The following is a 72089-nucleotide window of genomic DNA, read 5'->3' on the forward strand; positions in this document are numbered from 1 at the left end:
AGGATACATTTGTCCAGTGAGTTCTATTTGCGCTGACGCACTCACTCAATGTTTCCAAAAACAACTGCAGTTGAAGGCTGACCTTCCGTCTCCCGCGGTATTCCCCTTCAACTTTCTCCTCACCGCCATCCGCCTAAACTCCTCCGTCTCACGATGAGCGGTCTTCACACTCTCCCTCTTCATCAGGTCACCGTCAAACATGGTAATATGATTTATAATAATAACCTATACCACTTATTGTTCCCTTGAGCGTGAACAGAGATCGGATTCAAGGCGCCGGAGGGATTTACGCAGGTAACGTTAATTACCGAGCTGCTCCTCCAACAAAAACGTAAATAGGCGTACCAAATTCCAAAAGTCCAATACAAGTAAACACATGCCATGAATCTCCATCAGTGAAGTCGAACCCGATAGATCTTATCAATGGCACAAATACACCCCGGTTTTATAAACCCTCCGCCCGCTGTGAGCCTTTGGTGGACGAAACACGAATGTCATTTTCCTAAAGGTGTTGATGATAATGTTGTAAAAAAAAATATGCGAAAGTGTTTAGCGGTCCCCTATAAGATTAGGGGGAATTTATTGTCTTTTGAAATGTAGGCTTTACATGGTTTAATATGCAATAAAAATGATTTGAAAGATACCATACATTTATATATTGCTGTCTGAATGTCTAATGGTTTTTTATTGAGTTGTCGAGTAGTGTTGAAATTGTGCTAACCAGTCCGTTAATCTTTATTATGGGACACACATTCAGTGCTTCATTTTTGTGCCCTGTGTACTATACACTCCAGGTCCAGAAAAAGTAGGTAGTAACATGAATCATTTTCTTCATAGGCCAACTGGACATACAGTAAGCTATGTACACCTTCAATGGTATTTGAACCATCTGATAAGGTTAAAGAAACCTTCAGATAAATGAGAAATACACATGGTGGGGAAAATAGACAGAGCGACCCAGTGTTACAACATACAGAATACTCCTGATATCCTCATTATTGAGGAGACGTTGTGACTGTTAACTGTACCATACACTAAACAGATGCGGAAGACAAATTTCGGTTGAACGCATTCAATTGTGAAAGTGACTAGATATCCCCTTTCCCTTACTCTCGCCATTGGGCTCCAAAGCCAGTTTGCTCTCCCAAACGAATGCGTAGGGTTTTAGCTCTGTGGGTTAATACAGTGTCCGGCTGGTTACACAAAACCCCTTCCCTCTCCTTCATCTGCTTAATGTTATGTCTGAGACGCCTAGTGGGAACGGAGCAGACAACATTCACCAGAATAACACAAAAGCATGTTAAAACCCAACGTTTTTGAAACCCAACTGCAGTTAGCAACCACAGTTCTGGTCAGAGATCCTGTAGAAACCGAATGTTCTGTCTAAAGCCAGGCTGAGGTGTGTGAATTCATCCCATTTTGCCTACGCCTATGAGCTGTGACTGTGAGTGGACGTTTTATATACATGGTTAAAAGTTGCTGGGTGGTGGTTTTGAGAAAAGCTCAAAATTGGTATTTCTAGGTTAGGATACATAGCATCATGGTTGAATACAGTACAGCATAAACGGCCAACTACCTCTACTATTACTACCACTACAGTGCTACTAGTTCTACTATTCTATAGTGAAAGCTGTCTACAAGCCGATCCAGCATGGTTACTTCCATATACAGGATGTAGAAAACAAAAGGCAATCTTGGATAGAGATCTACTTTCAACATCATTATTTAACCCAGTGAGGTTAACAGTCGATCACAGCTAGTATTGGAATGCATTGGTCACTTTGTGCTTGTTATTCAGGAGGTTGATTGAGGCCTTCAGAGAAAGAGGAAGGACGAAAAGTATGTCCCGAATGGCGCCCTATTCCCTATGTAGTGCACTACTTTGGGGGATGTGGTGTCATTTGGGACGAAGACTGTTTCGACATAGATACTGTAGAAGCAAGGAAGGACGATGATGGCACAAACACTGTCAGCCTTTACAACGTTTGTAAATCTCTTATCCTGTAAAACACATTAAAAGTGCAATAGAAACATATTCATATACCGTAGGGTGCGTGAGCAAAGTGCGTTTTAAAGCAATTCCATAAAATATAAAAAACAAGCTACGATCTTGGTGAGGGGTGGGGACAAGCGATGAAAACAGAAGAAAATGACTTAAACAATCTGTGTTCGTGAAAGCTAATACTTTTTACATGCATTTCAAATACACAGTTATGGCTTTGTCCTCTGCCACCTTGGCGTTCGCTACATACTGTATGGTACCATTAATGATTGTACAGCTAGCTATACATTCAGCAAAACCCAACAGTTGTCCACCTCTTGACCCCAACAAAATAATCATCACTGGTCGTAACATAAAAGTATCTTTCAACAACCCCCAAAACACCACAGACAAAGACATGATGAGCAATGACTAATAGCTAGCTTGGTAGCAAAGATGGCGGCATGTCGCTCTTTTCTCCCACAAACCCTCAGTCAGACAGTCTCTTATAAGTCTTTGTGAGCGTCGTCCTTCTCTTCCACAGCGAGAGGCACTGCTCTAGCTCTGCCCTGCAGAGTCCTGTGATGGGGTTCGAGGTCAGGGTGTCGTAGTTCCAGGGTTATAGAGGACCAGGGGGACAAGGCGGCTGGGCGAGCCAAAGGAGAGGCACTCGTGGGGGGGCGCTGCGGTAGCTGCTCAGCGGGCAGTGAGCTTGGTGCTCCTGGATACCTGACACAATGCTACGTCTGGGAGGAGCATGACCAGAGACAACCAGAAGACAAGAGGAAGAGGAGAGGAGATAACAGGAGATACACTGTACCTGACAAAGATCTCAGACATCTACCTCGATTACTCACAGACAAAAGGAGGTATCAATGATGATTTACAATGGTAGGTCATGTTAGGTCAAGGCATAAAAAACACACACACACACACACACACACACACACACACACACACACACACACACACACACACACACACAAAACACACAGGATTGATTTCCTGATGCTGTACCCTGGCTATACTGTGCAAGCAAAATTACATGGAAAAATGTACATATACTGTAAGCACATGCAACGTTTCAGTCCCATGTAAAGTTTTAGCCTGGTCCCAGATCTGTTTGTGCTCTTGCCAACTCATTGTTTCTTTGTGGCCTGATAATGAGTGAGGAGTTGGCATGATAGCACAAACAGACTGGGATTCAAGCTAGTTTTAGCCTGTACTGGTCTAATTTGTTTACCTGCTGGCTTGGGAGGCCTTCTCCCACCTTAGCTGTGAGGAGACTGGCGGCACTGTGGCAGCAGACTTCTGACGATCTATGAGAGACTGACAGATTAGATGGAGAGACAGTACCGTAGAGAAGAGACAGGGATGGGGAGTAGGGGACATCACAGATGAGCATATCCAGGAAGGGAAAAATACAGACTACTTACCAAAGAAAATCACCCCAATATCAGCATTTTCAAGCACATTCAACATTCCTGCAAGAATGTTCCTATTCTTAAATATTCTCAAATGCCTAAAAACGAATGTATTTGATATGTTGTACTGTTCAACGGAATGTACGCTTACAGTATGCTGTGATGAACCCGTGTGCTTGTGGAATAACTGAGCAGGCTGTGTAAAGCATTCCTCCCTAACCCATGAGAGGAGAACACATGAGAGAGATGTTCAAGGCCACTCAAAACAGAAAAGACGACGACACACAAAATACAGGTCATTTATACATGATATTTACAGTATATGCGAAGAGTATGAACATAGCACTGCACACAGCATACAGCTTTCCAATACTCTGTGTTATATACACATGCATATAAAGTGCTCAAAAGCTAACAGGCTGACAGTCAGTGGTAACTATTAACAGTCTGCCTGGAAATGGATATGGCGTTAGCACAGGGATTGGCAATGTTCCACATTATGAAAGACTCCTGAAACAGAGCAGAGGAGGAAAATGGCATTCACTGTATCCACATAGAGGGAGAAATCACAGGCCAATAGATCTGGTGGGAAACAAATACATCTGAAAGGGGAAGGCAGGAAGAACGCATTTGACAGGATTAAGAGCCTCTTGCGTGTACGGATGGAACTTTGATGTAGCGGGACCGAAAACTGTAATGAGTTTGGCGTGTGTGTGTGTGTGTGATGTGTGTGATGTGTGTGTGTGTATATGGGAGAGTGCGAGTCGGGCGGAACGAGGAGGGTTTCACAGAGAGGAGGTCACACCGGTTTCCTTTCTTGAGAAGCTAAGACAGCGACCCCTAGCATCTATTTGATATTTGACAATCCTTCACTTTTCATTCCCTTATTGCAGAAAATATCTATATCCAGCTAATTTACCCTACGATGGAAATATTCCATATTATAACACACACTATACTACAACTACAAAGGCCTTCTGCTCAAAGTAACAGGTATACAGTGTTGTGCCAAGGCAGGTAGATGGTGCAGATGTAGAAACTGGAGTATAGGACAGACTCACGTCAAGTAATTGCTAACGTGATAAAGCGTAATAAATAAAGCAGAGTAATACAAACTCCATGTATAAAAACGTGAAGGTCACTGAGGTGGTTCCCACTCCAAATCTACAGTGTTCATTGTGTTTCTGTACAGTCACCATTAGATGACTATTGGGAAAAAAACATTCAATCGGCCCAACAAACAGTCAGTATTTCTGTTATGGAAAAAATGGAAATGTTCACCTAACGTTGTCAACAAAGTAGGTAAGAGGAATCCTGTCAAATGCGTTTTTTTTTGCTCCATATTGCATGTTATAACAAAAGACTGAACTGGACTGGACTGGGCCAATACTGGGGGAGGGGGAGACTGGACTGGGCCAATACTGGGGGAGGGGAGTTAAAACAGGGGAGACTAAGGAGACTTTTCTGACCAGCATCCCATTGACAGCCCAACTAGCCAGATCTATAACTGACCCTTACCTTAACCAAACTCATAACCTTAACCTCATTTTAACCAATTCAAAAATGAAATATCGATTTGCACGTCAGCCACGTCCCCTTAGTTCTTCCCGTCAAAACCAAACCGTACATGGATTGGGCCAAAGTTGGCAAAGCCTACTCACTGGCCAACACCCAGCAGCAGTGTATCCCTCATCAAGAGCACTGTTTACAGACACTTACGCTGATCATTTGGCAAGGCTTTGTTATTGTCCATTCTAACCTATTGGAATGGGCCAAAAAAACAATGTGAAAACGGTTGTTGTTGGCATGAAAAAAAAGAGTTGTTAAAGACAAGCGGTGAGCTGATAGAAATGATGTCTGATCAGTCATTGTCGTTGCACTGATCAGGTGCTGTAGTTGTTAAGGCACACACATACACAGGTGACACACTATCGTGTGTGCAGAAACTGTGGGATCCCATCTATGCATCGTACAGTAGCTCTACACTAACTAACCCATAGCCTAAATGTCATTCAAATGTTTGTCTATATTTCTATAACAGTGTAATGATCATTCTGGTTAACAATACATCCTTGTTGAACCCCAGTTGAAAAGTGTCTGTGTCAGCTTCCTGAGTTTTCTATCTATTACATTCATCCATCTATGCTGCCGTGTTCCTCTGGAGTTACCCTCCGAGGCACTAGGGGTGCTACGTAGCCACAGCTCACCCTCTGTCTCGCCTACTGATATTGAAACCCAGAATATGAAAGCTATCTCGCTCTGTCTCATAATGCTATCATTCAAACCATCGTGGTGTGCTGATTCCTGGTCATTTATGTTACAGGATTAATATGATATTCAACCTTGACGGAAGTCTTCGGTCTTAGTCCTGAATATATAGTGATATTACAAACTGCCATTGAGTGGTGGTGCTAGACTCTAAATATGTGCCAGGTTTACACAGCAGATGTGAGGATGACTGCAATAACAATGTGAGGACAGTGTGTACAGAGCTATGAGTGATAACTGAACAATTAAAAATAGCAAACAATCCATAATCATTGATCTGTCTCATCCAGTACTTGCTTTGAATGACATTTGGTTACAGTAGGTGTGATTTTCATTAAAAACAGAAAGAGAACAACACTGTCAAGGGGTTGATCTGTGGAGAACTCAGTCCAACATTTGAACAAATTCCTTCAAATGTCCAGTTACCCTAAACGTCCTTCTCATCTGTCTTTCCATACAGCAGTAAGGTCCTGCACACATATTCACTTGCTTGTGTGGATGGTGATTTGATTTAAAGGGCAAGACCAAAACTACTGTGTATGTATAGTCTGTAAAGTGTCCTGTCTCTCCTGTAGTTTAGACCGATCAACAGTCTGTGAATAAGAGGAAGGCAGGGCCACTTGTGCTCCATGTTGTGTTAAATCCCTGAGGAAAGTCAGTCTGAACATTCACGCCGATACAGAGCCACATCCACATGCTGCATCGACGCCAGAGGCTTAGGCACAAGAAACAGGAAACCAGTCTGTCCTCCTCTCTGTGAGCCCCACCCACTCCCCCAGGGGCTGATGGGAAATGCAGTTTAGCGTCATTAAAGAGGCTGATGGGATTTGTAGTAGTGTCAGTGAGGAGGTTGATGGGAATTGTAGTTTAGTGCTTGGGAAGGGGCCAATGGAATCTGTAGTTCTGTTTAGAGGGGGGACTCATTGGATTTGTAGTGTTGTCAGTGAGGAGGTTTATGGGAACTGTAGTTTAGTGTCAGTGAGGGGGCCGATGGGAACCGTAGTACCTAGGGTAGAGTGGACTGTAGCTGCTGGTGTGGCTATATGAAGTGTGGGGGGTGTATGAAGAGGATGGGATATATGATGAAGGAGAGTAATGAGCAGATGAAGGGGTATAGGAACTGGAGGGGGTATAAGGGGAGGAAGGGGTGTAAGAACTAGAAGGGGTATAGGAACTAGGAGGGGTGTAAGAAGAGGGGGTATAAAGGGCTGAGGTACGCGTCAGGTTGGTAAGGGGGCGAGTTCGAGGGGAGCTCCACGTCAACCGGCGAGACCCCAGTATGGGAGAACGGTAGGGGGAGGAGGGGGCCGAGCCAGGCTGAGCACCCCTGCTAGGAGACGACCGTGAGTCTGAGGAGTAATGCCTGGAGAGGCCAGTACTGCTACGTTCTAAACTAAAACTATGGGAGTCGAGACTGAAACTGTGGGAGTCGACCTCTAACGTCCGGACACCCAGTGCCCACTGGGAGTGAGCCAGCCTGTGGGGGGTGGATGGGGGGGTCCAGGAGGAGGAGGGCGCCTCCAGGGAGGGGGGACTGCCTGGTATTGTGGGGCCTGAGGGGGCCGTGGAGGAGGGGCTGAGGGGGTGTCTATGATGTGACGTAGGGGAGCTCAGAGCTAGGGCTGTGGCTGTAGTAGCAGAGGTCAGGCTTAAGGGGGCGCCAGCGCCGGTGGTGGGGCTGGAGGGAGGACCAGGACTTACTTTGGGGGTGCTTCTCTTCATGCGGGCCACCTTGCCGCCGCGGGTGCAGTGCGACTGCTCCTGGTCGAAAGCTAGGTCCTCCAGACGCTGGGTCAGGGCTAGTTTCTGCTGGATGGCCATCCGCAGGAGGGAGTTGAGCGTCTTCTTCTCGTCCTCCGCCGCAGCCAGCTGCCTCTGCATCTCATCCAGCTGAGTCACATACTCGTCACACCTGAGAAGTTTCAAGGAGAGGGGTTGGGTGCTTGGTTACACAGCGTAGGTGGAGATGGGTTCAGAAGAAATAACATGATCAGAAGAAGTAGAGAAGAGAGAGAGAAGAATGGAGAGAGCGGAGGAGAAATAGTAAGGGTAGGATGTAGAACTAGTCTATCCTTTTAACAAGCTATCCCTGGTCCTTGGTCTCTCACCTGGTAGTGAACAACAGGAAGTCAATAAAAGAAAGCGAGATGAAGGGATAGAGCGAGGAGGGAAATAGTCACCTGGTGGCGAACATGGCTCTGAGCGATGAGAAGGTGGCAGCGTCCTCCTTCAGGGCCTTCAGTTCGTTCCTCAGCTTCATCATGGTGTCTGTCACCATATGCTTCTCATTCTCATACTTACTCTTCAGGTTGGCCAGGGCATTCTCTGCAGTCTGCAAGAACAAGGGAACATTTCTTTAACCTTTATTTAAACAGAAAGTCCCATTGAAGTCTGAATACATTTTTCCCCAAGGGAGTTAGAATTTTCAATTGTTTTCTAAGTGAGGACATTAGTGTGACTGTGACAGCAGCCTCCATATACTCTATATATCTTGATGGCTACTGTAGCCTGCTAGCTTTAAAAACAAAACGTTTGTGTGAGAACCATCTACAGGTTTCGAAGATTTCTCGTGACGAGCCTCAGAGTAGATTCTAGCAAGGCAGATTTAGACAGCGTATGACCAGCGTGACGCTTAAGCCATGTTCATAGTTATCCGTATCTCGGATACCCTATCCATGTCTGACCTGTTTGTTCGCTTTGAGCACCAGTCTGAGGGTAGCTATCTGTTCTCTCTTGGTGCTGAGCAGGGACTTGAGCTTCAGTATCTCCTCCATACAGGCCTCTTTGTCTTTGTCAAACAGTGGGGCCAGTTCCCTGGCTGCAGCCCTCTGTCTGGACAGCTGGAGTGACCGGTCCACTGCCCTCTGGAGGTGCCTCACCTACAGCATGTTCATCAAGGGAGATTGTTAGCGAACATTAGCTAATGTTGTCATATACACTCACATCTGTGTCTGTTAGCATCATGATGACCATTTGGAAGGTTAAAGGTGACACCTGGCATACAAACTGTGATAAACCGATTCAGGTTTCAACTGCCAATGAAAACAAAGATGATATATGCTTGCTAGTAAATGTATTATGAATTGTGAAATTATATTGTGTTTAAGTATGGCAAATGCTCAGTTTGACATGTTTATTCAAATGATTCAAACTGAGTCACCTGCTCTCTGATGATGGCGTTGAGGTTATAAATGTTCATGGGTTCCCTACGCAGGTCTCCAGCTGGCTCTACCGCAGGCGACGATGATGATGAAGAGGAGGAAGAGGCACTGATGCTGGGGGAGCCCATAGGAGGGGTGCGGGTTACAGGACTGTCCCTGTCCCTCCCCCCGTCCCGGCCTCCCTCTCCTGACAACCGCTCTTTGGATGGAGATTCCGAGGGGCTACGAGACTCCGCCGTGGACGACGAGGTTGCCGCGGCAACGGCTGCGAGCCGCCGGGCGAGACGGGGCGTGAGTAGAACGCGGGTGTCGTCACCCTTGAGCGAGGCACTGATACCCCTTAGTCCTCTGCCGTGCCTGTAGTAGTCTAGCATCACCCGGTTGGGCGTCTCGTTGTTACAGAGGCAGACGTGGTGGTAAAGTTGAGCCAGCTCCTCGCTGAAGGTGACCAGTTCGTCCTGTGCTGCGTTGAGAGCCCCCTGGCTCTCGCTGGCCATGTTCTTGGCTGTTCTCAGCTCCGTCTCCAGGCCCCCCACCTTTTCCCTACCTTCCCGGCAGCTCCTCTCCAGCCTCCCCACCTGCTGCTCCAGAGATCTGTGCTGGGCCTCTTCACGCGTTCTCTCCTCCACCCCGCCCTCCACACACTGATTGTACCTGTCTTTCAGAGACTTCAGCTCAGCCTTTAGCTCGACCACCTCGGTTACAGCCACCCTGTATTTACACTGGAGGATCTCCAGACCCGGGGTCTGGTGGCAGAATGCCTGGCCCCTGCTGTGTATTAATCCCTTCTCTTTCTCCTCCTCTTCTTCATCTTCTCCATGCTCCATCAGGGCCTCTCGGTTGAGGTGGGCCTCCTGGTCGTGCTGGGCCTCCTGGGTGAGCTGGGCCTCCCGGTGCAGGCGCCTGAGGGCGGTGACTCTCTCGCTGAGGCGTTGGGCCCTCTCGTGCTGCTCGTTCAGGGCACCCTGTGTATGCTGCAGCTGTGTCTGACACTCTTGCAGGCTGATCAACAGAGCTGTTTTCTCTCGCTCCACCTATGGACACGCATGCACACACACACAAACACACACACAGCGATTTTCAGCCTATTGTTAAACTAGTAGCTTTCCTTATCATCTCCAGCCCCATAACCTTAAATAAGCTGCAACATTTCCCTGCACACTCAGCACCGTCCACCTCATCCCTCAGGCAACCCCCTGCTGAAAAAAACCCAGCACAGACAAGCATAGGTGTTGGTTTTGCTGGTGACCAGCCTTCACTCTGATTTCTTGATGCCTTTGTTGTGTTTTTGTGGTGCCTTTGCTGTGTTTTTGCTGGGGACCAATCGTCACTGTGTTTTGGACACGTGACCTGCATAAGCTGGTCACCAGCAAAACCAGCATCAAGTCACATCATGCTGGCTTTCAAAGTGATGTTTAATTCCTATTGGAATCCAGCCAGTGTGGGGATATCCAAAAATGTTAACTTTTATTCACCCACAACATGTATTCAGAACTGGAACAGCCATTTCAGTAATGGGTGCAATAAGTCCAACTAACAGATTGTATTAGTTTAGAAAAATGTATGTTATTTATCTTTGTGTAGTAGAAGATCTTTGTGTAGTATAATGAATCAATCAATCTTTGTGTAGTATAATGAATCAATCAATGTACATGCAAAAACACAACAAACAAAAGAGATATTGAAACAAACAATAAAAAATATCTACTGCAATAGAGCATGCTGGGAAGTGTAATAATGATGGGCATGGTCAGGACAGCTTGGACAATTGCATACCAACACCACCAGCATAAGCTGGTATGTGTCCAAAACACAGCGAAGGCTGGTCACCAGCAAAACCAGCTAGACTATCCTAGTAAACCAGCATACCCAGCTTAGACCATGCTGGACAGACTAGCTTGACCAGCTAGACCATTCTTGTCAGACCAGCTTGATCAGCATCCGACCAGCACTAATCAGCAAAGACCAGCAAATACCAGCATGGACCAGCTTGAAATGTATGCTGGTCTATGCAGTTTTTTTCAGCAGGGCCTAAACCCTGCACACTAAAGAGGGAACAGTAAACCTTGCACACTACTGTGGGTGAATCGATAGTCTAGTGTGTCAGTGAGGATATAAATAAGCCTTTCCTCCAGTCCAGCCAATGGGAGAGAGGCTGAGGGAATGTGTGGGGAGATGCAGTTTCACCTAGCGGAACTGCAGTGAATGGTTGGACACATATCAACCAGACACACATCCTACTGCATCTTCATCTCACTGGCCCACTGGGCTGGAGGAAACTTCAGAAGAAAAGACACCCACTATAAAACAAAACTAGATTAGAGTCCATGTAACAGCCAGTGGTTCAGTAACAGCTGTTCCCACAACTTCTCACTGGTGCTTCTCACTGGTGCTTTATTTGACTGCTGGGATAAACTGTATCATTTATAGTCTTAAAAGAGGCAGAGAAAGGGAGGGGCAGGCCGAGGGGGGACAGAGAGAGATGGAGAGACAGAAGAGTTAGAGAGCGATAGAGAGAGAGAGAGAGAGAGAGAGAGAGAGAGAGAGAGAGAGAGCAGGAATAGAGAGTTGTATGCAGTGAGGTTATGTCAGCAGTCTCTCTCACTGAATAATTCAACACTTATTCCCACATCTACAATATGGGGCTGCTGAGGGGATATAGACGTGTTCTTTGTACAGTATCGGTGTGTACATGTGTTCACTTTGTAATATTGTTTATGTTTACATTCATGAGTTTGAATGAGTATGTTTATGTTTGCCAAAGTGTTCTGATATCCTCTTGTGTGTCACTGTTACATGCTTATAACACTGAGAAATCTGAACCCCAAACTCTAGAGGCTCCCAAAACTCCACTCTACTCATTCAAACTGAGTGAACTGTACTTCTCCACCCACCTGTAGCAGCTGCTGCTTGAGCTTCTGTATCTCTGTCAGGTTCATCTCACTGAACAGATCCGACACCATCCCCTCTCCTTTCCTCCCCGCTCCCCGACACTCTCCATTGGCCCTGGGCAGCGACCCTGTCCCCGTCCCGGTTCCTGACCCTCCATGTAGATGCCCGTTACACCTGCCCGGCTCCTCTGAGCTGGGCGACAGGGCGGAGACAGGTGTAGCCGTGCCACTAGGTGGAGCTGAGGTGAAAGTGAGGTGGGCGCTGCCCGTGTATTGGACGTCACACAGGCTGAGGTGGTGGACCAGCTCTTTGCGGAGGTGCTTCTTCTGCTCCCGCTCGCTCTTCAGGGAGTCCAGGGCCTCCTCTAGCTGGGCCTCGGAGATGTCTTTGAGACGTAAGGCGTCTTCTAACTGACTGTTCAGCAGCTCGGTCTCCTCCTCCAGAACCTTGATCTCATGCTTTAACCCCTCGTATTCCACCTGAGGGAGGGAAGAAGCGAGGAAGGGGGGCGGGAAGGAGGGAGTGGAAAGGGGGAGGGGAGGAAGAGATAACCAGAGAGGGAGAGGCATCATGTGGTGTTAGGGATGGGGATACTGTGTGTGTGTGTGTGTGTGTGTGTGTGTGTGTGTGTGTGTGTGTGTGTGTGTGTGTGTGTGTGTGTGTGTGTGTGTGCGTGTGCGTGTGTGTGCAACCGCATGTATGTGTAAGCTTGAGTGTGTCTGTGTGTGCATGCGCGCGTATGTGTATGTTTGAGTGTGTTTGGGTGTGTGTGCAACCGCATGCGTGTGTATGTACTGTGTGTGTGTTCCCTCACCTGGTTCTGTTTGAGAGTTGACACTAGTTTCTGCAGGGTGATGTTCTCCTCCTCCAGCTCAGTGTAGTCCTGTAGGAGTCGCACCTCTCTGAACTTATACTCCCTGATCTCCTCTCTCATCCGGCTCCGCTGCAGCTCCAACATCTCATTACTCTACAGGACAGACACAAACACCAGGGGTTTAGTTATCACACACAACCCTGGCTACTATCAAATACACAAGACCTGTGGTTATTATCACAAAACAACACAGGACTGGTTTACTATCAAACACAACAAGGATTTACTGTAAAGCATTTTGTGACAAATGTTGACATGAAAAAGACTATAGCCTAGGACATCTTAAATACATTTTATTGATTGACCGATTGGCATTGATAGCCACACACACTAAAACGTGTTTAAGATCAAATAGTGGGCCTATCACCACCAATAACTGTGCATACATGTATACAGTAAGTACCCACAGTTCTGAGTCTGTCACAGTTTGTTTTGTTTTGAGTGTGTTTACTTAGGTTACCGCTGGAGGGCACCCTTACCTTGTTTCTAGTTTCCAGGTTACCCTGATTGTTTCTTATTGGTTTCACCTGTGTTTGATTTCCCCTTCTGTTCACCTGGTTGCCTGGCTATTTAGGTTCCTCTGTTGGCCTGGATCCTTGCTTAGGTCTTAGGTTTTGTTTAGTGCACTATTGTGCTGTTGCCTTGTTTCTGTCAAGACTAGTAAAGATCTGGATTTACCCTTACCTCTGCTTTCTGTGTTTCTCTGCGACTGGGTTCGAGTTTGTACAAGCATCATTGCAACAGTAGACCTGAGCCAACAATGGACCCAGCATGGATTTCTCAGTGGTCCGAGGAACATTCCACCATTTACGGTCGGCTCTCGCCCACCATGGAACTGTGATTAGTCGCCGTGAGGCGTGGCTGCAGACATTGTCGGATGATTTAAGAACTCGTGTCCATTCTGCAGACAGGACAGACGGGAGCAACGGCTGCTGCTGCTCCTGTGGCTGTTCCTAATCCTCCACTCCCTACCAGCCCAGCGTCTTCCTCCCTTCGGGAGCCTCATGGCTGGGTTCCTGCTCCAATGCTCTCTGGTCTTTGAGCTGCAGGCATCAACGTTTCCAACCGCGTGTTCCAGAGTGGCATTTGTCATCTCCTTGCTCTCAGGACGGGCTCTGGCCTGGGCCACGGCCATAAGGGAGGAGCAATCACATATTTGTTTTAATTGGCAAAGCTTCACCCAGGAGATGAGGAGGGTTTTTGATCACCCCATCAGTGACAGGAACGCTGCTCAAAGGCTCATTGCGCTTCGGCAAAGAAACCGGAGCGTAGCGGATTACACCTTTGACTTTCGGACGCTCGCCGCTGAGAGCGGTTGGAATACCGAGGCACTTCACTCAGCCTTTCTGAAAAGACTCAGCGAGGTTCTCAAGGATGAACTAGCTTCCTGGGACAACCCTGACACTCTGGATGAGCTCATCGTTCTGGCCATCCGGATTGACAACCGGCTTCAGGAACGTCGTCGTGAGAGGGCGGAGGGGTTCCGAGTGGTCTCCAGTATTTTGGGTTCCACTGAGGGAGTCTATTCTTCGGGTGTTCCACTGCCTTATGCTGCATCTGCTTGTTCTGTACCCCGTCAGAGTTCTTAATTCAGCTCTGGTTCCCCTTCATATCCTTCAGAGGAGCCGATGCAATTGGGACGCACCAGACTTTCTTCTCTGGAGAGAAGGCGCAGGATTAACGAGCAACGTTTTCTTTACTGTGGACAGTCTGGACACTTCCGTGCCTCCTGTCCCGAGCTGATGGGAAATGGGATGACTTGTCAGTAGACGGGAGAATACTGCCGAGTCAGATACAGTCTCCAGCTGCCGACATGGTACGCACCTTGCTTCCGGCCAACCTGCGGTGGGGCAATAGGAAGTTGAACAGTCCTGCTTTCATAGACTCTGGGGCTACCGGCTGTTTTCTGGATCGCACATTAGCTCACCAACAGGGGCTGCCTCTCACTAAACTGGACATTCCGTTGTCGATCACTGCGCTGGATGGTCAACCCCTAGGGTCTGGGAAGGTGAAGCAACTCACCATGCCTATTTAGCTACGAGTTCTGGATTACCATGTGGAGCTTATCCAGTTACACCTGGTGGACTCTCCTGAGCGTCCCCTGGTTCTTGGACATCCGTGGCTTTCTATCCATAATCCTCAAATTGACTGGCCCTCGGGAAGGGTTCTGGGATGGAATCCTTCATGCCAGCTCACCTGCCAGCAACTCTCTCCTCATATTTCCGGTCCTGCTTGTCTGGAGGCTTCCAATGCTCCTGTTCCCCCGGCAGGGGATGACAAGCCTGATCTTTCCTGTGTACCTCGGGATTACTGGGATCTGGGTCAGGTCTTCAGCAAACGAAGGGCCAGCGAACTGCCTCCTCACAGGTCCTGCGATTGTGCCATCGACCTGCCCGGCACTATTCCTCCGAGAGGAGGGCTGTATTCTCTCTCAGGTCCAGAGACTGCAGCCATGAACAGTTATATTAAGGAGGCGCTGGTGGCTGATTTTATTCGGCCGTTCATGTCACCTGCATGAGCGGGTTTTTTCTTTGTTGGGAAGAGGGATGGGGGATCCCTGTATCGATTACTGGGATTTGAATAACATTACCATCAAGAACCATTACCCTCTGTCTCTTATGTCATCTGCTTTTGAGAGACTCCAGGGAGCTACGGTTTTCTCTAAATTGGATTTCTGGTATGCATACAATCTGGTGCGCATCAGACAGGAAGATGAGTGGAAGACAGCGTTCAACACCCCAAATGGACATTATGAGTACCGTGTCATGCCGTTTGGACTTAATAATGCTCCAGATGTTTTCCAGGCCCTGGTTAATGATGTCCTGCACGACTTCCTTCACCAGTTCGTGTCTGTATACCTGGATGACATCCTCATCTTCTCCAGGTCCATGGCTGAACACGTCCAACATGTTCGCCAGGTCCTTTAATAGACTCCTCTCTCACCACTTGTTTGTGAAGGCCAAAAAGTGTGAGTTTCACGTTCCTCAGATCTCCTTCCACATCAGGTACATCATGTCTCAAGGCTGTTTACAGATGGACTCCCAAAAGGTAGAAGTGGTGGTCAACTGGCCGTGGCCCAGTAGTGTCAAGCAAGTCCAGTGTTTTTTGGGTTTTGCTAACTTCTACTGGAGATTTGTGAGATACTTTAGTTCTGTGTCTGCGCCATTGACAGCGCTCACCAAGGGCTCGGCTGGGCATGTAAGCTGGACCTCTATTGCTGAGAAGGCGTTCCAGGACCTGAAACGTCTGTTTTCTTCTGCACCCATTCTAGTTCATGTGGATCCTTCTCTTCCCTTCTGACGTTGGCGTGGGTGCGGTTCCATTTCAGTGCTTGACTAAAGACCAAAAGCTTCATCCCTGTGCCTTCTACTCCAGGTGTCTCACTCCAGCGGAGAGGAACTATGATGTCGGCAATCGGGAGCTGCTTGCAGTCAAACTGGCTTTGGAGGAGTGGCGGTACTGGTTGGAGGGTTCGGAAATCTTTTTTGTGGTTTGGACGGACCACAAGAACCTGGCCTACATCCAGGAGGCTAAACTCCTCAGTCCCCGACAGGCTCGTTGGGCTCTTTACTTCACTCGGTTAAGATTTATGGGGTCTAAGACCGTGAAGCCGGATGCTCTGTCTCGCCTGTTCCCCAGCTCCAGTGAGGATCGACCGCCTGGATCCATAATCCCCAGGTCGCTCATCCTCGCGCCAGTGTCCTGAGGTATAGAGACTGCAGTGAGGGAGGCACAAGGTAGGGAGGCAGTTCCTGACGGCTGTCCTTCTAACAGACCTTTTGTTCCTCTTGGGGCAAGGTCCAAGGTACTTCAGAGGTTTTGGTGGCCCTCGGCGGACACTCAGACATTCGTAGCTGCCTGTCTGACATGCGCCCGGAAGAAGACTCCTCGTCAGCAGCCTCTGGGGCTTCTTCATCCGCTGCCAACACCTTCTCGACCCTGGTCTCATCTCTCTGTGGATTTCATCATGGGTCTTCCATTCTCAGTGGGCCACACTGTCAACCTTGTCATTGTGGACCGCTTTTCCAAGGCGTCACATTTCATTCCGCTGCCTAAGCTTCCATCTGCCCGTTTTCCGCCTTCACGTACTTCCTCTGGACATCGTCTCCATCTGGGCCCCCAGTTTGCCTCCAGATTCTGGAGGACATTCTGTACTCTTCTGGGGTCATCAGCCAGTTTGTTCTAGGCTATCACCCTCAGTCCAACGGTCAAACAGAGCGGGTGAACCAGAATCTGGAGACAGCCTTATGGTGCTGTGTGTCCGCCAACCCCGCCACTTGGAGTCGGCACCTTCCCTCGGTGGAGTACACACACAACACTCCAGTGTTCCTCCAACGCCCTGTCACCATTCCAGGTGTTGTACGGTTACCAGCCTCCTCTCTTTCCAGATCAGGAGATTGAAGTGGTGGTCCCTTTCGCTCAATGTCTCATCTCTCGTTGCCGCCGGACCTGGAAGAGGGCCCGGTCAGCGCTCCTGAGATCCTCAGCTCAGGTTCAACGACAGGCCAACCGTCATCGCCGCTCGAGTCGCTCCTGCATCCAGGCCAGATGGTCTGGTTGTCTACTAGGGATCTGCCTCTACGTGTGGAATCTAGGAAGTTGGCACCCCGGTACATTGGGCCATTCCAGGTTCTAAGGCGCATCAATCCAGTGGCCTATCGTCTTCGTCTTCCCCGGTCCATGAGGGTTCATCTCACCTTCCACATCTCCAGACTCAAGCCTGTGGTGTTCAGTCCTCTGGTTCCGGCCACTCGGCCTCCACCTCCGCCTCGCATGATAGCCTGACCGCCAGCCTTCACGGTGCGACGCATCTTCTCCAGTCGTCAGTTCCGGCGTGGGACTCAGTATCTCGTGGAATGGAAGGGTTACGTTCCTGAGAAGCGATCCTGGGTTCCGGCTCGGGACATTCTGGACCCTGGACTCATTCGGGACTTCCGTCGCCGTTCAGCTACCCCTGGTGGAACGTAAAGAGCCATTCCTTGAGGGAGGTCCTGTCAGTTTCTGTTTTATTTTGAGTGTGTTTACTTAGGTTACCGCTGGAGGGCACCCTTACCTTGTTTCTAGTTTCCAGGTTACCCTGATTGTTTCTTATTGGTTTCACCTGTGTTTGATGTCCCCCTCTGTTCACCTGGTTGCCTGGCTATTTAGGTTCCTCTGTTGGCCTGGATCCTTGCTTGGGTCTTAGGTTTTGTTTAGTGCACTATTGTGCTGTTGGCTTGTTTCTGTCAAGACTTTAAGTAAAGATCTGGATTTACCCTTACCTCTGCTTGCTGTGTTTCCCTGCGACTGGGTTCGAGTTCGTATAGAGTCTCCACTAAACCCCTCCCCCCTAACCTCTAACCCCTGGTGCCTCACCTGTCTGAGCTCCTCCAGCAGGGTACTGAGGTGTTCGTTGTCAGCCTGTGTGTTGACTGTGACGGCCCGGCTCTGTTTGAGCTCTGACTGGATCCCCAGCAGGCGACTCATGTAGTATGCCTCCTTAGTGGCTGACTCCTGTAGGAGGGTCTCTTCGTTGGTCTCCCCGTCCGCAGCCACCTTACGCTGGGTGGAGAAGGTCTGGCCAAATGCCTGGGGAGGGGCAGATGAGGGGCGAGAGAGAAGTTATGACATTTCAGTAGCATAGCATCACATCATAGGATGTCCTGGTTATGTAAATTTTATTTTCTGACTCCGATAACATATATTGACAGGTAAAGAGCAACCACCATCTGAAACTCTTCTACCACTTAGTCTGGTCTGGTGTACATTGCAGACAGCATAACAAAACCCCACAGGGACAGACTGAAACCAGTTGAGGCACACACACAGTAGGGCTGCATGATATGCACAAAAACATCTAACTCATTTTTTTGGAGGGGATTCATTGTGCAGCCCTAACACACACACACAAAATGGAGAGAGGCAAAGAATCCTGCTCTCCTCTGAGCTTCTAGAAACAGAACACCGAACACAGCACGTTACTCACTTTTCGGTGTGGAAGCACTTTAAATGATGTGGTGCTAAACCTAAACGTAAGCTAAATATAATGATCATGTAAATACATACGATTAAGTGCACTTAACGTAAAGTAGGACAAGAGGAAAGAGAAACGTAATATTCCCTACAGGGCCACTGAATAAGTACAGTCTACAGAAACAGCCATGCAGGGACTCCACAGTGGACTACCACAGGCTATTCATCATTCTCCTGTTAGTTCAGCTTCAGTGGTGCGATTCAGACTCACATGTCCACACTGTAATAGAGAGAGTAATGATTTTGCACAGAGATGTATTTGTGTAAACTAACAGATTCCGCATAATTAAACATCAGAGCTATTGGAGATACTGAGGAATGTTTGGATGTGGTGTAGTTTATGACTGTTATATATTCTGTTTTGAAGCTGTTTGCAACTGAAAAGGGACGAGACCTTTTCTCCAGCGTTTGAAGGTTTAAAGGTCATGTGTGGTTTGATGATGATACACTGCCCTTCATCTGCCAACACGCGCGTCATATGCGCATGCGCGCGCACACACACACACACAATCATACACTATGTCAGATGTCACTATATGCTAGCTTTTTATGAAAGGAGTCCTTTAATAAAGAAAGCACATACAATTTCAGCTGGATTTCCAAACGCATGTACAGTACACATTAACGAGAAATACAACGCCTACAGTTGAAGTCGGAAGTTTACATCCACTTAGGTTGGAGTCATTAAAACTTGTTTTTCAACCACTCCACACATTTTTTGTTAACAAACTATAGTTAAGACATCTACTTTGCGCATGACACAAGTCATTTGTCCAACAATATTTCACTTATAATTCACTGTATCCCAATTCCAGTGGGTCAGAAGTTTACATACACTAAGTTGACTGTGCCTTTAAACAGCTTGGAAAATTCCAGAAAATAATGTCATGGCTTTAGAAGCTTCTGATAGGCTAATTGACATCATTTGAGTCAATTGGAGGTGTACCTGTGGATGTATTTCAAGGCCTACCTTCAAACTCAGTGCCTCTTTACTTGACACCAAGACCTCAGAAAAAATTGTAGACCTCCACAAGTCTGGTTCATCCTTGGGAGCAATTTACAAACACCTGAAGGTACCATGTTCATCAAACAATAGTGCGCAAGTATAAACGCTCTGGTCTGATGAAACAAAAATAGAACTGTTTGGCCATAATGACCATCTTTATGTTGGGAGGAAAAAGGGGGAGGCTTGCAAGCCGTAGAACACCATCCCAACCGTGAAGCACGGGGGTGGCATCATTATGTTGTGGGGGTGCTTTGCTGCAGGAGGGACTGGTGCACTTCACAAAATAGATGGCATCATGAGGGAGGAAAATTATTGAAGCAACATCTCAAGACATCAGTCAGGAAGTTAAAGCTTGGTCGCAAATGGGTCTTCCAAATGGACAATGACCCCAAGCATACTTCCAAAGTTGTGGCAAAATGGCTTAAGGTCAAGGTATTGGAGTGGCCATCACAAAGTCCTGACCTCAATCCTATAGAACAGTTGTGGGCAGAACTGAAAAAGCATGTGCGAGCAAGGAGGCCTACAAACCTGACTCAGTTACACCAGCTCTGTCAGGAGGAATGGGTCAAAATTCACCCAACTTATTGTGGGAAGCTTGTGGAAGGCGACCCAAAACGTTTGACCCAAGTTAAACAATTTAAAGGCAATGCTACCAAATACTAATTAAGTGTATGTAAACTTCTGACCCACTGGGAATGTGATGAAAGAAATAAAAACTGAAATAAATCATTCTCTCTGCTATTATTCTGACATTTCACATTCTTAAAATAAAGTGGTGATCCTAACTGACCTAAAACAGGGAATTTTTACTAGGATTAAATGTCAGGAATTGTGAAAAACTGAGTTTAAATGTATTTGGCTAAGGTCTATGTAAACTTCCGACTTCAACTGTATATTACCAATAGCAAGCAACTGGTCTACCAATCTATGGTCAAAGAGGGCCATACCTATATAAATGTATGAGGAATAACTTACACGATGACTGCATACATCAAGGTAAAAGCCATTAAATCATTGTTTTTTTACACCTCTATGGGTTGAGTAAATGTCATCCTAAATGAAACAATGTCCCTCTACAATTTCATTACAATGGCAACTCTTATAGCAGCCACTCACTTTAAGTGGAGAAGAGAAGCTGAGAATGACTCCCAAATGGCATGCTATTCCCTATATAGTGCACTACCTTTTACCAGAGCCATATTGGCTCTATATAGGAAATAGGGTGCCATTTGGGATGTATACCCTAACGCTGGTCATCCAATTTCCTCTGACAGTAGAGTAGAACATTCTCCCCGCTTGACTAGAGACAGATGAGGCGTTACAGAGCAGAACAAGCCACAGCGCCACCAAGCCTTTTTATTTGCTGCATATCCCAATATGTAGCCTCTCTCGAGGCACTCTGTCTGGCTAGGACAGACATTATCCTAGTGTGGTTATGTCTCTGTCTGGCTAGGACAGACATTATCCTAGTGTGGTTATGTCTCTGTCTGGCTAGGACAGACATTATCCTAGTGTGGCTATGTCTCTGTCTGGCTAGGACAGACATTATCCTAGTGTGGCTATGTCTCTGTCTGGCTAAGACAGACATTATCCTAGTGCGGTTTTGTCTCTGTCTGGCTAGGACAGACATTATCCTAGTGTGGTTATGTCTCTGTCTGACTAGGACAGACATTATCCTAGTGCGGTTATGTCTCTGTCTGGCTAGGACAGACATTATCCTAGTGTGGTTATGTCTCTGTCTGGCTAGGACAGACATTATCCTAGTGTGGCTATGTCTCTGTCTGGATAGGACAGACATTATCCTAGTGTGGTTATGTCTCTGTCTGGCTAGGACAGACATTATCCTAGTGTGGCTATGTCTCTGTCTGGCTAAGACAGACATTATCCTAGTGCGGTTTTGTCTCTGTCTGGCTAGGACAGACATTATCCTAGTGCGGTTTTGTCTCTGTCTGGCTAGGACAGACATTATCCTAGTGTGGTTATGTCTCTGTCTGACTAGGACAGACATTATCCTAGTGCGGTTATGTCTCTGTCTGGCTAGGACAGACATTATCCTAGTGTGGTTATGTCTCTGTCTGGCTAGGACAGACATTATCCTAGTGTGGCTATGTCTCTGTCTGGCTAGGACAGACATTATCCTAGTGTGGTTATGTCTCTGTCTGGCTAGGACAGACATTATCCTAGTGTGGTTATGTCTCTGTCTGGCTAGGACAGACATTATCCTAGTGTGGTTATGTCTCTGTCTGGCTAGGATAGACATTATCCTAGTGTGGTTATGTCTCTGTCTGGCTAGGACAGACATTATCCTAGTGTGGTTATGTCTCAAATGAGACCCTATGCATTCCCTGTGTAGTGCACTTCTAACCAACATGAAACATTGACTCAATTATGTGGTAGCCTATATGAGCAGTGTTTCAAACAGACATTCCATGGGAAGAGATCATGTTGAGCTGCATCCGTGGGCTAAGGCTTCAGTATGACTTAATATTTCAGCACCACGGACAGTGACACTAACGGTCCAAACGCTTACAAACTGGTCACCTGGTTTGCACGTTTCAGTTTGCTATACACTGAGTCATTGACAGCAATTCCTGATTTTTGATATCAGGAAGTGGTGAGAGGAGAGGAGGGGAGATGAGATGAGGTTCCTCAGAATATTATCCCTCAGAGGAGAGGACACTTTCTCTGCTCCTTCTAAGGTAAATAAATGACATACTTTATAGGAAGAGCCTGAGTCAGCAGACATACTGCTAGGATGCTCTAGTGAGGGAGAAGCACAGAGAGGCTTTAGGGCTTGAGTCTAGAGTGGCATTAAGAGCACATGGAGGGTTTAGGGCTGTAGTCAAGAGAGGTATTAAGAGAACATGGGGGGTTTAGGACTCTAGTCCAGAGAGGTATTAAGAGCACATGGAGGGTTTAGGGCTGTAGTCTAGAGAGGTATTAAGAGAACATGGGGGGTTTAGGACTCTAGTCTAGAGAGGTATTAAGAGCACATGGAGGGTTTAGGGCTCTAGTCTAGAGAGGTATTAAGAGCACATGGGGGGTTTAGGGCTCTAGTCTAGAGAGGTATTAAGAGCACATGGAGGGTTTAGGGCTCTAGTCTAGAGAGGTACTAAGAGCACATGGGGGGTTTAGGGCTCTAGTCTAGAGAGGTATTAAGAGCACATGGAGGGTTTAGGGCTCTAGTCTAGAGAGGTATTAAGAGCACATGGAGGGTTTAGGGCTCTAGTCTAGAGAGGTATTAAGGGCACATGGGGGGTTTAGGGCTCTTTCCAACAGACAAACACAGACACACTCAGGGATGCCTGGTCAAGCAGTCAAACACAGTCTATGGTCTTCATCCAAAAGATGGTGGTTGGTGGTAACAGTAGTGATGGAATGATCAAACCGCAGCTGCTGGTTCTTAAATCTACCCCTTTACAAGGTGGGCCTGGTTGAAAACATGGCAGTTCAAACCCGCAGATTGGTATTTGTTTCCACAGAGAGGCAGACTGTCTGAGACGTAATCTGATGTCATCCCCTGTGCTTTCTCTCTTCTCTGTCTTCTCTCTCTCTCTCTCTCTCTCTCGCTCTCTTTCTCTCACACAGAGTGTGTGAGAGAGAGAGCAAGAAAGAGAGAGAGAGAAGAGAGAGGAGAGAAAGCACAGGGGATGACATTAGATTACATCATATACCATCTAAGTGATATTAGCCTCTCGATATATTGATAATCAACCAGAGACGTTTCCTGGAATCTCCAATATGACAGAAAGTAAACAATACCACAGACAATAACAGACTGTGGCGTCTGAGGTGTGTGTGTGAGTGTCTGTGTGACTTGTGTGTGTGTGTGAGACGTGTGTGTGTCATTATAACATTGCTACAGGAAACTGAGTCTGTTTTAGTCCACTTCTTCACTCTGGTTCTCATCACAGACAGATGATCCTGTCATTCAGAGGTCTCTAACCAGTTACACTCACTCATAGTCCAGGTGTTACATAGAAATCTGTTCCCCCAGAAATCTGTGCCACTCACTCATATAGTCCTACAGTACTCTTCAGGTATCACTAAGACATTTGTTATACTGTTTTGTGTCCTACTTTCAGAGACATCCTCTTGACACAGTACCTTAGGGACTAGAGGTCGACCGATTATGATTTTTCAGCGCCGATACTGACACCGATTATTGGAGGGCCAAAAAGGCCGATACCGATTAATCGGCCGATTTGTTATTTATTTATTTGTAATAATGACAATTACAACAATACTGAATGAACACTTATTTTAACTTAATATAATACATCAATAAAATCAATTTAGCCTCAAATAAATAATGAAACATGTTCAATTTGGTTTAAATAATGCAAAAACAAAGTGTTGGAGAAGAAAGTAAAAGTGCAATATGTGCCATGTAAGAAAGCTAACGTTTAAGTTCCTTGCTCAGAACATGAGAACATATGAAAGCTGGTGGTTCCTTTTAACATGAGTCTTCAATATTCCCAGGTAAGAAGTTTTAGGTTGTAGTTATTATAGGAATTCTAGGACTATTTCTCTCTATATGATTTGTATTTCATATACCTTTGACTATTGGATCTTCTTATAGGCACTTTAGTATTGCCAGTGTAACAGTATAGCTTCCGTCCCTCTCCTCGCTCCTACCTGGGTTCGAACCAGGAACACATCGACAACAGCCACCCTCAAAGCAGCGTTACCCATGTAGAGCAAGGGGGAAAACTACTCCAAGTCTCAGAGCGAGTGACATTTGAAACGCTATTAGCGCGCACCCGGCTAACTAGCTAGCCATTTCACATCGGTTACACCAGCCTAATCTTGGGAGTTGACAGGCTTGAAGTCGTAAACAGCGCAATGCATTGCGAAGGGCTGCTGGCAAATGCACAAAAGTGCTGTTTGAATGAACGCTACGAGCCTGCTGCTGCCTACCACTGCTCAGTCAGACTGCTCTATCAAATCATAGACTTAATTATAATATAATAAACACACAGAAATACGAGCCTTAGGTCATTAATATGGTCGAATCCGGAAACTATCATCTCGAAAACAAAACGTTTTTCCTGTCAGTGAAATACGGAACCGTTCCGTATTTTATCTAACTGGTGGCATCCCTAAGTCTAAATATTCCTGTTACATTGAACAACCTTCAATGTTATGTCATAATTACGTAAAATTCAGGCAAATTAGTTCGCAACGAGCCAGGCGGCCCAAACTGTTGCATATACCCTGACTGCGTGCAATGAACGCAAAATGACACAATTTCACCTGGTTAATATTACCTGCTAACCTGGATTTCATTTAGCTAAATATGCAGGTTTAAAAATATATACTTCTGTGTAATGATTTTAAGAAAGGCATTGATGTTTATGGTTAGGTACAGTCGTGCAACGATTGTGCTTTATTCGCAAATGCGCTTTTGTTAAATCATCCCCGTTTGGCGAAGTCGGCTGTCTTTGTTAGGAAGAAATAGTCTTCACAGTTCGCAACGAGCCAGGCGGCCCAAACTGCTGCATATACCCTGACTCTGTTTGCAAGAGAAGTAACACATTTTCCCTAGTTAAAAGAAAATCATGTTAGCAGGTAATATTAACTAAATATGCAGGTTTAAAAATATATACTTGTGTATTGATTTTAAGAAAGGCATTGATGTTTGTGGTTGGAGCAACGTCTACCTAAGCGATTATATGCAACGCAGGACAGGCTAGATAAACGAGTAATATCATCAATCATGTGTAGTTAACTAGTGATTATGATTGATTGATTGTTTTTTATAAGATAAGTTTAATGCTAGCTAGCAACTTACCTTGGCTTCTTACTGCATTCGCGTAACAGGCAGGCTCCTCGTGGAGTGCAATGTAAAGCAGGTGGTTAGAGTGTTGGACTAGTTAACCGTAAGGTTGCAAGATTGAATCCCCGAGCTGACAAGGTAAAAATCTGTCGTTCTGCCCCTGAACAAGGCAGTTAACCCACCATTCCTAGGCTGTCATTGAAAATAAGAATGTGTTCTTAACTAACTTGCCTAGTTAAATAATGGTAAAAAATAATAATAATAATAATTTAAAAAAAAACATATCGGCCAAATCGGTGTCCCAAAATCGGCCCTAATTAATCGGCCATTCTGATTAATCGGTTGACCTCTATTAGAGACATCTCCGTCACCCACTCAACTTAGAGAGCAATTATGTATATTTTTTAAAGACCTTTATTGGCCCAATAGTTACATCATTAAAAGCAAAATCTTTACTTAATTTTAACGTACCTAGAAAATGTCAATTTAGCCCACTCCTCATCTACTGTACATAGAACTCCCCTGATGCCCCACACCCCTACAAAGTCCCCCAGACGGTTCACCATCCCCCATATACTGTACATGCTCCAGTGTGAGACGAGCCTGCACCAGCAACACAGTACACCCCGCCCCCTGCATCTCATGTTTCCTGGTCTTCCACATTGTCATTTTTATCTGCCCCAACAGGTAGTTTACTAGGCCCTTCACCTGTTGGCTACACTTTACCTAGGCCTTCCAACATGTAGGTCCAGAGTCAACCCCAACCTCAGCGCTGTACATCACCTACCAAGGACAGAAAAAACTCCAACCAGCCTGGAACAAAAAAAAAAAACCAGATGCTGCACTGTTTCCTCCTCCCCACAGAACAACCCCCCCCCCCCCCATTGGATCTGTTCTTAGCGATAGCCCCGTAGATCATCAGTACGCTTCGCTAGCGGAGGCTTATACAGGGTAGCGCCAACATCCTCTCAGAGAATAGCCGGGTCCCAAATCCCCCCCGCCACCCTGTTTCCCTCAACCCATGCAGATGCTCTTTCTGAGCCACCGTCACAGCCACTGCAGAGAGAGCCTTTTTGCTGGCTGTGCAAAAGGCCCCCAGCTCCGGAGTCTTGAACTATAGGATAATTTCCCTCACCCTCCTGGTGTTCCCCCGACGGTCCAGTCTCTGCATCATCCCCAGAATGGACGCCCTCTACCACGTGCTTCAGCAGCCTGGTGGACTTTATGGAGGAATCCTCCACCATGTCGCTGGCCGATTTCTACCCAGCCTCTTCTTGCAGGTGACCCATTTTAGTGAACCACGCTCTTACAAGCTGGCAGAGGTCAGCACTCTGATCTGGGTAAGTGGGTGGTGAAAATGTTGCTCCTCCATTATCCATGCTCCTGGCTGTGAAACATCTCTGTGAACACCCAAAGCACAGCACAGTATTAAGGAGTAATGGCTGACATATCGACCTGTTCCTGTCATACCCAAGGTCCCCTGCCCTCCTCAGAACAGCCCAAGCAGTGTCTATTCAGGTACAGAAGTCTCTGTACAGCTTGTAGACAGAAAGCTGTCACTCTGGACCCAATGTCCACCAGCCCTTGGCCCCCCTCATGCAAACGGAGGTGTAACGCTGCAAAAGACAGAAAGGGCAATACATTTGCCATTTTAGCAGACATTCTGATCCAGAGCGACTTACAGCAGTGAGTGCATATGTAGCACATGGGGTGTGAAACTTACTCCTCAGCCTTAAGTGTCCCGCTTGCGTCACCTCATTAGCTAGCTTTTGAGGAGGCGCGATCAGCGAAGACGCTTGAGGGAGGATGGTCACGTGTGTTCGCGAGGCAGAGATCCCGAGTTTACGCCACGCGGGACTGGACCACGCAGACTGACTGAGAGACCACACCCTGCGGAGGGAGCCACCAGACGGCGGCAGAGAACGAGACAGACTGTCTGCTCCTCTGACAGAGCCCCTCTCAGTCTTTATAGTCTCATAGGACACCATGGACCGACAGAGAGGATGGCAGGGAAATAAGCTTTTTTTGATTACTATAGCAACAGACTATCTTACATTCTCCAAACCTCTCTCTTTCTACCTCTCACGGCCAGCCTGACAAAGAATGGGATAAATATTAGCATTTTGAAATTGTTTCTTGCACTTTGCCTCTTTCACTGTCTCTTTCTAATCACTTGTCTTTTCCCCTCTCGCTATATATATTTCCCTCTTTCTCCCGCTCTCTTCCATTTCTTTTTATCTCTCCTTTTTTCTCTCCCTTGTGTCTTTAGACAACTACTCTAACCGAATACTAATGGTCCGTACCTCTGAGTTTCTCACACTGTCCCTCACTGTAGAGCTAGCCAGTGTTGTGGACTGCCAGTGCCAAGGAATCACAGAGCTTTCTGCTGTGGTATCAACACCAAACAACACACATCAGCCAAAGGGGTCGAATGAACGTGACCGATACGCTTTATTTTATCTACGTTACCTAAGTGGACACTCACACATACACACAGCAGTATTCAGCAGCCATTCTCACAGACAGCCCTTTCCCAAGACAATAGACGGATTCATCATACTGCCCTGTCTCTCCTCTCTCCCCCTCTTCCCTCTCCGGTTCTCTTTCTTTCTCTTTCTAATGGATAGACAGTACCCTTTCACCGTCCCCTCTCCCTCAGATGGACTCAGCTGGCCCACTCATTAACAGGGGTGATGTCATCATTAGGAGCTCTTTGAGCTCACACAGGGCCATGCTCTGGCACAGTGACACCCTGTTAAACTCTCCATTTCACACCATCTTGGATCTGTCAGAAGCCATCTGATCTGTGCCAGACTAATACAGACGAGCAGAGTGTAACTCCACCTGTGGAGAGAAACACTGGTCTACAGCCCTGGACATACACACTCCTGTTAGACACACAGCCTCTCTTCTACCCCCTAGTACCCAGCCAACTATTACCGACGAGCAGCATTGTAGAAACTAAATACATTACAAAGGAACGTCTTGATTAGTGCTATGTTATGTTAGCTAGCTACAAAGTTGCTCTTGTATAATAGCCAACCTCTACCGACTAGCAGCACTGTAGAAACTATTACATTACAACGGAACGATTTGACTAGTGCAGTGTTAGCTAGCTAGCTACATAGCTGTCTTTGTCATAGCTTGATAATTGTGTAGTTTAGTAATTATCGAGGCTAGCTGGTTAGCTAGCCAGCTATTTCCGTCCCCCGCGATGCCATTGTTCCATACCCAGCCAACTATTACCGACGAGCAGCATTGTAGAAACTAAATACATTACAAAGGAACGTCTTGATTAGTGTTATGTTATGTTAGCTAGCTACAAAGTTGCTTTTGTATAATAGCCAACCTCTACCGACTAGCAGCACTGTAGAAACTATTACATTACAACGGAACGACTTGATTAGTGTAGTGTTGTGTTAGTTAGCTAGCATTTTCGTCATTTTAGTCAATAAGATTTTCGCAACGTAAGCTTAACTTTCTGAACATTCGAGACGTGTAGTCCACTTGTCATTCCAATCTCCTTTGCATTAGCGTAGCCTCTTCTGTAGCTTGTCAACTATGTGTCTGTCTATCCCTGTTCTCTCCCCTCTGCACAGGCCATACAAACGCTTCACACCGCGTGGCCGCTGCCACTCTAACCTGGTGGTCCCAGCGCGCACGACCCATGTGGAGTTCCAGGTCTCCGGCAGCCTCTGGAACTGCCGGTCTGCGGCCAACAAGGCTGAGTTCATCTCAGCCTATGCTACCCTCCAGTCCCTAGACTTCCTGGCGCTGACGGAAACATGGATTACCACAGAAAACACTGCTACTCCTACTGCTCTCTCCTCGTCTGACCACGTGTTCTCGCATACCCCTAGAGCATCGAGCCAGCGGGGTGGTGGCACTGGAATCCTCATCTCTCCCAAGTGGACATTCTCTCTTTCTCCCCTGACCCATCTGTCTATCTCCTTATTTGAATTCCATGCTGTCACAGTTACCAGCCCTTTCAAGCTTAACATCCTTATCATTTATCGCCCTCCAGGTTCCCTTGGAGAGTTCATCAATGAGCTTGATGCCTTGATAAGTTCCTTCCCTGAGGATGGCTCACCTCTCACAGTTCTGGGTGACTTTAACCTCCCCACGTCTACCTTTGACTCATTCCTCTCTGCCTCCTTCCTTCCACTCCTCTCCTCCTTTGACCTCACCCTCTCACCTTCCCCCCTACGCACAAGGCAGGCAATACGCTTGACCTCATCTTTACTAGATGCTGTTCTTCCACTAATCTCATTGCAACTCCCCTCCAAGTCTCCGACCACTACCTTGTATCCTTTTCCCTCTCGCTCTCATCCAACACTTCTCACTCTGCCCCTACTCGGATGGTATTGCGCCGTCCCAACCTTCGCTCTCTCTCTCCCGCTACTCTCTCCTCTTCCATCCTATCATCTCTTCCCTCTGCTCAAACCTTCTCCAACCTATCTCCTGATTCTGCCTCCTCAACCCTCCTCTCCTCCCTTTCTGCATCCTTCGATTTTCTCTGTCCCCTATCCTCCAGGCCGGCTCGGTCCTCCACTCCTGCGCCGTGGCTCGACGACTCACTGCGAGCTCACAGAACAGGGCTCCGGGCAGCTGAGCGGAAATGGAGGAAAACTCGCCTCCCTGCGGACCTGTCATCCTTTCACGCCCTCCTCTCTACATTTTCCTCTTCTGTCTCTGCTGCTAAAGCCACTTTGTACCACTCTAAATTCCAAGCATCTGCCTCTAACCCTAGGAAGCTCTTTGCTACCTTCTCCTCCCTCCTGAATCCTCCTCCCCCTCCCCCCCCTCCCCCCCCTCCTCTCTCTCTGCGGATGACTTCGTCAACCATTTTGAAAAGAAGGCTGATGACATCCGATCCTCGTTTGCTAAGCCAAACGACACCGCTGGTCCTGCTCACACTGCCCTACCCTGTGCATTGACCTCTTTCTCCCCTCTCTCTCCAGATGAAATCTCGCGTCTCGTGACGGCCGGCCGCCCAACAACCTGCCCACTTGACCCTATCCCCTCCTCTCTTCTCCAGACCATTTCCGGAGACCTTCTCCCCTACCTCACCTCGCTCATCAACTCATCCTTGACCGCTGGCTACGTCCCTTCCGTCTTCAAGAGAGCGAGAGTTGCACCCCTTCTGAAAAAACCTACACTCGATCCCTCCGATATCAACAACTACAGACCAGTATCCCTTCTTTCTTTTCTCTCCAAAACTCTTGAACGTGCCGTCCTTGGCCAGCTCTCCTGCTATCTCTCTCAGAATGACCTTCTTGATCCTAAATCAGTCAGGTTTCAAGACTGGGCGTTCAACTGAGACTGCTCTTCTCTGTGTCACGGAGGCTCTCCGTACTGCTAAAGCTAACTCTCTCTCCTCTGCTCTCATCCTTCTAGACCTATCTGCTGCCTTTGATACCGTGAACCATCAGATCCTCCTCTCCACCCTCTCCGAGCTGGGCATCTCCGGCGCGGCCCACGCTTGGATTGCGTCCTACCTGACAGGTCGCTCCTACCAGGTGGCGTGGCGAGAATCTGTCTCCGCACCACGTGCTCTCACCACTGGTGTCCCCCAGGGCTCTGTTCTAGGCCCTCTCCTATTCTCACTATACACCAAGTCACTTGGCTCGGTCATATCCTCACATGGTCTCTCCTATCATTGCTACGCAGACGACACACAATTAATCCTCTCCTTTCCCCCTTCTGATAACCAGGTGGCGAATCGCATCTCTGCATGTCTGGCAGACATATCAGTGTGGATGACGGCTCACCACCTCAAGCTGAACCTCGGCAAGATGGAGCTGCTCCTCCTCCCGGGGAAGGACTGCCCGTTCCATGATCTCACCATCACGGTTGACAACTCCCTTGTGTCCTCCTCCCAGAGTGCTAAGAACCTTGTCGTGACCCTGGACAACACCCTGTCGTTCTCCACTAACATCAAGGCGGTGACCCGATCCTGTAGGTTCATGCTCTACAACATTCGCAGAGTACGACCCTGCCTCACACAGGAAGCGGCGCAGGTCCTAGTCCAGGCACTTGTCATCTCCCGTCTGGATTACTGCAACTCGCTGTTGGCTGGGCTCCCTGCCTGTGCCATTAAACCCCTACAACTCATCCAGAACGCCGCAGCCCGTCTGGTGTTCAACCTTCCCAAGTTCTCTCACGTCACCCCGCTCCTCCGCTCTCTCCACTGGCTTCCAGTTGAAGCTCGCATCCGCTACAAGTCCATGGTGCTTGCCTACGGAGCTGTGAGGGGAACGGCACCTCCGTACCTTCAGGCTCTGATCAGGCCTACACCCAAACAAGGGCACTGCGTTCATCCACCTCTGGCCTGCTCGCCTCCCTACCTCTGAGGAAGCACAGTTCCCGCTCAGCCCAGTCAAAACTGTTCGCTGCTCTGGCACCCCAATGGTGGAACAAGCTCCCTCACGACGCCAGGACAGCGGAGTCAATCACCACCTTCCGGAGACACCTGAAACCCCACCTCTTTAAGGAATACCTGGGATAGGATAAAGTAATCCTTCTAACCCCCCCCCCCCCCAAAAGATTTAGATGCACTATTGTAAAGTGGTTGTTCCACTGGTTATCTTAAAGGTGAATGCACCAATTTGTAAGTCGCTCTGGATAAGAGCGTTTGCTAAATGACTTAAATGTAAATTGTAAATGTAGTATGTACAATGCAGGATTTCATTCCAGCCCAGCTCTAAAACCCACCTGATTCAACAACTGTAACTAAGGTCTTGATAATTATGGAATGTTTGAATCAGGGTGCTGGGCTGGAACAAATACCTGCACTTCCTATAGCTCTCCCAGGACAAGGTTTGGTGACAACGTCTGTCATATCTTAGTGACCTCACACTAAACTCACAGCATGGGGCCCAGTTTGATCGATATAAAGGACATATCGCTGTTAGTTAATTGACGTTTTTCTGCCTGGTCGGTCGATGACACAGTGACAGTGGAGGACCTGTGGACTGGAGTATTAAAACTATAGCTGAACCCCCCCACTGGGCGACAGGAGGTGGGCTGGAGGGAGGGGAGTGGAGTGGTGTGGGGATTCAAGGACAATTCATTCTGTAGACATTGCACTGTACATGTAACTGCCAAAATAAATGAAACACTTGAGTAAATGAGGGATACAGAGTATATTGAAAGCAGACGCTTCCACACACATGTGGTTCCTGAGTTAATTAAGCAATTAATTGCCCATTATTTAGGCAACCATGGTTAGAAGAAGAGATCTCAGTGACTTTGAAAGAGGAGTCTCAAAGGAGCATAAGGGGCTTAAATGGTGTGTGTGTGTGTGTGTGTGTGTGTGTGTGTGTGTGTGTGTGTGTGTGTGTGTGTGTGTGTGTGTGTGTGTGTGTGTGTGTGTGTGTGTGTGTGTGTGTGTGTGTGTGTGTGTGTGTCTCAGTCACCAGATCTCAACCCAACTGAACACTTATGGGAGATTCTGGAGACAGCGTTTTCCACCACCATCATCAAAACACCAAATTCTGGAATTTCTCATGGAAGAATGGTGTCACATCCCTCCAATAGAGTTCCAGACAGCTTTAGAATCTATATCAAGGTGCACTGAAGCTGTTCTGGTTTGTGGTGGCCCAACGCCCTATTAAGATGCTTTACGTTGGCGTTTCCTTTATTTTGTCAGTTACATGTATATACAAAGTCGTAAGTTTAGGTTGGAGTCATTAAAACTCGTTTTTCAACCACTCCACAAATTTCTTGTTAACAAACTATAGTTTTGCCAAGTCAGTTAGGACATCTACTTTGTGCATGACACAAGTAATTTTTCCAACAATTGTTTACAGACAGATTATTTCACTTATAATTCACTGTATCACAATTTCAGTGGGTCAGACGTTTACATACACTAAGTTGACTGTGACTTTAAACAGCTTGGAATATTCAAGAAAATAATGTAATGGCTTTAGAAGCTTCTGATAGGCTATTTGACATCATTTGAGTCAATTGGAGGTGTACCTGCGGATGTATTTCAAGGCCTACCTTCAAACTCAGTGCCTCTTCGCTTGACATCATGGGAAAATCAAAAGAAATCAGCAAAGACCTCAGAAAAAAAATTGTAGACCTCCACAAGTCTGGTTCATCCTTGGGAGCAATTTACAAACGCCTGAAGGTACCACGTTCATCTGTACAAACAATAGTACGCAAGTATAAACACCATGGGACCACGCAGCCATCATACCGCTCAGGAAGGAGACGCTCAGGAAGGCTGCTCAGCAAGGAAGAAGCCACTGCTCCAAAACCGCCATAAAAAAGCCAGACTACGGTTTGCAACTGCCCATGGGACAAAGATTGTACTTTTTGGAGAAATGTCCTCTGGTCTGATGAAACAAAAGTAGAACTGTTTGACCATAATGACCATCATTATGTTTGGAGGAAAAAGGGGGAGGCTTGCAAGCCGAAGAACACCATCCCAACCGTGAAGCACAGGGGTGGCAGCATCATGTTGTGGGGGTGCTTTGCTGCAGGAGGGACTGGTGCACTTCACAAAATAGATGGCATCATGAGGGAGGAAAATTATGTGGATATATTGAAGCAACATCTCAAGATATCAGTCAGGAAGTTAAAGCTTGGTCGCAAATGGGTCTTCCGAATGGACAATGACCCCAAGCATACTTCCAAAGTTGTGATAAAATGGCTTAAGGACAACAATGTCAAGGTTTGGAGTGGCCATCCCAAAGCCCTGACCTCAATCCCATAGAAAATTTGTGAGCAGAACTGAAAAAGCGTGTGCGAGCAAGGAGGCCTACAAACCTGACTCAGTTACACCAGCTCCAAGGAGGCCTACAAACCTGACTCAGTTACACCAGCTCTGTCAGGAGGAATGGGCCAAAATTCACCCAACTTATTGTGGGAAGCTTGTGGAAGGCGACCCGAAACGTTTGACCCAAGTTAGACAATTTAAAGGCAATGCTACCAAATACTAATTGAGTGTATGTAAACTTCTGACACACTGGGAATGTGATGAAAGAAATAAAAGCTGAAATAATTCATTCTCTCTACTATTATTCTGACATTTCACATTCTTAAAATAAAGTGGTGATCCTAACTGACCTAAACCGGTGAATTTTTACTATGGATTAAATGTCAGGAATTATGAAAAACTGAGTTTAAATGCATTTGGCTAAGGTGTATGCAAACTTTCAACTTCAACTGTATGCGGGCACGCCCCTCGCATACACACAGTTATGTACTGTATCCATTTCCTCCCCATCAAACCCCATAAATCCACAGGTAATCACACAACATAGCCCATGAATAAATGACCTATCTATCATACGAGGTGTTTTTGCAGGTTAACTCTCATCAAACACTGTGCATGAGCCTCAGAATCAATCAGCACAATATACCTTATCCTTACTGCATGCCCGGTTTGTATGCCCCTCTCACTGTGTCCTGATTAGCTGAGTTAGAGAGTTCGCTAGCTAAGGGTTAGCAGCACATGGCTCAGCAGCCTTCAACAAATACTAATCAATACAGGGCCCAGGAGGGGTGCAGACGTGGGAGACCCAGTGCTCTTTGAAGAAGGAGCCCCACTGCAGCACAGCACAGAACACAGGCCTTTTGAAGTACATCCTCTCTGGAAGATAACCTTGGGTTGGGTGGACAGGACCAGGAATAGAACAGGAGGTAGGCGGGGAGGCAGGGTGGGTAGATTTGGATCTAACCCAGGTTGAACACAACACGTTGAACTGATAGTGAGAGGGCGATCTCTCTGTGTCTCTGTTTTGCTTCCCTCCCTAGTCTCCACCTCGGTGCATCATGCCCGTGTGTGTGTGTCGCGTGTGTGTAATATGATGGTGTCCTATCATGCATGGATGGTATTCTGAGATGCGTCTGGAGGGATGGAAGGACTCTTTCAGTCAGGTCACATCATCTCCCCCTTCCCTCAAACCACTACATCAACAACCACACTAGGAACAGTTATGAGATACTCTTTTCCACCCCCGCCCCTCTCAGGAGTCTAAGGGTTAATTATGGGAGAGCCACAGCCTCATATTGTTGAATTATTCAGCTTATCCACGTGCTCTATGTGGGTAATACAGACTGACATCAGGCATCCAGAGGTTTTACCAGCCGTCTCTTAGGTGCCTGTGAACATGTGACCAAGAGGAAGAATCCATCATTTAATGAGAGAGGCAGATGGCACCCTAAAGGGCTCCGGTCAAAAGTAGTGCACTATGTAGGGAGTAGGGTGCCACTTGGAAGCAGGCCAGCTACAGTAGCTGTTGAAGAAAAGTCAGCCTACTGATAAGGGACTTCATCCACTCTGGGGTTTGAAAGGTCTGTGAAACTTTAGCCATTTCAGTCAAAGTAGGCCTCACTTGTTTTTTTACCCACAGTGAATTGCCCACAATAAACTGAAAACTGAAAAGATTCACTGACACACTACAGTAAGTGTGCAGAAGAAGTTCTCTTAGCATTTCAGTATTTTAGACAATGCTGCAGTATGATCAGATGAGGGATAGATTCCCAGCCAACTACACTATACCCTACAGTGGTCAAGACATAATGCATTTGGCTAATGTTCTTTCCTAATAGACCTAAGTCATTCTCCTCGCTCTGAGAGTCAATGATAAGACGGTCAGTGGCAATACCGTAACTCACACTAATGCTTTAGCATAGACATGCAGACATGGATCCATTTGCTTCCTGTCAAGGTAAGGTCCAGGTAGCAGTGGCTCTCGGACACTGTTCTAGGATCAGCTTACACATTCTAAAATTAACCATGGGGCCTTAGAACAGAAAACTGACCTGGGATCAGCGTCTAGGGACAACTTGATTATATACATTCTACTCTGCCAAGCTAGAGAAGGACGCATCCCATTGGTTGTTTGTGTATGACATAATGGGAGTTGAGGGTTTGGCGTTTCTGTTTTTGCCTGACTGCAGTGCTAACGCATGCTGAATTTATCATCATTTTTACAATCGACCGCAAAACCCTTCGCCCTACTTCCCCTTTAACAGCCCATGCTTCCAACGCGTGACCATAAAACCCTTCCCCATTTTAAAACCCCGTTCACAAGGGTCACACATGAATCATTCATCTCTCAATGCAAGAATAGAGACAAGGAGAGAGACAATGTAGTGCAACAAGCTCATTACACTCTCACTGATAGCCTGGTGTTGAACAATATAAAGACTATTGGACCATAAGGATGGCGAGACGGATGGATTTAGGAAAATGTTGTTGGTGAGAATATAGTCGACAACACAGCAGTACTGTAGGTGGGTTAGGGCCACAAAGGTGTGTGTGTAATATGTATAGCAGAGAGGAATATGGGGCAGACTAAGATACAGGTGTGTGTATGTGGCATGATGTAATGTGTGTGTAATGTCTAGCTTTAGAGTGAGGGAGGCTTTACAGGCTTAGATAGAGGAATGTATAGCAGAGAGGTGTAGATAGCCTGTTTACTCCACCCAGCTCCTCACAGACACTGGCGCACTTTACACAGGAAATGGAAAACTCTCACTTTAAGCACTCTTAACAGTTACTGCTATTCCCTAATGACTTCCTCCCTGGCCTTATACTCTCTCCATCTCTCTCTCTCTCTCTCCATTTGAGATTGCATTTACTTAATTAAGTAGCTCTGTAAACATACAACACAGTACATATACAGTGAGCTCCAAAAGGTATTGGGACAGTAACCCATTTGAAGTTATTTTGGCTCTGTACTCCAGCACTTTGGATTTGAAATGATACAAGTGCAGACTGTCAGGTATTGGGACAATGCCACTTAAATGTGTATTAAAGTAGTCAAAAGTTTAGTATTTGGTCCCATATTCCAAGCACACAATGACTATATCAAGCTTGTAACTCTACACATTTGTTGGATGCATTTGCTGTTTGTTTTGGTAGTGTTTCAGATGATTTTGTGCCCAATAGAAATGAGTGGTAAATAATGTATTGTGTCATCTTGAAGTCACTTTTATTGTAGAATATGTTTCTAAACACTTCTACATTAATGTGGATGTTACCATGATTACGGATAGTCCTGAATGAATCATGAATAATGATGAGTGAGAAAGTTACAGAGGCATACCCTCACAAAAATGCTAACCTCCCCTGTTATTGTAATGGTGAGAGGTTAGCATGTCTTGGGGGTTATGGTATTTGTGCATCTGTAACTTTCTCACTCATCATTATTCACGATTCATTCAGGACTATCTGTAATCGTGGTAGCATCCACATTAATGTAGAAGTGTTTAGAAAACTACCATAGTCTTATTTACAATAAAAGTGACTCTAAAATTACACAATACATAATTTACCATTTATTTCTCTGAACACAAAATAATCTGAAACACAAAATACCGTCAAATTAAAGTTGACAGCATGCACTTTAACTTCGTAGCAATTGTATCATTTCAACGTGCTGGAGTACAGAGCCAAAACAAAAAAACGTTCACTGTCCCAATACTTTTGGAGCTCACTGTACTACATAGTACTATAACCTACTCTTTGAAAACCACTTCCAATGAAAAACATTAATGCACCAATTCCTAGACGGAGTGAGTGTACGTTCCGTTCCTAAAGCAATAAACAACACGAGTGGAGCCTAAATATACCTCCCTTCAAAACCAATCTAAATGGACTACTGTGGAGCAAGCTGATTAACATCAAGCTAACATCAAGCTGTCAGTAGTTCTTTATTGTCAAGGCTGGTCCTTCTGGGTCCTATCCCGTCGTTAACCAATGGCTATTAGATTATACCAGGCCTTCTGAAGAACTCAATTACCTAATGATTATATTATACCAGGAGTCAATCACATCATGTTTTAGAATTAACAAAGTTACTTAAGACGTAGAGCAGAAGGCAGACTGTCATTGTAGGTTAATGTCTGAATTAGAAAATGTTGGTTTAAATTCAGGTTTACATTTGGCTCAGGGAAATATCTAGCATAAACACTTGATAGTGCTGAGAATCACTGACTCCTGCTACCTGTACACTGAGGAGATCTTGTTAGGTACTTGCGTTGATAATAAACAATCAGGCTTGTACATTCCCATGAAATAAAACTGACTGTCTAGCACAACACTACCATGATGAAAGCAAAGCATGCTACGATGAATCATTTATGACAGAGTCTCTCTTTTTCCCTTTCATCCAGTGATGGTCACAGAGGGAACACGGTGCTCATGGTGGACTGTTTCCAGTAAAGCTCACAGAGGGAACACGGTGCTCATGGTGGACTGTTTCCAGTAAAGCTCACAGAGGGAACACGGTGCTCATGGTGGACTGTTTCCAGTAAAGCTCACAGAGGGAACACTGTGCTCATGGTGGACTGTTTCTAGTAAAGCTCACAGAGGGAACACGGTGGTCATGGTGGACTGTTTCCAGTAAAGCTCACAGAGATGAACACGGTGCTCATGGTGGACTGTTTCCAGTAAAGCTCACAGAGGAAACACGGTGCTCATGGTGGACTATTTCCAGTAAAGCTCACAGAGGGAACACGGTGCTCATGGTGGACTGTTTCCAGTAAAGCTCACAGAGGAAACACGGTGCTCATGGTGGACTGTTTCCAGTAAAGCTCACAGAGGGAACACGGTGCTCATGGTGGACTGTTTCCAGTAAAGCTCACAGAGGGAACACGGTGGTCATGGTGGACTGTTTCTAGTAAAGCTCACAGAGGGAACACGGTGCTCATGGTGGACTGTTTCCAGTAAAGCTCACAGAGGGAACACGGTGCTCATGGTGGACTGTTTCCAGCAAAGCTCACAGAGGGAACACGGTGGTCATGGTGGATTGTTTCTAGTAAAGCTCACAGAGGGAACACGGTGCTCATGGTGGACTGTTTCCAGTAAAGCTCACAGAGGGAACACGGTGGCCATGGTGGACTGTTTCCAGTAAAGCTCACAGAGGGAACACGGTGCTCATGGTGGACTGTTTCCAGTAAAGCTCAGAGGGAACATGGTGGCCATGGTGGACTGTTTCCAGTAAAGCTCACAGAGGGAACACTGTGCTCATGGTGGACTGTTTCCAGTAAAGCTCACAGAGGGAACACGGTGGCCATGGTTGACTGTTTCCAGTAAAGCTCACAGAGGGAACACGGTGGTCATGGTGGACTGTTTCCAGTAAAGCTCACAGAGGGAACACGGTGGTCATGGGGGACTGTTTCCAGTAAAGCTCACAGAGGGAACACGGTGGCCATGGTGGACTGTTTCCAGTAAAGCTCACAGAGGGAACACGGTGCTCATGGTGGACTGTTTCCAGTAAAGCTCACAGAGGGAACACGGTGGCCATAGGGGACTGTTTCCAGTAAAGCTCACAGAGGGAACACGGTGCTCATGGTGGACTGTTTCCAGTAAAGCTCACAGAGGGAACACGGTGCTCATGGTGGACTGTTTCCAGTAAAGCTCACAGAGGGAACACGGTGGTCATGGTGGACTGTTTCCAGTAAAGCTCACAGAGGGAACACGGTGGTCATGGTGGACTGTTTCCAGTAAAGCGAACAGAGGGAACACGGTGTTCATGGTGAACTGTTTCCAGTAAAGCTCAGAGGGAACATGGTGGCCATGGTGGACTGTTTCCAGTAAAGCTCACAGAGGGAACACGGTGCTCATGGTGGACTGTTTCCAGTAAAGCTCACAGAGGGAACATGGTGCTCATGGTGGACTGTTTCCAGTATGCATGTCTGTGCTAAAGTAGCTTTCCTTCTGAACTGAACCTGGTCTAAATGAGCAAAGTGGAACAGAGTAGTCCAGCTCACAACACATCAAGAAAAACCTAAAGAAGTGGATGTTTGATACTTTACCAATTGAGCAGGTGTAACCGATGTGAAATGGCTAGTTAGTTAGCGGTGGTGCGCGCTAATAGCGTTTCAATCGGGTGACGTCACTCGCTCTGCGACCTGAAGTAGTTGTTCCCCTTGCTCTGCAAGGGCCGCGGTTTTTGTGGCGCGATGGCTAACGATGCTTCGTGGGTGTCAGTTGTTGATGTGTGCAGAGGGTCCCTGGTTCAAGCCCAGGTTGGGGCGAGGAGAGGGACAGAAGCTAAACGGTTACACAGGTACCAACCCTCCATACTGCCATATGTCCTAAGTATAACTCTGCACCCCAAAACCAACTGTCAGCCCTAATAAACCAATCAAAGCTCAGATTCAGTTTAAGACGTGACAGTTTATTCAGTTACTTCAGGTCTCAGGGAAGATGATGAGGCAATTCTAGCTATGATGAGCTTTTCCCTGCAACACCAACTGGACCAGACCACTGTGTGGAAGACTACTATCCACAGGACTAGTAAACGTAGGAAGTCTACCTTTTCTCAAAGTGGTAAAGAAAACCTATTATTACAGTGACGTGAGATAACTGTCAACAAATAGATCATTCTGCGATCAGTATAGCCCTTTCCCCAGTAGCAGCAGCAGCGGTATGCCTGAGAAACATAGTGATCGATAGGTGTTAATTGAGATTAAATTAGGTATTGAGCTGACTGATGGAAACCTAGACCAGATGAAGACTTTCTCTAAGGATCAGTGGCCATGGCCAAGGGGGAGCGAGGAGGAGAGGACAGGGGAGAGTGTGGAGATGAGGAGAAGGGGGACAGAGAGAAATAGAGAGAGAACTGGGGGGTGGTGTAGCAAATGAGGATGTGTGATCTTTACTCCTCAGCCTGAAGTGTCCCCACTTGCGCCAGTGAATAGATAGCTTTTCAGCAAGCAGTGTGATGTCCTTCACAGTATCACAGAAAACAGAACGAGGTGGGGGAAGAAAGAGAGGGGGAGGTAGAGAGAGTGGAAGATGGGGTACTACAGCAAATGCTGAGCTGATTGACATCTAAATACACATGGTTTAAACTGCATATGACATATACAGAGTGGACAGGACAAGTCACAGGCAGGCCTTCATTATTGGCTGCCTACACCATGTCCAAACCAATCTAATAGCGCTTCAGAATGTATGCCAGGTCCACACACACACACACACACACACACACACACACACACTGACCTTCAGTTACTGTAAATGCATCGTCAGCTGCCTACAGACACACCTGTCTGTATTATAGCTAACAAACCATTGAATGAATACTGCCATATGGTTCCATATTGCAAAGAAAACACTGTTTGTTGCAGATCGACGGAGTATTTGTAAAAAAATGTATTACACCTTGGCACAGCATAGCTAATTAGCAAGAATTGATTATTGAAATGAACAGGAATAAATTACCAACCATGGTAGTGAAGAACAGGGTTGGGTTCAAAAACTATTTAAAATAGCTCAATTACTTTTACATACATTGGAAAGTAAGTATTCAAAATATTTCTTTTTATTTGGAAAGATGAGTCATTTTTATGTATTTGGAAATAAACTTGGAAAGTATTTGAAAAATTCTAATACACTGACTCAAATACACTCCCATGCATTTACCCAGGTATTTGAAAATAGTATTTGAAATAAGCATTTGGTTGACCATTTGGTTTATACAAATAACCATTAAAATACAAAAAAGTACTTGTTTTGGGCTGTGGATTTGAAAATGCTTACATTTGAAAATACTCAAATACTCCAATTTTTTTTTACTTTTACGCCAGATACTCAAATACACATGTATTTGAACCCAGGTCGGATGGAGAAATATGTATTATGATTATATGTAGTGTAAAGGAGAAAAGGCTTGCTTTGATTAGACCAATAATATAGCATTATGGTTAAATCAAGTTCTGTCAGGCTGATGATGCCCTTGATTTGCTTTGTAATCTTGTTTTGTTTTTATATCAAACTCTAGTGAATTTGAAAATACTGACTGATTTATTGTGAAGCACATGTTCGCTGGGAACAATCAGAGAAAAAGATGTGGGGAAGAAGTGAGACAGACACCAATTCTGAACAGAGAACAAAGGATATGGAGAGGAGCGAGAGAGAGAGAGAGAGAGAGAGAGAGCGAGAGAGAGAGAGAAGAGAGAATAGGAGAACAGAGGACAGAGAGAAGAGTGAGACAGAGAGAGGAGAGAGGAAGAGGAGAGGAAGAGAGGAGAGAGCACTGTCCTCCTGTGATGATTTTAGAGGTGTGACTCTTAGAGCAGGACATGACTAACCCAAATGTGGGTGTGCCACTTAGTGAGTCTGCCAGCCAGATAGTACCACTATAGTACACCATTCTCTAAGTACTGTATAGCTTACACAATGTTTCACAGACCTACTTTATGAATAGATGGTTAACACTTCCCCCCATAGGTGTTCAAGTGTATTGCAGAATTCAGTATCTCTTAAAAAAATCTGTTTAAAGAGGCATGCAAAAGCTGTTTGACACATAATAACAACCATAGTTTATGGTTCAGCCACGCAAAGTAGCTTACCACAACAAACATATGATATTCCATTGCACCAAAATGCGCATCAGTAGCACACCTTGGAAAGCCCATACCTGCGTGTCAGACTTGCGCATAGCATCAAGTTACTACGCTACTCCCTGCTCGGACAACAAAGCCCTCTCCGTCCCCTCCCAGTTCTGCTGAGGCCTGTGTATCTCTGACAGTCTCAGATCCGCTGTGGGGTGTCTGACTGATGCCAACTTCTGTGGATGAGGCGAGGGGCCCTGCCCAAATCTCGCTGACATCACCCATCCCTTGGAAGGGATGTAGTCTACCCGAATGGGGGCCGAATGAAGTTGGATTTGGAGGCTAACTAACAAATGCATGTTTACGAATACATTTCCAGGAAGCACTGAACTTATATCACATAGGCCAATGTTTATGGTTAACTTAGGGTGTTATTTAATAGGGTGTTTTAAGTGGTTGATACCTCTTGTAGCTGCTCCAGCTCCTGTCGGAGCGCCTCTTGCTCGGCCTCTAGATCCGAATATTGCTGCTTCAGGGTCTGGTTCTCCTCCAGAACCACCAGACCGCACTCCGCAGCCCGGACCTTCTCCCGGTTCGCCTCCGCCAGCTCACGGGTCAAACGCTCCACCTCTGCCCGGCACTGCTCCACCGTCTCCCCGCATCCTCCTCCAGCAGCCATCGCCCTCCCTCTCTTCCCCTTCTCTCCTATCCTCCTCTTCTCCTCGCCCCTGCGTCGGATGAGCAGAGAAGCGGAGGAAGAAAACAGATGTAGCCTACCGGACAACAATCTCCTCACCTCCTCCGTTGGAAGGAATCAACCGAGGAGTTTAAAAACGCATGAAAAGGGCGTTAACATCCCCGGAGCGAAATGATTGTGAAAGAGAGATGAATCCCTCAATAGCTGATGTGTTCAATTGAACGGTTTCCCCTCTAGGCGTAGTAGGGTCCAGCATCATCCTTTTTCCTCTTCTTTTTTTGCTTATTCATCGGGATGCGGGCGCCATCTCTCTCTATTGCCATGAAGCAGCGTCAAGGTACACACAACTCTCGCCCATCCTTCTGCTGCCTTTGGCTGTGACGTCGACCGTTCACCGGCACATCTCTCCCTCTGCGGTACGGTGTGAATACTGCCCGTCACGCTGGGTTGGCCCACAGACAAGGAGGACCATGTTAATGTCGACGATGACACCTGTTGCTTTTACACCCTTTCTTCACCGTTGGTGGTCACGGATTATTAATAAACGAATGTGGCAAGAAGGCTTAATCATTTGGCTTAATCATTTGCTTATAGGCTTAATCATTTGTTTTATATCATCCCCCTACACCAGGGGTTCCCAATCATTTTCACCCAAGGACCCCTGATATACCTGATCCCTATATATACAGTTGAAGTCGGAAGTTTACATACACTTAGGTTGGAGTCATTAAAACTAGTTTTACAACCACTCCACAAATTTCTTGTTTACAAACTATAGTTTTGCCAAGTCGGTTAGCACATCTACTTTGTGAATGACACAAGTCATTTTTCCAACAATTGTTTACAGACAGATTATTTAACTTGTTTATTTTAAATGTATTTTACCAGGTAAGTTGACAGAACACATTCTCATTTACAGCAACGACCTGGGGAATAGTTTCAGGGGAGAGGAGGGGGATGAATGAGCCAATTGTAAACTGGGGATGATTAGGTGACCGTGATGGTATGAGGGTCAGAATGGGAATTTAGCCAGGACACCAGGGTTAACACCCCTACTCTTATGATAAGTGCCATGGGATCTTAGTGACCACAGAGAGTCAGGACACCCGTTTAACATCCCATCTGAAAGCCAGCACCCTACACAGGGCAATGTCCCCAATCGCTGCCCTGGGGCATTGGGATATTTTTTAGACCAGAGGAAAGAGTGCCTCCTGCTGGCCCTCCAACAACACTTCCAGCAGCATGTGGTCTCCCATCCAGGGACTGACCAGGACCAACCCTGCTCAGCTTCAGAAGCAAGCCAGCAGTGGGATGCAGGGTGATATAACAATTCCAGTGGGTCAGACGTTTACATACACTAAGTTGACTGTGACTTTAAACAGCTTGAAAATTCCAGAAATGAATGTCATGGATTTAGAAGTTTCTGATAGGCTAATTGACATCATTTGAGTCAATTGGAGGTGTACATGTGGATGTATTTCAAGGCCTACCTTCAAACTCAGTGCCTCTTTGCTTGACATCATGGGAAAATCAAAAGAAATCAGCCATGACCTCAGAAAAACATTGTAGACCTCCACAAGTCTGGTTCATCCTTGGGAGCAATTTCCAAATGCCTGAAGGTACCACGTTCATCTGTACAAACAATAGTACGCAAGAATAAACACGATGGGACCACGCAGCCGTCATACCGCTCAGGAAGGAGACGCGTTCTGTCTCCTAGAGATGAACGTACTTTGGTGCGAAAAGTGCAAATCAATCCCAGAACAGAAAGGACCTTGTGAAGATGCTGGAGGAAACAGGTATAAAAGTATCTATATCCACAGTAAAACGAGTCCTATATCAACATAACATGAAAGGCCGCTCAGCAAGGAAGAAGCCACTGCTCCAAAACCGCCATTAAAAAAAGCCAGACTACGGTTTACAACTGCACATGGGGACAAAGATCGTACTTTTTGGAGAAATGTCCTCTGGTGTGATGAAACAAAAATAGAACTGTTTGGCCATAATGACCATCATTATGTTTGGAGGAAAAAGGGGGAGGCTTGCAAGCCGAAGAACACCATCCCAACCGTGAACCACGGGGCTGGCAGCATCATGTTGTGGGGGTGCTTTGCTGCAGGAGGGACTGGTGCATTTCACAAAATAGATGGCATCACACACTGCATCAAATTGGTCTGCATGGCTGTCGTCCCAGAAGGAAGACTCTTCTAAAGATAATGCACAAGAAAGCCCGCAAACAGTTTGCTGAAGACAAGCAGACTAAGGACATGGATTACTGGAACCATGTCCTGTGGTCTGATGAGACCAAGATAAACTTATTTGGTTCAGATGGTGTCAAGCGTGTGTGGTGGCAACCAGGTGAGGAGTACAAAGACAAGTGTGTCTTGCCTACAGTCAAGCATGGTGGTGGGAGTGTCATGGTCTGGGGCTGCATGAGTGCTGCCGGCCCTGGGGAGCTACAGTTCATTGAGGGAACCATGAATGCCAACATGTACTGTGACATACTGAAGCAGAGCATGATCCCCTCCCTTCGGAGACTGGGCCGCAGGGCAGTATTCCAACATGATAACGACCCCAAACACACCTCCAAGACGACCACTGCCTTGCTAAAGAAGCTGAGGGTAAAGGTGATGGACTGGCCAAGCATGTCTCCAGACCTAAACCCTATTGAGCATCTGTGGGGCATCCTCAAATGGAAGGTGGAGGAGTGCAAGGTCTCTAACATCCACCAGCTCTGTGATGTCGTCATGGAGGAGTGGAAGAGGACTCCAGTGGCAACCTGTGAAGCTCTGGTGAACTCCATGCCCAAGAGGGTTAAGGCAGTGCTGGAAAATGATGGTGGCCACACAAAATATTGACACTTTGGGCCCAATTTGGATATTTTCACTTAGGGGTTTACTCACTTTTGTTGCCAGCGGTTTAGACATTAATGGCTGTGTGTTGTGTTATTTTGACGGGACAGCAAATTTACACTGTTATACAAGCTGTACACTCACTACTTTACATTGTAGCAAAGTGTCATTTCTTCAGTGTTGTCACATGAAAAGATATACTTAAATATTTACAAAAATGTGAGGGGTGTACTCACTTTTGTGATATACTGTACATATTTTTTTATGATTTTAAAAATCTATTGACCTCTTTTTGCTTTGTCATTATGGGGTATTGTGTGTAGATTGATGAGGGGGAAAAAACAATTGAATTAAAAAGTCAAGGGGTCTGAATACTTTCCGAAGGCACTGTATATGGTCCCTATTGGGACCCCTGGTATATTTTAGCCTAGATCCTGATGTGTCAACTGCAATGACCCTATGATGTTTATTTATATGCTCCAGATAGGCCGCTTATACAAATCATAGTGAGAAAGATGACAGGAAACAATATCATGTTCGAGCCAGGAGAGGACGCAAAAGTAGAGATAGCTTCTCTACTGTAGCCTATTCTAAGTCCTACAGCACCATCACCTGTTCAAACCAGGAACACAGAAATAAGGTGTCAGACCTGTGATACCCTTATTGAACCACAAGAGGACATACATGCTAAGCTCATCAAAATATCTGAAACAGAGTCTAATTTATTTTCAAACATGCGTTAGAATTATCCACCGTTATCCATCATCCATCAGCTTTCAGTAGCCTACTTCGGTCCCTTAGATACTTTTATTGTTTCCTGATATACATTTGAAATGAAGTGATAACAAGCGCATCTTATTAAAAACATAAATCAATATACATTTATACGGTGTACCACGCACTGGTCACGCCATAAAAAACAAGTTATACAGAACTGTGAAATGAAAATGAAATGTTCCTCTATTTGAAATGCATGACTTTGATCTTTGGACGTTGGTTAAAGCTCAGCACTTCAGGCATTTCGGAAACACACCAAACAAATTCTTGGAAAATGTTATAACACCCCCAGAAATCTGCCAGCCTTTGGCCAAACTGGTGTGTGTGTTCTAATGTCAGCCTGTGGACGGGGACACATCTTAGCTCATCTGATAAGACTCTTATAACACAGGGTTCATCCAAATGCGAAGCGCCTGAAAACACAGATAAGAGGGGGTCAAAAGTTCAGCAGAGGGAAGAAGTGCTGTTGAGTCAAGGCAAGAGCGCCGTCACAGCTACACCAATGTGGTCAGGTGAAGGATGGAACAAACCATTTCACTGAAATATTCTGATCAGGGTTCCTCAACACCAGTCCTGAGGTCTCACAGCACAGCGCTGCACATGTTTACTCCAGCCCATTCATTGACTCTGACACACCCGGTTCAATGAATCAACTACTCATCAAGCCATTGACCAGTTGTTTCCTTAGGACTGGATTTGAGAAACATTTAGTAGACCATGTGTTCAAGTGGGATGACATTTCCAGAACTTTGCAGTTAAAAACATCATTCTCAGAGATTGAATTTATGAGATCTATTGAGAGCTATTGATCTACTGTATTTCTATCTGCAACACTGAAACACTTAACCATCTTCCACATTTGTGATGACTCTACACCTGGTTGTGTGTGTGCGTGTGTGTGTGTGTCTGTCTCAGATGATGACTGTACACCTGCCCTACCCTCAGATTCACCCCAGGTGAATTAAGATAAGGTAGTATCATTGACGTACCATATATTTAAAGTGCAATAAAACAATTGAGTAATAATCTGAAATCTCAACATACTATCCCTTTTATAGGCCCTGTATCGTCTGAAATAACCCTCTTTCTTTCTTCATTTCTCTCTCTCTCTCTCTCTCTCTCCCTCTCTCTCTCTCTCCCACTCTCTCTCTCTCTCTCTTTCTCTCTCAAACCCTGGCACTGTATGTGTAGGCTACATGTAATTTATTGAGTTTCTACTATAAATACATAATGATAATATATAATGGTTTCCTTGGCAATCGTCACCCATAAATATTCATTGTTTAAAGACTCCAGAACATTGCCCTATTAATCATCCCTGTAGCTCAGTTGGTAGAGCATGGTGTTTGCAACACCAGGGTTGTGGGTTTGATTCCCACGGGGGGCCAGCACAGAAAAATAATGTATGAAATGAAATGTATGCATTCACTACTGTAAGTTGCTCTGGATAAGGGCGTCTGCTAAATGACTAAAATGTAATATCACATAAACTACTTTAACCTTTGAGAGGACTTCTCAGATTCAAGGAACTATATGGTTGACTCTGCACACACCGCCTGGTCTGCCGTCTGGAAGGGACGTAACACTGATGATGATGACTGCGTCAGAGTGTTTCTCAGAATCCCAGAGAACCCAGGATCAGTCTAGGACATGGGTCTCCAACTCTCCCACTCTGGTCCTGGAGAGCTACTGGGTGTTTCATTCCAGCCATAGAACAACACACCTGGATCAGCTATTCATGCTCAGACCGAAGACCTTTATTTATGATACTTTGTATGAAATTAATGAAAATAGCAGACTTCTGTATCAGTTGAATTGTTTTTCGTACAGAAAACACATATGTACCGGGACAGACATACTTGACGTACAAGACGTGTGTGCGTCTGTCAGCTGAGTGTGTGTCCAGGTATGGTGTGTGTCATTGGGGTCAACTAGGACTGGGCTGGGAGGGGAAGCAGCTAGGGCTCAGAGTAGTGTACCAGGGCTGGGTGGAGCTTGGGCAGGAAGTGCTGGTAAACACCAATGGGATGGTAGGGTGGCCTGGAGAGGAAGAGCCTGTGCCGTAGTGGGTGTGGCCTGGTTTGGAGGGATCCAATCAGCGGAGGAAGCGGCACCATCCTCCCAGACTGTTGGTCGGTGTCTGAGAGTTCGTCCAATGCTCTGCTCTCTCCCAGAACTCCAGTCTTCCTCCACTTGACCCGGCGGTTCTGGAACCATATCTGGGTCAGGATGACAACACACAGCAGATATGTTAGAGGACCATCAGGAAACCAACCACACACACACACACACACACACACACACACACACACACACACACACACACACACACACACACACACACACACACACACACACACACACACACACACACACACACACACACACACACAGAGTAGTGTACCTACCTGTACTCGTGCCTCTGACAGCTGTGTTTGGGACGCCAGTAGTTCTCTGGAATGTATGTCAGGGTATTGGCTTTCCTGGAAGAACCTCTCTAGCACCTCTAGCTGGGCTGAGGTGAATGTGGTTCGTACCCGCCGACGGCTGCTCCGCGACACTACTCCAAACAACACACACACACACACACACACACACACACACACACACACACACACTTTATTGCTTTCTAAACGGAAAGCAGATATTTAGCAAACTCTGTAAATGTGTTTGGCTGTTTAGCTAAATATGTCACTTTAAGTCTATTTACAGGTAACTATCCAAATACAAGTAGACCTTGACAGTTACAGAAACTGTTTTGACAGGAAATAAGTTATTATCTGTGCACTAAATGCACAGGGGGAAACATATTTGCAGAAAATGTTTGTCCTTCAGAAAATGTTAAAACAACCCATAGACACACAATAATTGTCATTACCATGTCTCAAGTGTATTTTTGATTAGAATTGTTTTGTTTATTGTCGTTATTTTTTTATTTTCCTCCAGAATAGAATTTGAAGTAATCCAATTCCCTAAGCCGCTTTTAGAAAAGACGTTTATGAATCACTAACAGACATTTTTGAAAATCAACATCAAAGCACCACCATCAAAAGGGTAGAAAAAAAGCACAAAACCATGAAACAACCCCTGCCTTGGCTCTGCAGTACCTGAGCTTTAGTACACCGGAGAGGATAGAAACACTTAGCAAGAACAAACTTAAACCTTCTTCAAATAAAATAGAAAGCCTCATTCAATACTGTTACAATTACGTGTACAGTACTTACTCTGTGTCCACCCTCTGAGTTAAACTCTACAGTTTAGAAGGCTGTAGCACAAGAAACGCAATCTACACTATTGAATATACAATGTCCTTATCTATTTATCTTGCTTCATTGAAATGAGTTTCCCCTTGTATTTTGGATATTCAAATTTTCTACTGTTAATAATAGGGTCATTTAGCAGGTACTTTGATCAAAACCACAGCATACAGTTCATCAAATCCACAGCCTGCTCCAACAAACTGAGCCTTTGAAACCACTGACTAAACACACCTGGGCATCTGTTGACTTTAGGCTGTTGCTCAGCGGTGGTCTTCACACACACAGACCCCGTCTCTCCCGCCATGCTCCCTCTCTCCTCCTCTCCTCCACCCCGTCTCTCCTCCCCATCCAGACACGGTGCTCTCCTCAGGATCCGCTCAATGGAGTGAGACAACACCTTGGGGGGGACACACTCTGGAGTCTGTCTCTGTGGGCCTCCATGGTGCCCTGACATATCCTGCACCACCGGCCAATCTGGTTCCCCTCCACCGACTTCCAGAAGTCTCCTCCGTAGAGGGTGACCCAGCCTGCTAATCAGAGCTCTGTAGACGGGGTACAACTGTTTCCTTGTTACACCTCCTGGTCCCCTCACTGGTTGTCTGTAGTCTAGGATTCAGACTAGCTTTTCTCTCTCTCTCTTTCTGTCTCTCTCTCTCTCTCTGTCTCTCTCTCCCTCTCTTGCTCTATCGCTCTCTTCCTCTCGGTCTCTCTTCCTCCCTTTTGTCTGCCTGTCTGTCTCTCTGTGTCTCTTTCTGTCCAGCCTGTTCTCTCGCCGTAGGTCGATTTCTGTCTGTCTGTCTTCCTTCCTAGTCTCGCTACCTCTCTGTCATGTAACTCCTATCATGTGTCATAACTGTGTCCCCAGGTAAAGACAGATAGGATCTGTAGGCCAATGCAGTGGATCATTAGGATCAATAGAAGGAGGAGCAGGTTTACTGTGTAACTCACACACTGCCATAAACTCCTTTACCTTGACAGCTGACTGTTCTCATTCAATGTTGAGAAACTTTGAAGATTATAAATGTATAATTTAATTAACACTCAAGAGTGTAGCTGAGCTATAAAGGGTAGCATTCTGTTTCTGCTCTGGACAAATTCTTTGTTGTTGACATGCCACAAAGTTGGCTACATCAGAAAGAGATTTAGCAACCAGAGTAAGCCAGCTAAACCTCTTTGCCAAACTCAGAAACATCCCCAAAATGATATTCAATTTTCTGAGTTGTCCTTGCGTTTGATTGCAAAATGAGTCCAAATGAATGATACATCATAATGAGACTGGGGCTACTATAAAAGCCCAGAAAAGATCAATGTGTTCATTGATCATAATAGCGTTTTGGCTCATGTGTTTACGATACACAATTAGCTGACTTGATAACACTATCTATCTACGGAATAGTGTGTGGCCTTTTGGTGAACTCTGGCTGCGTATCAATAGTCTGAATTGGCTTCCTCTCCACCTCTCCTCGTCTCCTCTCATTCCTCTGCACCCATATGGAAGATCTGTTCTGTTGGGGGCAAACACCTGATAGGTAAACATTGCTATGCTGCTGTCATCTATTATGTCTCCTTCAATGCATAACAAGAAGCGGCGAAGGGGAGACAAGGAGAGCGAGGGGAGGAAATCACGTCAGACTATTGAGATGCACCCTCTATCCAGTGATAGGCTCTGCAGTTATGACCTGACTGAGGTGGGGTTTTATAGCACCTCCATGTGGTCATTAGGAAGAAGGCCACTGTTTATGGAGCACTTCTACCCCAATTCAAATGAATTCTACTCTGCCTCTCGCATCTATAAGAAAACACTACAACCCACGTCCAGGAAATTAAGTTACTATTCATGTTACACAGAGCTGATTCCCAGAACCCCACAGGAACTTTGGGAGCTACTTCCTACTTAGGGACTTCGTCTGGAAACACATAATAAAGTAGAGAGAGGAAATAGAAAAGTTGTTTTGGGAAAAGCAATGTGGGAAGTGTATTCATTTATATTTCAGAGCGAGAGTGGAGGGGGGAGTATTTCTTCTGTTAAGGATGCATGGGGGAGGGTGTGCGTGTGCGCGTGCGCGTGTGTGTGTGTGTGTGGATGGGTGGGTGGGTAAAGTAGGAGATGGATGTTCCCGCTCCATCCAAAGCGATACATCTAAAATTCTGGGAGGATATTTTGGAGAGAGAGATGGTCCTGAATAACAATGGTGTTCTTACAATTACTGCACCTCTAGATGGCAGCCTTGCACACCAAACCACCATAGCTCACTTCAACTACTCTCAGAGAGGCAGTGTCCACTATGCTAAAAAAGAGAAGAGAGAGAGAGAGAGAGAGAGAGAGAGAAAGAGAGAGAGAAAGAGAATGCCATTAATCACTTGGACTAGTCGGGACTGGAGGGAATATCTTTAGCAGAAGCTTCTCATCTGCGCTCTCCTCTCCTCTCCTATCCTCTCCTCGTTCCTCTGTGCTGTATCTTGTCTGTATGGCCCTCCTCTGCTCTCTCGCTCTCTTCTTCCTGCTCCTCTGCTCTGCATCTTGTCTGTATGGCCCTCCATCCACTCCTTCCTGACACTCCACCTGTTAGTTAAATGCTACATTATGTATGACCCTCCCTGATACCTGCTACATGATCCCACATTATCCATTTGTCCTCACTGTTACGTCATCGTCCAGTTTTATCTGACCAGGCAAACTAACCGATGCAGAAAGGAGCAGATGTCCTATCACCAGGCCCGCAGATTCACAAATAGATTGCATTGGCCTAGGGAGGATGCACAGGCTTCTCAAGGGAGTTCTCTCTTTCTCAACCCTTCTGTCCCTTGTCTAAGGAGAGATAGATAGCACAGTGAATGAGAGACAGTCTCTCATCTCTTAGTCTCTCTCTCCTTCTCCTCCATGTAGTAGATATATTAATTCTGAAAAGTGCGTAGAGAGAGAGAAATAGGTTCGAAGAGTAGAGTACTTGTGTTATCACATGATACTGTCTTACGGGAGAGAGAGAGCAACCTGGTCTCAGAGCAAAACGTACGATATTTTTGTCTAATCCATGCCACTCCATTTAGTATGATATGTTACTTTAATTCAGGTTAAATTGCATTGGCCTACAAATGTAATAGCAGTCACACAACATATTACGAATTGTAGGACATATAGTGTCCTACATCTTGATTGCACCAGTTTGCTTTGACCTGTTTTGTGATATATTACCTGCTTTATTATTATATGCTACATTAGACTGCTTTAGTATGATATGCTACAATAGGTTAGGGGTTAAGGTTAAGGTTAGGAGAAGTGTTAGCTAACACGCTAAGTAGTTGCATAGTAGCTAAAAAGTAGTAAGTAGTTGCTAATTAAGTTGTCAGTGATGAGATTCAAAGATGCAACCTTTGGGTTGGTAACAGTAGACGCCATGTGCAACCAACCACCCTTTTTTAGTTTTTGCCTTAAGTATTCTATTGTCTTATATAACCATACCAAACGTAACATATCATACTAAAACAGCCGAATGTAATAGATCATACTAAATGGGTAAAATAATGTAACCTATCGTAAAGTAACATATCATACTAAATGGAGTGGTTGTAACGGCTGTCGTGAGAGAGAGTAGACCAAGGTGCAGCGGAGTTAGTGTTCATCATCATTTTAATTAACGTAAGAACACTACACAAAACAAAACGAGAAAACTGACAGCCAAACAGTACTGTCAGGTGCAAAACACTCAACAGAAACAATTACCCACAAAACCCAAAGGAAAAACATGCTCCTTATGTGTGACTCCCAATCAGCAACAACGAGCTTCAGCTGTGCCTGATTGGGAGCCACACACGGCCCAAAACAAAGAAATACAAAAACATAGAAAAAGGAACATAGAACGCCCACCCAATGTAACACCCTGGCCTAACCAAAATAAAGAACAAAAACCCCTCTCTATGGCCAGGGCGTTACAGTGGTACGTATTTTTGTAAAATATAATACGTTTTGCTCTGAGACGAGGCTGGAGAGCGAGAGCAGGGTAATGCACTCTCATCTTATTAAAGTCTTCTCCAGACAACGGCCCACTCTGCGCCAGAGTGTGTCTTCTATGATGGTGCTAAAACCTCTGTGTGTGTCCGTGTATGTGTTCTCACATATAGAAGAGACATGTGTGCAGAGAAATCTTGAGTTCTGCAATAATTACGAGACTTAGGAGCTTTCAGTCCCTTGGAACTCCCTGGAGATGCAGAAATGTTTCATTGGGGAAGAAGACTGGACAGAAGCTCTCTCTCTCTCTCAAATCAAATCAAATCAAATGTTATTTATATAGCCCTTTGTATATCAGCTGAAATCTCAAAGTGCTGTACAGAAACCCAGCCTAAAACCCCAAACAGCAAGCAATGCATGTGAAAGAGGCACGGTGGCTAGGAAAAACTCCCTAGGAAAAACTCCCTAGAAAGGCCAAAAACCTAGGAAGAAACCTAGAGAGGAACCAGGCTATGAGGGGTGGCCAGTCCTCTTCTGGCTGTGCCGGGTGGATATTATAACAGAACATGGTCAAGATGTTAAAATGTTCATAAATGACCAGCATGGTCAAATAATAATAATCATTGTAGTTGTCGAGGGTGCAACAAGCACGTCCGGTGAACAGGTCAGGGTTCCGTAGCCGCAGGCAGAACAGTTGAAACTGGAGCAGCAGCATGGCCAGGTGGACTGGGGACAGCAAGGAGTCATCATGCCAGGTAGTCCCGAGGCATGGTCCTAGGGCCAGGTCCTCCGAGAGAAAGAAAGAGAGAAAGAGAGAATTAGAGAGAGCATATTTAAATTCACACAGGACACCGGATAAGACAAGAGAATACTCCAGATGAAACAGACTGACCCTAGCCCCCCGGCACATAAACTACTGCAGCATAAATACTGGAGGATGAGACAGGAGGGATCAGAAGACACTGTGGCCCCATCCGATGATACCCCCGGACAGGGCCAAACAGGCAGGATATAACCCCACCCACTTTGCCAAAGCACAGCCCCCACACCACTAGAGGGATGTCTACAACCACCAACTTACCGTCCGAAGACAAGGCCGAGTATAGCCCACAAAAATCTCCGCCATGGCACAACCCAAGGGGGGGGGGGGGGCGCCAACCCAGACAGGAAGACCACGTCAGTGACTCAACCCACTCAAGTGACGCACCCCTCCCATGGACGGCATGGAAGAACACCAGTAAGTCAGTGACTCAGCCCCTGTAATAGGGTTAGAGGCAGAGAATCCCAGTGGAAAGAGGGGAACCGGCAAGGCAGAGACAGCAAGGGCGGTTCGTTGCTCCAGCCTTTCCGTTCACCTTCACACTCCTGGGCCAGACTACACTTAATCATAGGACCTACTGAAGAGATAAGTCTTCAGTAAAGACTTAAAGGTTGAGACTGAGTCTGCGTCTCTCACATGGGTAGGCAGACCATTCCATAAAAATGGAGCTCTATAGGAGAAAGCCCTACCTCCAGCCGTTTGCTTAGAAATTCTAGGGACAATTAGGAGGCTTGCGTCTTGTGACCGTAGCGTACGTGTAGGTATGTACGGCAGGACCAAATCGGAAAGATAGGTAGGAGCAAGCCCATGTAATGCTTTGTAGGTTAGCAGTAAAACCTTGAAATCAGCCCTTGCCTTAACAGGAAGCCAGTGTAGGGAGGCTAGCACTGGAGTAATATGATCAAATTTTTTGGTTCTAGTCAGGATTCTAGCAGCCGTATTTAGCACTAACTGAAGTTTGTTTAGTGCTTTATCCGGGTAGCCGGAAAGTAGAGCATTGCAGTAGTCCAGCCTAGAAGTAACAAAAGCATGGATTAATTTTTCTGCGTCATTTTTGGACAGAAAGTTTCTGATTTTTGCAATGTTACATAGATGGAAAAAAGCTGTCCTTGAAACAGTCTTGATATGTTCTTCAAAAGAGAGATCAGGGTCCAGAGTAACATCGAGGTCCTTCACAGTTTTATTTGAGACGACTGTACAACCATCCAGATTAATTGTCAGATTGAACAGAAGATATCTTTGTTTCTTGGGACCTAGAACAAGCATCTCTGTTTTGTCCGAGTTTAAAAGTAGAAAGTTTGCAGCCATCCACTTCCTTATGTCTGAAACACAGGCTTCTAGCGAGGGCAATTTTGGAGCTTCACCATGTTTCATTGAAATGTACAGCTTTGTGTCGTCCGCATAGCAGTGAAATTTAACATTATTTTTTCGAATGACATCCCCAAGAGGTAAAATATATAGTGAAAACAATAGTGGTCCTAAAACGGAACCTTGAGGAACACCGAAATTTACAATTGATTTGTCAGAGGACAAACCATTCACAGAGACAAACTGATATCTTTCCGACAGATAAGATCTAAACCAGGCCAGAACTTGTCCATGTAGACCAATTTGGGTTTCCAATCTCTCCAAAAGAATGTGGTGATCGATGGTATCAAAAGCGGCACTAAGATCTAGGAGCACGAGGACAGATGCAGAGCCTCGGTCTGACGTCATTAAAAGGTCATTTACCACCTTCACAAGTGCAGTCTCAGTGCTATGATGGGGTCTAAAACCAGACTGAAGCGTTTCGTATACATTGTTTGTCTTCAGGAAGGCAGTGAGTTGCTGTGCAACAGCTTTTTCTAAAATTTTTGAGAGGAATGGAAGATTCGATATAGGCCGATAGTTTTTTATAATTTCTCTCTCTCTCTCTCTCTCCCCTAACTCACTTGCAGTGGCAGTCAGTGCCGTTTAAGATGAGGGAGGACAACTTATTTTCATGAGCATGGCCTTATTTCTATTACAGCATATTGGATGACTGTCATTCATATTCCATTCACCCAGTTCAATGTAACATTGATAGGTTTAGGCTACTGCATGATACTCACATTTCCCCTATACCCATCATGAGGTTGCTACAACCTAGCCTATGAATGAAAGTTTATAACGTAAGTGCACACAGGTCAAGATACACATTTGAGGTGACAGACAATGAAAAATAGTGTGTTTTAATCAATTATTTGGTGACATGTGAGTATATTTAGTTTAGTTTGACCTAAAAAGGATAACTGGGGACCTGGGACTTGGGATTCAAAGAGAGAAAGAGAGACAGAAAGAGATGGAAAGAGAGAGAGAGAAAGATAAAGGACTGTAGAGAGAGAGAGAGAGAGAGAGAGGTGTAGCGAGAAAGAGAGACTTAGCGAGTGAGGGAAATGCAGACAGTCAGTGAGTTGGATCCAGAGTCAGTAATTAGCTGTACTGTAAGGCTCACATAGGACTGAGCTCAGTCCTCATCTCATCAAATCCAACACACACACACATACCTTCGGTGGACACACACACACACACAAAGTAGTGCACCTACCTGTTTTCAGTACGTTTTTTGCCATGTAGCGGGGTAGCTAACTACACTACTTTTTTTGCAAAAATTAAATTAAATATGGGTGAAGTAGGCTTTCTTTTTCGGCATCAGACCTGCATGATTCTCACTTGAACATTTTTTTTTTACAGGCTAAATGACACATTCTTTTAACATCTGAGTCTAGAGTGATCTGTTTGTAGTCTATGACTTTTCAGATTTAGATATGATCATTTATCACTAAGTAGTTTGGATGTAGTGAACTTCTATTTCAAAGCAACTAAGGGTAGATTTAGTGTAGCAACAAAACTCTGCCGGTTAGTGTGTATGTGTTTTTAATGATGTGGCCGCCATTGAATCATTGATGGTTAATGTATCTATTTGCTCCCCATTCTGTGTGTATGTGTGTGTGTTTATGTGTGTATTTTTATGGATGTGTATGTGGAAGTCCCCACAAGAGTAGTAAACGAACAAAAATGTAACCAATTAGGGACATTTTCTTAGTCCCCACAAGTGTAACGTGGGTCGTCTAAAGGACTTTTAATGAAGATACTTGAACAAAACAACCGACAACAGTTACGTAAGGTACACTGACAAAACGGAAAACAACTACCCACACCCACACATGAAAAACAGGCTGCCTAAGTATGGCTTCCAATCAGAGACAACGATAGACAGCTGCCTCTGATTGGAAACCATACCTGGCCAAAACATAGAAAACAAAAACATAGAAATAGAAATCTAGAAAACCCCACATAGAAACAGAAAACCAAAACCACCCAAAACACCCACCTGTCACGCCCTGACCACTCCACTATGGAAAATGACCTCTTACAAGGGTCAGGACGTGACAGTACCCCCCCCCCCCTCCAAAGGTGCAGACTCAGACTGCACCCAAACAAAACCCAACAAAAACAACCCCAAACACAAAGGGAGGGCAGGGAGGGTGACAAAAGTCTATGGCGGCTCATGTGCTACACCCAGAACCTTCCTCTCCCTCCGATCCTACAGCAACGGAGGTGGCTCCGGCTCAGGGCGTAACCCCCGTTCCGCCCGCAGATCCCTCCGCTTCTGTAACACTGGCCTGTAGATCATTATCGGAGGAATCAGACTGTAGATTATTACCGGAAGCTCTGTGCTGTAGACCACCGCTGGAGGTTCTGACCTACAGGCCTCCGCTGGAGGATCTGGGCTGCAGGTCGCCGCTGAAGGCTCCGGGCTGCAGACCACCGCTGAAGGCTCCGGGCTGCGGACCGTCGCTGGAGGCTCCAGACTGAAGAGTGTTACTGGAGGCTCCGGACTGAAGAGCGTCGCTGGAGGCTCTGGACTGAAGGGCGTCGCTGGAGGCTCCGGACTGAAGAGCATCGCTGGAGGCTCTGAACTGAGGAGTGTCGCTGGAGGCTCCGGACGGAAAAGCATCGCCGGAGGCTCCGGACTGGGAGGCGTCATCATAGGTTCCGGACTAATGACCGTTGCGGCTGGCTCCATGCCATGGATCATCTCTACAGGTTCCGCACCAAGGATCATCACTGGAGGCTTCTTACCATGGATTATCTCTACAGGTGCCGGGCCATGGATAATTCCTACAGGCTTCGTGCCATGGTTTATCCCTACTGGCTCCGGACCATTTATAATCCCTCCAGGCTTTTTGCCAAGGATTATTTCTTCAGGTTCCGGGCCATGGATTACCTCTTCAGGCTTCGTGCCATGGAATATCCCTACAGGCTCCGGGCCATGGATCATCACTAGAGGCTTAGTGCCATGGATCATCTCTACAGGCGTCGGACCATCGATTATCACTGGAGGCTTTGTACGTGGAGCATGAACCGGTCTCACCGGACTGGGGAGACGCACTGAGGACCGAGTGCTCAAAGCAGGGAGCGGCCGTACTGGGTTATGGATGCGCACTGGAGGGAGAGTGAGAAGAACAGGCACAGGACGTACTGGATTCTGGAGGCGCGCTGGAGGGAGAGCGCGAGGAGCAGGCACAGGATGTACTGTGCTATGTAGGCGCACTGGAGAGAGAGTGTTAGAGGCAGGCACATGCTTATCACAAAAAGCACGGGTAGTTGACTCAGGCCTCACCCCTGGCCCAGCCAAACTACCCGCTGCCTCTCGTTTTTCCCAGGTAGGCTCCTATATCTATCGATTACCTGGCCCCAAGTCCAGTTCCTCCACTCCATCCACTCCGTATGTGACCAGGTGTCCATTTCTGCCTGGGCACGCTGCTTGATCCAGTCATGGTGACATGGGTCGTCTAAAGGAGACCAAGGCGCAGCGTGTATAGTGCTCATATTTGACTTTTAATGAAGACACTTGAACAAAACGACCGACAACAGTTCCGTAAGGTACACTTTGACAAAACGGAAAACAACTACCCACACCCACACATGAAAAACAGGCTGCCTAAGTATGGCTTCCAATCAGAGACAACGATAGACAGCTGCCTCTGATTGGAAGCCATACTTAGGCAGCTTGTTTTCATGTGTGGGTGTGGGTAGTTGTTTTCCGTTTTGTCAAAGGGTACCTTATGGAACTGTTGTCGGTCGTTTTGTTGTTTTGTTCAAGTGTCTTCATTAAAAGTCAAATATGAGCACTATACACACTGCACCTTGGTCTCCTTTAGACGACCCATGTTACAACAAGGTCAAATGCTATTTCTAGGGGGTTTAGGTTTAAGTTTAGAATTAGTGTTCGGGTTGAGCTAACGTAGGCTAATGCAATTAGCATGAGGATGTAAGTAACAAGAACATTTCCCAGGACATAGACATATCTGATATTGGCAGAAAGCTTAAATTCTTGTTAATCTAACTGCACTGTCCAATTTACAGTAGCTATTACAGAAAAATAATACCATGCTATTGTTTGAGGAGAGTGCATAGTTATGAACTTGAAAAGTTATTAATAAACCAATTAGGCACATTTGGGCAGTCTTGGCACAATATTTTGAACAGAAATGCAATGGTTCATTGGATCAGTCTAAAACTTTTCACATATACTGCTTCCATCTAGTGGCCAACAATCTAAATTGCGCCTGGGCTGGAATAATACTATGATGGTACAAAAAAATACAAACAAAAATTTATGTTTTTTTCTTTGTATTATCTTTTACCAGATCTAATGTTATATTCGCCTACATTCTTTTCACATTTCCACAAACTTCAAAGTGTTTCCTTTCAAATGTTATCAAGAATATGCATATCCTTTCTTCAGGTCCTGAGCTGCAGGCAGTTAGATATGGGTATGTCATTTTAGGTGAAAATTGAAAAAAAGGGTCCAATCCTTAAGAAGACTGTGTGGGTGTGTGTTTGTGTGAGTGTGTGCATGAGTGTGTGTGTGTGTGTGTTTATTCCCTCAGCACAGTGCTCATTTTGAACAGAGCCACTGAAGTGAAGAGAAGCACTGGCTTCACTGTAGGGAGAAGAATGTGGGTGTGTGTCAGTGTGTGTGGGATACAGTATACATACATCAGCATGGTAAAGGACAGATAGGTCTCAAGGTGTGATGAAGGTTAATTGTAGACTATACAGTATAGCGTAATGAGCAGCAATATCAGACGTTGACTTGGTACTTCTCAGATCTGTTAGTGAGTGACTTTGTGGAATATAGTCAAGGCAAAGCTAGCATGAGCAGTGAGCAACCCCATCTGCCGGTGAATGTTTTGACCAGGGGATGTAACCGGTAAAGGGAACAGAACCGAAAACTAGAAAATAACAAAATGTTTTGAGGAACAGAATCAGAACCAGGAACGAAAGTGATCTATACTGTTCCGGAACCGTTATTTTAAAAGAGGGCCGGCAGGTAGCCTAGTGGTTAGAGCGTTGGGCCAGTAACCAAAAGGTTGCTAGATTGAATCCCTGAGCTGACAAGGTAACAATCTGTCATTCTGCCCCTGAACAAGGCAGTTAACCCACTGTTCCTAGGCCGTCATTGTAAATAAGAATTTGTTCTCAACTGACTTGCCTGGTAAATAAAAAAAGCATGGGAACCGGTTAATAATGGTTTATGTTCCGGGTATTTTCCAGAGTCCCACAAAAAAATGCAATAAAGTGCCTGTGCAAAGTCCTCTCGGTCATTTAGAAACTTATTTCAGTGTCTGCCTGCCTTCCTGAAAATCTTTGCCAGTGTTTGTGTGTGTACTTGCACCTCCCCAACGAAGCATAGGCTACTGTAGCGGACTGACTACAAAAAGGTTTTTATTTTAATTCTGGTGCCGCTAACTAGCTAGCTAGCTCTGGTCCAACATTAAAGTCGACTTTGGGAAAAAATGAAAAAAGAACGTATTTAAAATGTACACTGAACAAAAATCTAAACGCAACATGTAAAATGTTGGTCCCATGTTTCATGAACTGAAATAAGGAGTATTTCTCTCTGTAATACAGCCCTTTTGTGGGGAAAACTCATTCTGATTGGCTGGGCATGGCTCCCCATTGTGGGTGGGCCTATGCATCCCAAGGCTGCGCCCCTGCCCAGTCATGTGAAATCCATAGATTATTTAAATTGACTGATTTCCTTATATGAATTGTAACTCAGTAAAATGTCTGAAATTGTTACATATTGCATTTATGTTTTTGTTCAGTATATAACTGATCAATGCACCATCATACAAGGTCCTTTAGTACTTATAAAACAGTGGATGAATATGATATTTGGCTACAGAAGCGCCATTTCTGTTTGAAAATGTAGAAAGGGGCAGAGTTTTTCATGTTCAAAGTCGACCTTTAAGCCGACTCTCAGAAGTTCAAAGACATTCAAAGTTCCTTCATAGAAGTCACTCCTCCGTAAGTATAATTGTATGGGCCTAATTCAGATAATGCATGTGATAACAATATTCCCAACGCTTCAAGCCAAGCCTTCTCCTCCATCATCTCTGGCTCTCTCCCCACATGCAAAATTTCAGTCGCATCTCGCACTCTACACTTGTTTGTCCAATGCATGTAAACAATAGCTTGCCCATTCCATAGCAAGCTGCTCTCTCCAAACTGATTTTTGAAGTAATTTAATGTCTAATTAAATGTAAAAAAGAACAGAAAGGATGTAAACCGTTACTTTCTTTTGGTTCGAACCGGTTCAGAATTTCATTTTGCTGGTAGGAACAGTGGAAAGGAATGAAAAAAATAATCATTCTGTTCAAAACAAAATTATTGGAAAATAATTTTTGGTTCTAACCCTGGTTTTGACCACAGAAACTGAATTTGTGCCAGACGTGCTCAATCATACGGGTTGAGTGTTGTGTTGTTTGAGGCTGCACTGCACATAAACTCAACAAAAAAAGAAATGTCCTCTCACTGTCAACTGCGTTTATTTTCAGAAAACTTAACATGTGTAAATATTTGCATGAACATAACAAGATTTAACAACTGAGACATAAACTGAACAAGTTCCACAGACATGTGACTAACAGAAATTGAATAATGTGTCCCTGTACAAAGGGAAAGTAACAGTCAGTATCTGGTGTGGCCACCAGCTGCATTAAGTACTGCAATGCATCACCTCCTCAGGGACTGGACCAGGTTTGACAGATCTGACTGTGAGATGGTACCCCCTCTTCCATCAAGGTACCTGCGAGTTCCCGGACATTTCTGGGGGGAATGGCCCGAGTCCTCACTCTCTGATCCAACATGTCCCAGACGTGCTCAATGGGATTGAGATCCAGGCTCTTCACTGGCCATGGCAGAACACTGGCATTCCTGTCTTGCAGGAAATCACGCACAGAATGCGCAGTATGGCTGGTTGCATTGTCATGCTGGAGGGTCATGTCAGCATGAGCCTGCGGGAAGGGTACCACATGAGGGAGGAGGATATCTTCCCTGTAACGCACAGCGTTGAGATGGCCAGCAATGACAACAAGCTCAGTCCGATGATGCTGTAACACACTGCCCCCAGACCATGACGGACCCTCCACCTCCATATCGATCCCGCTCCAGAGTACAGGCCTCAGTGTAACGCTCATTCCTTCGATGATAAATGCAAATCCGACCATCACCCCTGGTGAGACAAAACCGCGACTCGTCAGTGAAGAGCACTTTTTGCCAGTCCTGTCTGGTCCAGTGATGATGGGTTTGTGCCTATTGGCAACGTTGTTGCCGGTGATGTCTGGTGAGGACCTGCCTTACAACAGGCCTACAAGCCCTTAGTCCAGCCTCTCTCAGCTTATTGCAGACAGTCTGAGCACTGATGGAGGGATTGTACGTTCCTGGTGTAACTTGGGCAGCTGTTGTTGCCATCCTGTACCTGTCCTGCAGGTGTGATGTTCGGATGTACCAATCCTGTGCAGGTGTTGTTACACGTGGTCTGCCACTGCGAGGACGATCAGCTGTCCGTCATGTCTCCCTGTAACGCTGTCTTAGGTGTCTCACAGTACGGACATTGCAATCTATTGCCCTGGCCACATCTGCAGTCCTCATGCCTCCTTGCAGTATGCCTAAGGCACGTTCACATAGATGAGCAGGGACACTGGGCATCTTTCTTTCGGTGTTTGTCAGAGTCAATAGAAAGGCCTCTTTAGTGTCCTAAGTTTTCATAACTGTGACCTTAATTTCCTACCATCTTTAAGCTGTTAGTGTCTTAACGACCGTTCCACAAGTGCATGTTCATTAATTGTTTATGATTCATTGAACAAGCATGGGAAACAGTGTTTAAAGATCTGAAGATCTGTGAAGTTATTATCTTTGAAAGACAAGGACCTGAAAAACGGCTGTTTCGTTTTTTGCTGAGTTAGGCTGATGTCTCAAAACGCAGTCTGTGTGCGTGTGTGTGCTGCAGGTAGGTTGGAGAGGGACTGGGAACCGTGGCTTGCTGCAGTCATACACCATGCTGTTAGAGCGAGGGAAAGAGGAAAGGAGAGAAAGAGGGAGGGAGAGAAACTGAGGATGTGAGGAGAATCCTACATTCTATCTGAGATTAACAGGAGGGGAGATAGAGAAAGAGAGAGAGAGAGAAGAAAGTGAGGGAGAAGACAGAGAGCGCGGGAGAGATAGAGAGAGACAAAGGATAAAGAGAAGGAGGAGTAAAAGAGAAAGAGGTAGAGGGAGGGGAAAGAGAGCCAGTGAGTGAGTGAGAGAGAGAGAGAGAAAGGAGCTGTGTTCCTTCTATCTGTCACGTCCTGACCAGTAAAGGGGGTTATTTGTTATTGTAGTTTGGTCAGGGCGTGGCAGGGGGTGTTTGTTTTATGTGTTTCGGGGTTTTTGGTTTATGTTCTATGTTAGTATATTTCTAGGTTTATTCTAGTGTGTCTATTTCTATGTTTAGTTTCTTGGGTTGACCTTCAATTGGAGGCAGCTGTTCCTCAATGCCTCTAATTGAAGGTCCTATTTAGTAGGGGTTTTTTGTCCTGTGTTTTGTGGGTGGTTGTTTCCTGTTTTGTGTATGTTGCACCTGACGGGACTGTTTACGGTCGTTTTGTTGTTTGTTTTATTTTTAGTTAAATAAAAGTAAATATGAGCACGTCACATGCCGCATCTTGGTCCCCATTAGACGACAGTCGTTACACTATCATTGGTCTTGATTGAAAAGGAAGTGAACAACAGAGAGGAGACAGAACCACAACATTACACCAGGCCACACAATTTGATGGTATTTTCAGAGTTACTCACAGCGCTACAGAGAGGATTGTGTGTGTTTGCGTGTGTGTGTGTGTGTGTTTTGTATGTCTGCTCTGAGGCTGTTACAAGACATAAGATTTTCTTTGATGTTGAACACACTATATTGACAATATGGTTCTCCTATTTTCAACGGAGAGAAGATTTCATAGCATACATAATAAACCAACAATCCACATAATTCCATCCCTAAATACTGCTTCTCTTCCTATATGAAGAAACCTATGAGAAAACTAAGCAGGGTCCACAGACAGATCTCAACGCCACAATGACAAAACGCCTCCAACTACAATCAATGGCTGTTCTCTCTCAACGATTCATATGCATCATTACTTACCTATTACAGAAAATGTAAAGGCTACACAGCCTACAGCCATACCAACACTTAGCTGTGTCATAACATCTTTGCAATATATTTTTTCCCTTGCAGTTTGTTTCCCCGTGAAATGATTTGACTGACTTTGTTCACATAGTGTGACACTCACTAATCGATGTCCCCTGCCGCAATGTGCAGTAGTATTGTGGCGGTGATGTAGAATGTTGTATATATTAGCAAACCCCAAGGCCTGAATCTCAAGCTGCTCTCAGGTTTATGCTGTATTGAATACGTCAACTGTAATATAGAATATCATAGTTTATTTTGTCCTCCCGAGGAGGAAATGTAAAAGACCAGCATAAGGGCGGGTTACTGTGGTATTTCCCTCTCACACAGGCTAATATAAGGGCCAGAAAGTTCTACCTCAGCTGTCTAGCATAGAGTCAAAGATTCAGTCTGATGGGTGGAGAGAGAGAGAGAGAGAGAGAGAGAGAGAGAGAGAGAGAGAGAGAGAGAGAGAGAGAGAGAGAGAGAGAGAGAGAGAGAGAGAGAGAGATAGATAGATAGATAGCGAGAGAGAGAGAGAGAGATAGAGAGAGAGAGAGAGAGAGATAGAGAGAGCGAGAGAGAGAGAGAGAGAGAGAGAGAGAGAGAGAGAGAGAGAGATAGAGAGAGATAGAGAGAGATAGAGAGAGATAGAGAGAGATAGAGAGAGAGAGAGAGAGAGAGAGAGAATAAGAAAGAGAGAGAGAATAAGAAAGAGACAGCAGGGGAAATCAGGTCTCTTCTGTTTCAGAGAAGAAAGGAAGAGGGGGGAAAATGAGATGTAGAAGAAGAAAGGAGAGTGCTTTCTATCAGTTAGGAGAAGAGACGTGTCAGCTTCTATTAGAGGCAAAAGGCAAAAGGCCTCCTGTGGGGACGGGGGATTAACAATAAAAAATATAGGACAAAACACACATCACGACAAGAGAGATACCACAACACTACATAAAGAGAGACCTAAGACAACAACAACAACATAGCATGGCAGCAACACATGAAAACACAACATGGTAGCAACACAACATGACAACAACATGGTAGCAACACAACATGGCAGCAGCACAAAATGGTAGCAGCACAAAACATGGTACAAGCACAGACATCAGCACAAAGGGCAAGAAGGTAGAGACAACAATACATCACGCGAAGTAGCCACAACGTTCAGTAAGAGTGTCCATGATTGAGTCTTTGAATGAAGAGATTGAGATAAAAGTTTGAGTGTTTGTTGCAGCTTGTTCCAGTCGCTAGCTGCAGCGAACTGAAAAGAGGCGCGACCCAGGGATGTGTGTGCTTTGGGGACCTTTAACAGAATGTGACTGGCAGAACCTGTGTTGTATGTGGAGGATGAGGGCTGCAGTAGATTTCTCAGATAGGGGGGAGTGAGGCCCATTGGGCTCTGGTCAGAAGTAGTGCTGTCACGATCGTCGTTGGAAGCATACTCGGACCAAAGCGCAGCGTGATCTGGGTTCCACATGTTTATCAAGTGAAACTCTCAACAACAAAAAAACAATAAATGAACCCGTGAAGCTATGGAGTGCTCACAGGCAACTACACAAAAACAAAACAAGATCCCACAAAACACAGTGGGGAAATGGCTGCCTAAATATGATCCCCAATCAGAGACAACGCTAAACAGCTGCCTCTGATTGGGAACCATACCAAGCACACCAACATAGAAATAATAAACCTAGAACACCCCCTAGTCACGCCCTGACCTACAACACCATAGAGAACCAAGGGCTCTCTATGCTCAGGGCGTGACAAGTGCTCTTTGTCAGGAAAAGGGTGCCATTTGGGACACAGTTCAGTCACTGCCTGAGATCAGTCATTGCTGAAAAACTCCAGTTAGCCACAGATCTAAGATCAGCATACCCTTTCCACATCCCAACCTTAGCCACGAGAAGGGAATATTTTTTTTTACCTTAGAATAAAATTCACTGACCGTCCATTTCCAGATGCTGCATACTGAAAGCTGAACTCTGATTCAGAGGGGTTAAATGTGGAAGACACATTTCGGTTGAATGCATTCAGTTGTGCAACTGACTAGGTATCCCCCTTTTCTTTCCTTCCCTTTCATAGACACATTTTCAGAAAATAAATTGTCCAGTGCAGATCTGCCGTCCACTCAGACGCCATCTCTTTTTTTCTCCTCCTCTCTCGTCCAAGAAAGCGTCGAAAGTTCTCACTTTATCTCCTTGTCTTGTACATGCGCTGCTCTGGGAGTGAGAGGCCAGTGTTCTCCATTAGAATTCCTGTCAGCTGCCAGTATGGCTGAACAATCGTACTCTGGCTGTGGAGCTGAAACAGGGCTGAGACTGAACTGAGACAGAGTTGAGACATAGTGACAGAGTGACAGATCTTAACCTCTACTGACAGGTTCAGACAGGTAACCCTGAGGAAAGCATGCAGCATAGCTGTCAAAAAAGTTGGTTTATTAAACGTATTGCATCTGAGGCACAAGACTGTGCTGCTTTTCTTTTCTAAGACAGGTAATACCCACTACTGGCAGGTTATAACCACTACTGACAGGTAATAACCATTATACTGTTCCCATTTCTCTGTGCTTCCCTCTAGTCCTGAGGTTTAGGCGGATTACAACACAGTCAGGTCTGTGGGTATGTGTGTCGTTTCCTGTTTCAGACAGATTTCAGCGTAGGATGCCGCTGTGTAAAACCACAAACCCCCATGCAGAGTGATAATGTCTCTTTAACCTCGGCTGCCATGCTCATGCTTTAAATCATTACTTTCTTCTATTGCCAAGATGGAGTGTGGGATTTTTTCCACAAGCCAGAGAGAGAAATTCTGATGGCAAACTACGTATTTTTTATCACCAGGAAGTCACGTGTGAACAGGTGAACCTTCACTATGAAGTCGAATAGGGTAGTATTTATTCATACCAGAACTGTGCACAGACACACAGGCTGCCGTCATGGTTATTAGCACTTTGAACAAGCACCTGCTGAGAAAAATGGATGGGACTTTATGTACGTATTCCAAATGGCACCCTATTCCCTACATAGTGCACAACTTTAGACTGAGGCCCATAGGGCTGTTGTCAAAAGGAGTGCGCCATGTAAGGAATAGGGTGCCATTTTAGATGCTGCCATCTTCTCCTCAGCCCAATGGCTGCCCTCTGAAGGTATCTCAATAGCCCCGTTAAAAGGACTAGGTTGAGGCGGGCGCTAAGTGACGGGCGATGTGTCATACACTTCGTCATCTGAAGAGGAGAAATCATCGGACCAATATGCAGCGTGGTAAGTGTCCATACTTATATTTATTTACTGGTGAACACTGAAACAAAACAAGAAAACGAACGACAGTCCTGTAAGGTACAATGACTATACTAGGAGACAACCACCCACAAAACACAAGACAAAAAAACCCTACTTAAATCGGGCCTCCAATTAGAGAAAACGAAGAACAGCTGCCTCCAATTGAAGGCCAAACCAAAACGCTGAACATAGAAATAGAACAACTAGAAATACAAACATAGAAATAAACGACATAGAACAGTACCCAAAAATCCCAACAACACAAAACAAACACACCCCTGCCACGTCCTGACCATACTACAATAACAAAATGACCCCTTTACTGGTCAGGACGTGACACGATGAATAGTTTAGGTGCCATCTAAACCTCATGCTCAGTGGTCTATTCACCTCACTGGTGCAGGCACGGAACTATGGGGAGGGGATGGAGGGAGGGGAGATCCAGCTAGAAGGAGAGGAGAACGACAAAGTGGAAAGGAAACGACAGGGACAGGAGAGTGATATGAGGGAAAATGGAGAGTGGAAGGGGTGAGTTGAGAGGAGAGAGAAAAGAGGGAGAGGAGAGCTCCCGGTCAGAAAGCAGCCCAAATCAGCCATGTCTGGCCCTCACAATGGGAGACTGAGGAGAAAAGGCCCTTCAAAACCCCAAAACCTCATTTCCTGCTCCTTTGGAAGTGTCAAGTTCACCGCCGCCACAGGAGGGGGGGGGATGACAGGTACTTTGAAAGGAAAAAGAGAAAAAATAAGTGTGTGTGTGTGTGTGTGTGTGTGTGTGTGCGCGCGCGCGAAAGTCTTCATTCTAGGCTTCACACCAAGACAGCTTGAGGGTGTTAGCAGAGCAGATCTAATATTCACATGGGACATTCATTTTTTTGGTTCAGTGCTATCGTCAGTTCTTAAATCAGTGTTCATAAAATATCCTACGTTTGGAATAAAAAACATATTATTCATAGCCTGTATAGCTACATTACCGCTCAGCTGACATGTTTGGTTGTTGTTCAACACAGATTTATATTTGTGTTTACTGGTAATGGTTATTAACGGCTAAGACTAGCCTGTAGAGTCTGTGTCGTTGAAGGGATGACAGAATGCAATTTCAGGTGATTCTGTCTGGCTGTCACCCAATGGTTAGGAGCCGGGGCCCAATCCCCTATCAGTATACATCATCAACATTTGTGGAGATTCTATGACTGGTAATAGATTATGCGTGTTTTGTATAAACTATACACTGAGTGTACAAAACATTAAGAACACCTTCCTAATATTGAGTCAGAACAGGCTCAATTCGTTGGGACATGGACTCTACAATGTGTTGAAAGCGTTCCACAGGACTGCTGGCCTGTGTTGACTCCAATGCTTCATACAGTTGTGTCAAGTTGGCTGGATGTCCTTTGGGTGGTGGACCATTCTTGATACACGGGACAACCCAGCAGTGTTGCAGTTCTTGACACAAACCAGTGCGTATTACACTCAGTGTAAATTGACACCAAGTTCAAAACTGATTGGCCAAATTACAGAACATCCTGTGATATCAGAAGAGTACAAAAACAATGAATAAATGCGTAGCCTACTACATTGATCCACTGGTTTAGAAACCTTTGTCTTGGTTTTAAACTGGTCTTTTCTCCATTTTGCCCATAAGTGCAGTAGACAATGTTTTTGCCATGGTAGAAAAAAATCTTACCAGTGATTCCAACAAGATAATGTAGAAAAGAGGCCGGGAAAATGGAAAGCAGTACTAGCAGGCGATTTGATCAATTTTCAAACAGCAGGGTGAATATATCGTCCGGGGATTTGGAGCAGAACTTCTCCAGCTGAAAAAGGCACTTTCATAGTCGGTCCGTTTTCACTCAAAGACATGAGCAGGAAACAGGCTCATGTGTCCTGAACACAAACGCACTGTAGCCTACTGAATGTGTGTGTGCGTACGTGCATGAGTGTGAGTGTGGAAATAGTATTTCTATGGTGGGTAAATAGTAAAGATGGATTAGACAGTAAATAGCATTTATTAAGCAATGAGCCTTTAGAATGCCTTATTAATGACAGTTCTAAAGTTTTAACAAACCCCAAACCCTAACAAGACAAGAAATTAATACCAAGGATGTATATCAAATCAAATGTATTTATATAGCCCTTCTTACATCAGCTGATATCTCAAAGTGCTGTACAGAAACCCAGCCTAAAACCCCAAACAGCAAGCAATGCAGGTGTAGAAGCACGGTGGCTAGGAAAAACTCACTAGAAAGGCCAAAACCTAGGAAGAAACCTAGAGAGGAACCAGGCTATGAGGGGTGGCCAGTCCTCTTCTGGCTGTGCCGGGTGGAGATTATAACAGAACATGGCCAAGATGTTCAAATGTTCATAAATGACCAGCATGGTCAAATAATAGTAATCACAGTGAACAGGTCAGGGTTCCATAGCCGCAGGCAGAACAGTTGAAACTGGAGCAGCAGCACGGCCAGGTGAACTGGGGACAACAAGGAGTCATCATGCCAGGTAGTCCTGAGGCATGGTCCTAGGGCTCAGGTCCTCCGAGAGAGAGAAAGAAAGAGAGAAAGAGATAATTAGAGAGAGCATACTTAAATTCACACAGGACACCGGATAAGACAAGAGAAATACTCCAGATATAACAGACTGACCCTAGCCCCCCGACACATAAACCACTGCAGCATAAATACTGGAGGCTGAGACAGGAGGGGTCGGGAGACACTGTAGCCCCATCCGATGATACCCCAGGACAGGGCCAAACAGGCACAATATAATATAGAGGCTTTGAAGCAACCGGCTGCCATATTGCTACTTCTCAGAAGGAGCAGTCCTCCATAGGAATGAATGGAATTCTAATAAAATTTCAAGGACAAGATTAATATTTTAGTATTTATTTTTTGTAGTGGGGACAGTCAAATTAGTACTCTCTAAAAAATACTTTAAGGAATAGGTTTTATAAATATGAAATGTTTCTGTTCAGTTCACATAATATGATTTAGAAATATGCATTAATGTGTTTGTAATAGAATGTACTAGTCAAAAACGAATGCAGACATTAATACAGGGATTTTATAGCTTCCAACATCTTTTTTTTACTATGGACAAGGAGTACCAAAATGCGGTGCCTTCAATACAGCGCCCCCTTCAGTCCTCCAGGGTTTATACACATAATTGATTACAGCACGTGCAACTCATAAACCCCACAAGCAAAAAAAAACATTTTAAGCCACACACTGTAAACAAATTCAAGTTGT

General features: G+C 45.6%; 2 protein-coding genes across 5 annotated transcripts; both read right to left on the reverse strand.

Moving 5' to 3' along the window:
* Nucleotides 1-552: 552 nt before the first annotated feature.
* Nucleotides 553-43858, reverse strand: LOC115180331 (protein bicaudal D homolog 1). Of its 3 annotated transcripts, none has more exons than XM_029742341.1 (10): nt 43168-43858; nt 17956-18168; nt 12541-12693; nt 11729-12205; nt 8834-9868; nt 8358-8552; nt 7854-8005; nt 7375-7585; nt 3225-3310; nt 553-2727 (listed from the first exon to the last, which is right to left on the reverse strand). In XM_029742341.1, the coding sequence occupies exons 1-10, from the start codon at nt 43381-43383 to the stop codon at nt 2601-2603; spliced, it is 2865 nt and encodes a 954-aa protein (XP_029598201.1). In that variant the 5' UTR covers nt 43384-43858; the 3' UTR covers nt 553-2600. The 3 variants fall into 3 exon arrangements, with proteins under 3 accessions (XP_029598201.1, XP_029598202.1, XP_029598200.1); XM_029742342.1 differs by having other exon boundaries at nt 2651-2727; nt 3225-3300; XM_029742340.1 differs by lacking the exons at nt 553-2727; nt 3225-3310 and having other exon boundaries at nt 3691-7585.
* A 4907-nt stretch (nt 43859-48765) lies between these two features.
* On the reverse strand, nt 48766-50982 carry LOC115180511 (intestine-specific homeobox). Of its 2 annotated transcripts, none has more exons than XM_029742657.1 (3): nt 50522-50982; nt 49439-49593; nt 48766-49249 (listed from the first exon to the last, which is right to left on the reverse strand). In XM_029742657.1, the coding sequence occupies exons 1-3, from the start codon at nt 50742-50744 to the stop codon at nt 48989-48991; spliced, it is 639 nt and encodes a 212-aa protein (XP_029598517.1). In that variant the 5' UTR covers nt 50745-50982; the 3' UTR covers nt 48766-48988. The 2 variants fall into 2 exon arrangements, with proteins under 2 accessions (XP_029598517.1, XP_029598518.1); XM_029742658.1 differs by having other exon boundaries at nt 49439-49590; nt 50522-50981.
* Between the last annotated feature and the right edge of the window lie 21107 nt (nt 50983-72089).

This window comes from Salmo trutta, chromosome 40 (assembly GCF_901001165.1).
Source record: "Salmo trutta chromosome 40, fSalTru1.1, whole genome shotgun sequence".
Taxonomy (NCBI): Eukaryota; Metazoa; Chordata; class Actinopteri; order Salmoniformes; family Salmonidae; genus Salmo; species Salmo trutta.

Excerpts from the sequence above, each read along its gene's own strand:
- LOC115180331 (XM_029742340.1), bottom strand. The coding sequence starts at position 43,383 with ATGGCTGCTGGAGGAGGATGCGGGGAGACGGTGGAGCAGTGCCGGGCA. Across the intron at positions 8,553-8,833 it reads ACGCCATCATCAGAGAGCAG|GTGAGGCACCTCCAGAGGGC; the intron begins GTGACTCAGTTT and ends AACATGCTGTAG. Across the intron at positions 7,586-7,853 it reads AGAGCCATGTTCGCCACCAG|GTGTGACGAGTATGTGACTC; the intron begins GTGACTATTTCC and ends GAAACTTCTCAG.
- LOC115180511 (XM_029742657.1), bottom strand. The coding sequence starts at position 50,744 with ATGTCAGGGCACCATGGAGGCCCACAGAGACAGACTCCAGAGTGTGTC. Across the intron at positions 49,594-50,521 it reads TAAAGTCAACAGATGCCCAG|TAGTGTCGCGGAGCAGCCGT; the intron begins GTGTGTTTAGTC and ends TGTTGTTTGGAG. Across the intron at positions 49,250-49,438 it reads TGTCAGAGGCACGAGTACAG|ATATGGTTCCAGAACCGCCG; the intron begins GTAGGTACACTA and ends ATCCTGACCCAG.